The 72,089-nt window shown below is 36.7% G+C and overlaps 2 long non-coding RNA genes across 2 annotated transcripts; both read left to right on the top strand.

Moving 5' to 3' along the window:
- Window positions 1–36,744: 36,744 nt before the first annotated feature.
- On the top strand, window positions 36,745–39,136 carry LOC107769614 (uncharacterized). Its single transcript, XR_012710173.1, has 2 exons — window positions 36,745–37,536; window positions 39,041–39,136. It is a non-coding gene; the product is annotated as an uncharacterized LOC107769614 (long non-coding RNA).
- A 10,484-nt stretch (window positions 39,137–49,620) lies between these two features.
- LOC142181517 (uncharacterized) lies at window positions 49,621–51,499 on the top strand. Its single transcript, XR_012710172.1, has 2 exons — window positions 49,621–49,894; window positions 51,404–51,499. It is a non-coding gene; the product is annotated as an uncharacterized LOC142181517 (long non-coding RNA).
- Window positions 51,500–72,089: the final 20,590 nt, after the last annotated feature.

The raw sequence follows: 72,089 nt of genomic DNA, 5'->3' as shown, positions 1-72,089 counted from the left end.
GTGAAGAGGAATGATGTAAAGAAGAAGTAAACATAGAATTGAGAAATTAAGTGTTCAATAAAACTTTATGAGGTAAAAGACAAGGGAAGAAGTTATATTTATATTGATAATCGACCGCCAAAGGTAAAAGTGCAGTGAAGGAAGGATCACAATTATGATAACTGGCACTTCGTAAATAGTGGAACCGTAAAAACCTTGAAAGAGGCTGCAAAAACTGTAGAACCAATGAAAAATTGATACGTGTACGGAGTATTAAATGGAAGTGACAATTGAAGCGTCAATTTTGTCATAGCATTAATGGTGATAAAAATTCTCGTTTTAATGAAATTCACTTCCCAAATATTCAAATGATGAATAAATGGAAAGTGGGGGGACTATCTGTATTGGGAAAAAATTACATTTATAAAGATGACATGTTGAGACACGTGGACTAGTCAAATAGTCAGAGAATTACAATTAGTCAAGAGGCACGAGCAGCAATAGAAACGAGCAAGGACAAAGGAAGAGGCACGAGTGGCCATACCTGTTTAAGTCATTTATATCCAAGAATCATTATGAGCAATAGAAATTTGTATTGAATATAATTTATGTAACGTAGCATTCAATGTTTTTAATTATTCATAATAGCCTCATTATGATTTCGGGAAAACGCATATCTTCAAGATATATATAAAAGGGAGGTATCTAATCAATTGTAGGGACAAGAGATATTATCGGAATATACTTTGATTTACTTGTTTTTTCTCCTGATTACACTCTAATTACCCCAAATTACTTTCCTTTGCATAATCTTTTGATTATCAGTAACTCATGTTCTTCTAAATTCTAGCTTTGACTAAAATTCTATTTTTTGGTTAAATAAACTCTACCTAGAAGACTGGAGATCCCAAGATCTAGGTTTGAGGAGATCAAAGAAATTCATTAGTGACGGTTCAACATTTTCAAATAAAAGATTGGTCCATTATCATGATGCAGACAATGTTCAGTACCAAGGATAAAGTGTTAGGACTTTTTAATGTTTTCTAAGTTTGGTATATCAAATAGTGTATCTACGGGATAACACATTTAGGAATCACCTATATAAGTGTGAAGTATAAGACGCTTCAAGGAGAATGTTGTAAGGCCAATTCTCTACGCACTTATGAAACCAGGCGGTGTTCATGGCTGAAATGAACACAACAATGAGAACCAAAGATGGTTAAGGGTTGATTGTGTGACATATGACTGTCTAGGTATACACCAAAGTTCGATGGTTCAAAAATATCAAATCTACCGATTGATCGAGTATATTCGACATATGTTCACTATGGAAAGTTCAAAGTTAAACCTACTTATCCAAATGCGGTTAATCCCTGCTTACGAATCACACACAGTTTTTCATGCATATTTGTTTCGGATAGCTATTCCCCATTCATGTGGGGGATTGTTGGGTTTTGTTATTAATAACAAAAGAGGTATAAATGGAAAGTGGTGGGAAAAGAAATGGAGGGAAGTGAAATTTTGAATTAGCTCATTTTACTAATGCACTTTGTCCCTCATTGGAAGAAGGAAAGAAAATTTTTGTGTATATATATAGAAGCTCATCTCCTAGCTCTTAAAGAGTTAAGAAGAAGTGGTGCCTCGCGTCGTCGTCGTCACTCTCTCGGCTCGGCTTCGGCTTCGGCTTCGGATTTGGTCAATTGATATGATTGATTAATAATTTTTTGGACCAAATTTATTTCCTTATTTTTTGCGTTGGAAGATCGCGGAATCATTTTCGCGCATTGGAAGATCGCGGAATTATTTCGCGACCAACAACGGAAACGTTCCATTCAATAGCTAAAGAGACACCTTATCATTGAACATACATCTTTGCACCTGTTGGGACTCAACTTTGTTGGCTATAAATAAAGAGGCTTAGCCTCATTTTCCACCACCGGAAAAATTTGAAATCACTCCCCTCAAACTTCTACATTCTGCATTGTTTTCCAAAAACCACAACGTAAGCATTTTGTGTGATTTGCTCTGCCATTTGAGTTTGCCGAAATTCTGTGATTTGAAGTGCTGCTATCACAGAATAGTTATTCCGTTCAATCCTGGGAGGAATTAATCCGCAACCTTGGGCATTGTGAGGGGATTAAATTCCTTAAGGAAACACAAGAAACTTGTGGGCTCGGAATTTTTTCTGCTTTCGTTTTTTAAACTAACGTTTCTGATTTTGTGGTTTTTGAATACAGAGTTCTAACAAAAACTTCTAAAGGAGAAATGATCAAAATAGTCCTTAATATATTGGGGTTACTTTATTTTGGTCCTTATAATATATCCCCTTTGATATATGATCCTTTCACATGCTTGGTTTATCTAACAGAATTTTTGAAGTGAGAAAAGAAATTTAAGGACAATACTATACGTACACCTCTTTTATAAGAATTGGAAAAGCTAGTAAATTTACCCCTACGTAAATTAGAGAAAAGGAAAACGTGTCTTTTGTCATTGGACTAGCTGTAAATTTCAGAATTTAACATCATCCATATATGTATATATACGCTTCTTGAAACACCCTTTTGTTGGAATTAACTTTGACTCAATGTATATTTTCACCTTATTTATTATTACTACTAATTAGTCGTGCATGATAAAGTTTGGTGCAAAAATTGGGTGCAGGTTAGCTTTTAGCGTTAGATGTATATAACTTAAATCCTTCCATATGTTAATGGTATTATTACACTAGTATAACTTAAATCCTTCTATATATTAATGATATTATTACAGTAGTGCTAAATTGCTCATGAAACATTTATTATTGACTGTTTGATGTTTTGATTTGAAATGATTTTATGTTGTTGTATGGTTGTTTAGCGGTAAACTAAACAATTCTTATAAATGCAGGTAAGTGGAAAGAAGAAGAAAAAATAACAAAATAAAAATTCCGCACAATAAAACATAAAAGTAAAATGGGCAAAATACAAAATTGGCGAATATATATATATACACACACATATGCACTCAAAAAAAAATTGTCGGCTATTATTTGTAGGAATGGCTAAAAATATACATTTTCAAGTAAAATTGTGCTATAAATGATTCTATTAACATTATGAGTACACTATTTATATATTCATGATATCTTCATTATAGACTTTTTTATTTGTTAAACCTACAAACTTAAAGACAGAAATACTGCATATATAATAAAATATGAAAGTATGACTGAGTTCTATACTATGTTATATTGTGGTCACAAATGTTGAATATTTCTCTTTTGATAAAACATTACTACTATACACGCATCTTCTTTTGTGTTATTCTTTTTTTTTTTTAATTGAAGTCATCACCTTCAGGCTACAGCCTTTGGTGTGGGGGTTAGGCAAGACCCCTACCATATCTATATATAAACAAAAAGGTACAAAATAAAGGGGGACATGGGCCTTACTTCTATAACTAATTGAAAGAAAGGAAAGCCTAAATTCTTTTGTGTTAATCAAATGTTTATTACTACTATACAATTTTCGAAAAGTCAACTTTGGGTCCGCCCGGTCCAAACCCTGGTCCAATTTCATGTTGTATCCTTTACCTTGGTGACTAATTAAACCAGCAAAAGGAGGTTTAGTATTTCATTTTGGATAACCAAAGTGATGCAAGTGTCGAGCAGCTACAAGACCATCCCTGCCATTGTTATCAGGACCACATATAACAAGCACACGAGTATAGACCAAGAGTGATACTTTCACAAATACTGCTCAGCTTACAAAATTACACTCAAGCAAGAATATTGCTTTCATAAAAGTAGTCATTCAACTCAACTTAAAACTAACATAACACAAGAAGTAAATACCAAGCCCATCAAATACATTAATTATACTCGATTAACTCTCTCTCTCTCAACAACTCAACGGTAACATTTCTCCCGCGAGTAAACCACACGCTCCTCCCCATGGACCCGTAGGACGGTGCCATTCCGGTGCGTCTGTATGGGAAAAATACTTCTACCACACATGCAAAGCAAACCAATGAAGCAATTGAAGGCAAACATCTTATGCAACCACAATCACAAATTTCTGAAATTCATCTGCGAGCCCTGACTGCCAAGATCGAGATTCGTGATTACAACACATACCACACATAATGGTATGATGGAAATCGTGTTCAAAGCATCAAATTACTATGGAGTCATGGCTTCCGAATGCAAATCCACCCTGGTTGACAGATTTCTTAAGCATCGGCCCCAAATAGATCGAATTAGGTATAAATTTAAGGAATTGATTTCTCTAAAAGGATCGACCAAAACTGGAGTGTATGATAACTTCAATGTTTTCCTAGATTTCACTAATAATGAAGATTTCTCTACGATTTGGTTCAACGAGTCATAGATATTGAGGGACAACAGATGTGGCTTCAAAAGTGGTCACCGGAAGAGGACCTCCCAATTGCACCTGTATGAGTACTCCTTCTTGGCCTTCCTTTCCATATGGATACATGGCAGTATGTCAAACAAGTGGGTAGTGTTGTGGGTACTCCGCTCGAAATGGATTTAGCAACTAGAGGCAGAACCAGGCCAAGTGTGGCTAAGGTTAGAGTTGAAATGGGCTTGTTAAAACCACAACTAGAATCTGTGTATATGGGACAACTATATGACAATGCCCTCAAAAAGGATTTGTACAAAAACTCGAGTATGAAGGAATTCCTAAGTAGTGTAAATACTGCAGAAAACTGGGACACAATTTGCTAAATTGTCGGGCCATTGAAAGAAACAAAGTTGCAAAGGAAAAAGAGACTGAGATCAAGAGAAATAAAGAAGCTATTGAAGCAGAACTTACCTCACTCAATGAGAATGGAAATGCCTAGGGAACTATGGAAGGGAGAAACTTCAAAGGGACAGAGCAAAAGCCAATTCTTGTTCAAACCAAGGAGGCTATCAGACAAACTGAAGAGAAGGAAAAAAGTCAACATAATGAAAATCTTCAAAGCAATATGGCCATCCAACACAAAGAGAATATGGAGGAATTTGATGATATTAAAGCTAGAACCTCTAAGAAAAGGAAGAAAATCAGCAAAAAAGGCTTCCCCAAAAGAAATCCAATGTGACATTTAAGCATATGTGGTGTCAAATCAGTGGCAGCAAAAAGATTAAGAAAGGCAGGTTGAACAAGTCATTCGACAACAACAATAGCAAGGAAAGAATGTTGAAGACAGTAATGTTTGTGTGAACCATGATATAGGAAACAAGGAGGATAACAGTGAAAACGACACTAATAATGACTCCAATGAGTGTTGTATCTTCAATCAAGCAAACATGAACTATAAGGGGTCAGAACAGATGGTGCAAGAATCTACCAACATTCAAGGAAATATGGATCATGAAAAAGGACAAGCTCAATACGACCTAACTAAATGATATTTTTGGGCTGATAATCATGTTTTACTATTGCTCGAGCGGATTGTGAGGATTTTGACTGAGTAAGGCCGAGTGACTATGTTGTGAGGAAACATTTGATACTGATTATGAGGCCGAGGTCCTGAGATATGTACGCCATGAGGTGGCTTGATTGATTTGAGGTAGAGGGCCTAGTGATGATGCCACGAGGTGGCTTGATATTGCGCTTGGGCCGTAAGGGGCCCCTCAAGGAGTCTGTACATCCCAAGTGAGTGCGAGTACCCATTGTGATGTGAGATTGTTCCCGAGGGGCTGGTATTGTTCTATGTGACTGTCCAAGGGGCTGGTACTATTCTGAGATGTTGCCCGAGGAGCAGATTTCTTGGTACTGTGCCTGAAGGGAGAACCTTTATGTGTTTATTTTCATAATTGACTGTTAATTACCTGCTTAATTGTTGAAAAGGCTTTTCATGAAGTAAAGTTTTGAGTTAAAGTATTTTTACCTATTTTTCACTGGTTTGCTATTTTTAATGGTTTTACTGCTTCATTATAGCATGTTTTTGTGCCTTATGTGATTTCCTGCTTTCAGTCTTTATTTATGATTATAACTCACTGAGTTGGAGTACTCACTTTACTCCCTGCACCCTATGTGCAGATTCAGGCATATCTGGTCCTGCTCTCGAGTGCTGATCATTTCGGCTTAGGTGGATCCGAGGAGTCTCTAGGTAGTTGTTTGCATTCGCAGCCCGGAGCTCTTCCCTATCTTATTCCTTTCTGTTCTTTGTTTCTGTATTAAACTCTGTAGTTATATATATTTGGAGTATTTCGTTTTGTTAGATGCTCATGACTAGTGACTCCCCGGTATCGGGCTGTATTTGTGTTGTATTCCGCATATTATACTATTATTTACTTAAACTTTGGTTTATTTATTCATGTTTAGACTGTTTCTAAATTCTTAATTGTCAATAATTGGAAATAAGAAGTGTCGGCTGGCCTTATCTTAATGAGAGGCGTCATCACGATCGGGTCCGGGTTTAGGGTCATGACAGGTCCAAGAGTCATTTCTGCGATGCCGCACCTGCGGAAAATCCATTGCATGTGTGGTTCTCACTTATTACCTCAGAACCCGCTTCTGCAGTCCAATTTTCACACATGCAGCTCCCAGCCAACCTCGGCCTTGGCCGCATCTGCGGCCCCTTCTCTGTTAGATCTCGCATTTTCCAACGTTAAAATTTCGTTTTCAGTTAACCGACATGGACTCGGGGATGAGATTATCTTGAGGTTAACGTATTTACGTTATTTAGATAAATAAGTGTTATGAAGGATAAAGGGGTACACAGATTAAAGAAAATGAGTTTTGTTGAAAGTGGACAATTTAGAATAAAATATGGGTTGAGCGATAATACCCGATAATTATGAACTAGTACCATGCAAGGTACCATGTGACCACGGCAGTATAATATATAAATTATATATAAAGTATTTTAAAAATAAATAGAATTTTAAGTAATTTGTGGTAATTTTTAAATTATGCGGGTAATTGACTAATTACCGGGTAACAGGACATTACCTAGTTAACTAATAAGTGGATAAAAAAATTAATATATCCCACCCTCCCCCCCCCCACGTGGCAAGAAGCCATAAAGGTTGAAATGACTAAGTAGTCATTTTAGCAGATGGCTATTAAATAAACTAACCAAGCTATAACATAAGTCTAGTCTTAAAGACTTGTAAATCGTATCCCAAACATTTTAGAGGGAATGCCTTGTAAAGGCTTCAAAACCAAAAATCTATCTTTGGCATTTGAAGCCAAGGACGTTGTCAGTAGAAGCATTCCATTTCAACAACAAAATCATTACTTGAAGCAATTTTGTCCAAAACAATTCAACCCCTTAAAAAATTTCGTTAGAAATTTCAAAAGCTAGGAACAGAAGCCACTTACGTTGGAACAAGTTTTAAGTTTAAATCCATTCTTTAGATCAAAAACGTTCAAAGAAGTACAATTCGTCCAAGATTTCAAGAAATTCAAATATAATTTTGTTCACATTTCGCAGAAGCAGATTCGTTCAAATAATTCAAGAAACAGGTATGTTAAGGTCCTCCCTTCTTTCTTTTGGCATGGTCTAGTTATACTGAAGAAATGAGCAAACGCACACTTTCCATAAATCACTCTATTCATAGAGATACTAGGGGTGTCTATATTTTTGATTCCCCATGAAAAATATTATTATCATCTTTTCATGAGTCTCAAAATAATACACAATTGAAAAAGTTTATCCGGAAGGAATATTGAGATTATTACATATTTTTCATCCATTTCACTCATTTATACATGTGCATTGACCCATGACCATATGGCGTTATATACGCGTATATATGTAAATATATGCATATGGGATATGGAAAAATGTTACGGCGTTATATACGCGTCACCACCTGATCAGCTGGTATATGTTGATGATGTTACCCATAGTGGCCGAGATGATATGATGGGATGCCCTCAGTGGCTTGATGATATTATGTATACTCATACATATGCATGGCAAGACATTTATATGCATATGCATGACATTATAAACGTTTCAGAATTTACAAAATTATTCAGATTTAAATATGTGTTTTCTTATTCCATGTTTAATCTATGTCTCTTACGTACTAATTTAATACCTTACATACTCAGTACATTTTTCGTATATATTTCCCGGGGCCTGCGTTTCATGCCCGCAGGTTCAGGTAGGTAAGTTGACGGTCCCCCTTCTTAGGATCCTTGATCAGCGAGAGTTGGCGTGCTCCACTTGATTTGGAGCTGCTTTTGATTTTGGTACGACACTTTTGTATATATACATGCATATGGGTATGATGTGACTCAGTCTCGTCTTTGTACAGTTATGTTTCTATTAGAGGTCTGTAGACAGTATGTCTAGTTGGGTTGTATGTGGCCTTGTCGGCTTTCAGTTTTGGACGTATAGTTGTCTATAACAGACTTGTCGGCTCGCCCACTGTATTCTGCATGTATACGTACATATGCCTTGATGACAGGTTTCCTTCACGTATGTTATTTTTGTAATGCAGCAGATATTATTCAGGTTCATATCTTAGACGCATGCTTAGGGGTGTTTGATAGGTAGGACTCAGACACCCATCACGGCCCATCGGTTTGGGTCGTGACAAAAGTGGTATCAGAGCAGTTTTGTCCTGGGATTGTCTACAAACCGTGTCTAGTAGAGTCTTGTTTATGGGTGTGTCGTGCACCAAACTTATAAACAGGAGTCTACAGAGCATATAGGATGTTATCTTTTCTTCTCATCTTAGATCGTGCGATATAAGCATTCATGTTCCTAACGATATGTTATGTTTTCAATGATGCCTCCAAAGACTACATCCACTAGCATGTGTTAGAAGGCTACGAAGGTGTTAGAAAGTGAGATAATTTATACTATGGATTCAATCCCATCGGAGATCATGGGTTCTATTGAGGAGGATCCATCCGAGGATCCATATGAGTCATCCGTTTGATCTGGTTCGACCACTCGGGTAGTAGATGGGGTGAGAGGAGTTCCAACCTCGCCAAGGCCCTTAGTTTCACAGCCCGTTGATCAGGGTATGAGGGGAGTAGTGCATAGATTGGCACAACCGGGATTCCCTCGGGCTCAAAAGTATATCAAGGCATTTGAGGACACCAGCTCTTCTGAGGTTCCAGATAGTCCACAGTCTTGGGAGTCCGTCAATTAAGGTTCGTCGGTGTATGTTATGGGATACACAGAGGAAGAAGATAGTAGTCGGGCCAAGAGGAGGAAGGTAACTGATAAGGACATCAAGATTTCGCTTCGAAGTGTGTCAGATTGAGATTCTTATATAGGACGAGGCAAGGACCCTCTACTTTAGACTTCTTCCAAGTGTCAGTTTTTGGTTGATGAGTTCCACCTCTTGTTGGAACATTGTCAAGTCAGGGTTCTAAATGTGATAGGTTATTTTATGAGAACGTAAGGAGCCTCGTCCCAACTTGTATATATTATGGTTATGCCTACTTAGAGGTTTTGCAGACATTATCATGTACATAGTTTTGGGTATGACATGTCTACGGCCTAGTCGACCCCTCTGTATATAAACCCTTTTGTAAATTAGTTATGCAAGTTATGTTTTAATATTGTTACTTATGTATATGGATGTGACCCGAAATAGCCCGTGATAGATTTGATAATTAACAAGGATAAGATACATGGTGTTCGGTTGGGAAGGACTTGATATTATAATAGGTGTGGATTGATTGGCCTTTTGTTATGTTAACATCAAGTGTAGATCAAAGATGGTTTGATTTCAGCTTCTAGGAGAGCCTGTTTTAGAATGGGAAGGTAACACGGCATCGCCAAGGGGTAAATTTATCTCCTATCTCAAGGCAAGGAAGATGATAATAAAGGACTATATTTATCACTTAGTTCTGGTTTGGGATGTGGAATTAGAATTACCAACCATTCAGTCCTTTCCTGTAGATAATGAGTTTCCCGATGAGCTTCCAGGTCTTCTGTCAGAGCGAGAAATTGAGTTTGTCATTGACCTACTACTACTAGATATTCATTCAATATCTATTCTCCCTATAGAATGGCCCCTGCAGAACTGAACGAGTTAAAGGAACAACTAAGGGGCTTGCTTGGAAAAATGTTTTATCAGATCTAGTACGTCACCGTGGGGAGCACCTATTTTGTTTGTGACAAAGGAGGATGATTCCTTATGAATGTGTATTAATTATAGGTAGTTTAATAAGGTGACGGTCAAGAATAGTACCAGCTCCGGAGGATTGAGGATTTATTTGATCAGTTACAAGGTGCCAAATATTTTTTTTAAGATGGACTTGAGGACCGGGTACCATCAGGTAAGGGTTAAAGAGGAAGATATTCCGAAGACAACATTCAGGACCGGATATGGGCACCTTTAGTTTCATGTTATGTCGTTCAGTTTGACCAGTGTCCCAACAATATTCATGAATTCGATGAACCGTGTTTTCAGGCCCTTTTTAAGATCTTTTCGTAATCGTATTTATCGGCGATATATATTGGTATATTCTCGTTCAGAGGCTGAGCATGCAGATCACTTGCGTACTGTGTTCAGAGTTCTACAAAAGGGAAGTTGTATGAAAAATTCTCTAAATATGTATTCTGGTTGAACTTTGTAGCTCTCCTTGGGTATATCATTTCGGGTGAAGGCATCCGGGTGGATACATAATAGACTGAGGTAGTGAAGACTTTTCCTAGACCCACAACACCGATGAAGGTTCGTAGCTTCTCCGTTTAGCAGGTTATTATAAGAAACTTATAACGAAATTTTCTTCTCTTCTAAGCACCTTTGACCAAAGTGGTATGTGGTGTCTTGCTTGATGTTCCGGAATAACATAAAGAAATTTATGGTGCAAGTAAGTTGAAGAAAGGTTGAGAATAAATATAAATAGATATGTGTAGGTCGCAAAGCTAAAGTATCGTAGAGCGACAAGGTTTTAGGAAGGCAAGAGGAAGGATAAGAAAAGATGATTGAAAAGGTAACAAGAATGGATAAATCCTTGGGAAAAAGTTCAAAAGAGAGCTGATGGTTTCTCTAAGTTATAGAAGGCCCAATATAGCCCGAATGAACTAAAAGGAGTCTAAGACTAGTAACATTTAGAATAGATGAAATGCTGCCCTAATAATGGGATAAGGGCGTAATTGTGATGGATAAAGGATGAAGTTTGGGCCTCCGAAGAGGGGAATTTCCTGAATTGTAAAAGATTAGGATACCCATATAAGTTAACTTAGAAGGGAACTAAGTTTAAATGGACCAATCCTTGTAAACGGAGTTTCCGAGCATTGAAGGACAAATTAACTTCACCACCAGTTCTACCACTCCCAGAAGGGACCGATGGTCATGTTATCTATTATTATGCTTCAGGCGTTGGATTGAGTCATGTGCTGATACAAAATGGTAAGGTTGTGGATTATGCTTCTAGACAACTAAGAAAAACACGAGAAGAACTACTCGAGCCACGATTTAGAATTAGCTGCGGTGATTGTAAGCACGTGATTTTTGCCCAATATGAGAATTACTCCCAAAAATTCAAAAAAATAAAATAATCTTCTTTGGTGTGCAATTTTGTGATATTTTGTGATATTTTTGAATAATTATTTGTATTTGTCGGTGCATGTTTATTTGTTAAATTAATAAAAATACAAAAATGTCGCATTTTGCATGTAGGATTTAATCCTACAATTATTAGTAATTAAATTTGTTTTACAAAAAAATAAAAATTACAAAAATAGGCATCGTTTGCATTTTTAGCATTTAATGTCCAAATATACAATTTTATGCTTAATTATTACTTAATTGTGCGTTAATTGTTATTGGGAGTTAACTTGCGCTTTTATAACTTAATTTAGTTATTAATAATAATTTAAGTATTTTTTATAATTTAGTTTTAGAAAAATAAAAGAAGAAAAAAGAAAACAAAAATACAAAAAATCGGAATTGGGCCTCTTCTTCAAATTCAAGCCACAAGTCCAAAAAATACCCAATCTTCCAAAACGACCTAGTCCATTTCGAACTGGGTCGACCCAGTCCATAACCCAACACCCCTATTATTACAAACAACACAAAACAAAAAAAAAAAAAGAGAAGAAAACCCTAAAAAATATACTAACCAATCCGCCACCCCCCTCCTTATCTTCTTCTTCTCCAAGTTTCTCCAAAGCTCATCCATGGCTTCCCCCTCAAGCTCATCCATGGCTGCCCCGCCTCTTCCCCTCAAGCCGCACACACACACTCACGACACACACACTCACGACACACACACACACTGTTGCGTCGTCTTCATCCTTCAACCAAATGACCTTCGCGGTGCTTAAACCATTATTCCATAGCTGCTGCGTCGTTGCTCCAGCTTTCTACATCACCATCTTCCTCCTCGACGACCATAGCTGTTGAACGCAGATGCAGTCGACGACCATAGCTTCTTCAGCTCCTTCATCGCTACTTTTGCTGCCTCGTCCGCTGCTGCCCGTCGAAGCAGTGGGTTCGAAGCCACCCATCGCCGCTGCTTCATCGTCTTTCTCCTGCTGCGTCGCTGCTGCTTCCCTTCCTCCTTCGAGCTGCCTCGCGACCGCTGGTGCCTCTTCACTATGGCCAGCTGCGTCTGCTTCGTGTTTCTGCTTTTGCCGTTGCTTCATCTTCTTCGAATCGTCAAAGTTCGAAGGTCTTTCGTTGAGTCGAGGCCCGGACAGATTTGTTTACAATCGTTGTTCATCGTTTCATTTCTGGTTAGTTGGTTTTTGAATCTCATTTATTGTCCGTAATTTTTGTTCGTTATTTTCGGATCCAGAATCGATAAATGATTCAATTCTTGTTTTGTTTGTTCGTCGTTGAAATAATTTTCTAGTTTGCTCATATGTTTTGTTGATTAAATTTTCAGATTCAAATGGAACTTTGATTAATTCATTTTTCAGTTTGTTTCATGTTTTGTTTTATCGTTCTTGTTTATTGTTTAGTTAAAAAGTTGTTAGTTTAATGTTGGTTAAATACAAATTGAAGTTTAATTAATTTGTTTCATGTGTTCTATGTATTTTTCCAGAAATTGTTAATATTGTTAAGTTCAAGTTTAAATTCATAATTGTTAAGTTTTGTTTTGTTATTTGCCTAAAAGAATTTAGTTGTAATAGGGAAGTATGTTGGTTTAATCATTTGAATCCGTCATGTTGTTTTTGTTTAAAATAAATTTAATTCATGTCCATACTTTGTTTGATTGTTCTTGAATCCGAAATTTGTATAGTTTGATTTTCTTGTTTATTGTTTATCATTTATGATTATTTCTTGAGTTTGTCTCATAATCTTGTTTAAGTTTAATATAGGAATTGTTGGTTGCAATGTTGTTAGAGTTGATTTTAAGTTCAATATGACTGAATTTAGAAATCTAAATATACTTGTTTGTTGTTGTTGTTGAATCTGAAAATAGGATTGTTTGTTGCTAAAAATATTGTTCAATCAAATTTTAGTTGTTCTTTGTTGTTCAATTTGTGTTCATGTGATATTATTGTTGAATTGGTTCAGAAATCATGTTCATGCGATTTGTTGTTTGAATTTGTGTAGAAATTAGTCATATTGGCTATATTTTGGTTCAAGTTTGATTAATTGATTGTTTAGAGCTGATAGATTAGTTTAATAATTGCAATAAGGTCGGAGGGGTAGTTTAGTAATTAAACATTTTGGAATTCTTTATGTGAAGCATGGGGGACAAAATGTATTGGGGTGGGTTGTGATATAGTTGTTTAATATAAAAGGGGGACAAGACAAAATTTAGTGCGGAGAAATCTTGTATTTGTTTAGTAAAAGCATGGGGGACAAAATATAATGGGGTGAGGTTGATATATTTATTTAAGGTAATGGGGGTGAGTGGGAAGATAATGGATTTGGTAGGAGAAAGTGATGGATTTTAATTGAGTTTGGGAATGTGTTATATATAGAGAGGTCTTGAGACAGAAGAATACAGATAGAGGAACTAATCTGAATATAGAGAAGAACAGAAAGAAAATAAGAGAGAGAAAAAAGGGTTGAACATTTAGGAGAGAGAAAATTCTGAAAAATATTTAAACTTAAAAAAATAAAAAAAAATAAAAAATCTTCTGCTTTCTTTCATTGTTTGAAATCAGAATTAATTGTTGTTTCATCAAAGCTTGAAGCTTTTGTTTTTTTGGGATTACTGCTCCACTGGTTTGCAAACTCTGTTCCTGGGTTGTTACTGTTGTTGCTGTGCTGTATTGTTATTACTGCTGCTGATTCTCATCATCTTTTGTTTCCAATACCAGGTACACGACTGTAATACTAGCTATTGCAAAGCTAATAATGTGGAAGCATGAATACATATGAAGAATGAAATTTTGAAGTTTTAATATCATTTTATTTCCTTTTATCGATTGTATTTAAACTATTTCATCTATTACTGAATAATAATTGAAATAAGAAAAAATAACATAAGTTAGTCTTTAATGAATCGGTTTGGCAAAACAGGTTAATTCACTAGTTATGAAGGTTTCAAAATTATCAACAGTAGGTTAATCATGAATAAGTAGATAAATTTAGTTAAGGCATGAATTTGAATTAATTTTCGAAAATTAGGCATTAAGGCATTTGAGTTCAGGCAAGATTAGAAACTTCGTTTAAGTCTAAAAGACTTTCTAAAAAGATTTAGTAATTATGGTTAAAATCTAGTTTGAAATGGTTGTGAATAATTAATCTCAATAGTTTTTTTTTATAACAACGCTGAGTTTTTATCTAGCTATATTTGATTATTTTGAATATTAGTTGTCAAATTTTTATTTTATTTATAATTTCGAATTTTTTTAAATAAAATTCCTTTTCATCAATATTTGTATTAATCTAGCAATTAGTATGTCATGTTTTCTTAAATAAATAAAATAAAAGCTAGTAATTAATTAGGATTTTCTTCCTTTATTTTAGAGACTAATTTTTATAGAAAAATGTAGTCGCTTTAAGATTTGTCCATTTAAAATAAATGAGATGAGCCTCGCTTAATAAAATGTATAGATTGCGGGGCCCTCAATAAATGTACATTTAATTACTTAGAATTCGGGAGGAGTCGTTTAGCAAATTTCTCGGCCCTACCCAAAATAATGATACGCTAGTCGCATTAGGCGCGTATTTAATAATATTATCTTTTTAAACTCGGGTGCGTATTTCATGCAACCCAAATCCAAATCCCAAAACATTGAATAAAAATGTGTTCCGGATTGCGGGAGCATTTCATGTGACGTAATCCAAAGACATGTTTTAAACAATGTTCACATTCTTGTAAAAATAATAATAACAATAATAAAAGCGGTAAAAAGATAAAATTTGCACATGAGCTCATAATTGTATAAAAATCAGATATTTAAGCCAGATATGACAGTTGAGCGACCGTGCTAGAACCACGGAACTCGGGAATGCCTAACACCTTCTCCCGGGTTAACAGAATTCCTTATCCGAATTTCTGGTGCGCAGACTGTAATACAGAGTCATTCTTTTCCTCGATTCGGGATTAAAATTGGTGACTTGGGACACCCTAAATCTCCCAAGTGGCGACTCTGAAATAAATAAATAAATCCCGTTTCGATTGTCCTTTAATTGGAAAAAAACTCCCTTCACCCCTAGCGGGGGCGAAAAAAGGAGGTGTGACAGCTCTGGCGACTCTGCTGGGGATTAGAAGTTTAACCCAGAACCATTGGTTCAGGGTTTAAGAATTCTAGCTTAAAATAACTGTTATAGTTGGCTTTATTTATTATCTGATTTTTACATGATATATGCCTAATGTGCTAAATGATGCTTTTACCGCTTTAATATTATCTGAATTGTGTATATAAAACTTCTACGAAACCCTTCTTCTTTCTGAGTCTTCTGAATTTATGGTGTACACGTGCGCGTGGCCCACCTTTCTATTATAAGTCATACCAAATAAGACGAAGTTGGGACAAGTAACTAGGCCGGGTAGACTTTCGTGCTCCCGGTACGTTGCCTCCACTTCGGCTCAAGCTATCCACTTGGGTAAAGCCAGGGTTAGAACAATACGCCTCATGTTTTTTTTCACTTAGAATAACTCAGCTTCATGCCGGATCCCTAGTAGGAACGTTTGTTTGCATCACGTGCATTTGACTTTGGAGGCTCAACACAAGGGTCGGGTCTGTCTAGGACAGGTGTACCAAAAAATGAAAATGACCATCCTGCTGCATCTTACTTGCTGCTACTTGCGCATTTATTTGATCCGGACTTGTGTGTTGACTGACTTTTGAATATCAAGAATAATATTTTGAAAATAAAAATAAAAATAAAAATAAAATAAAAAAATAAAAAAATAAATAGCAGTTAGGGAATTGATTGTTTATTTTTGAAAAAAAAAACCAATGCCCAAATATTGTCAAAACTCTGCCGAAATTTCGAGAAAATAAAAAAAAATATTTTATTAGTTTGTTTTACTAAAAAGCAAAGGAAAAATAGAAGGAAAAAAAAAAGTCGTTGTTCTGTCTTATTTTTCAAAAAATAAAAAATAATAAAGGAAAATAGTGTGTCTTCCCCTGAAAAATGACAATGAAAAAGAGTCTTACTTTTAAATAGTTTTTTTATTTGTTTCTGAAAATGCCAAAATGAAAATGAAAAGAGTCGTGCTTTGAAAGTGGTTTTGTTATTTGTTGCCGAAAAAGAAAAAAAATCATGTTTTAAAATAGTTTGGTTAATTGGCCCGAACTACGCGGGTTTGATTCTCACCGGATGTGAGATACGTAGGCAACCCTCATCGGGTCCAACCCACCTTTTGCTAAAATAGCCAAAAACAAATAAATAATAATAAAAAAAACATGTCAAAATTTTAATTCTATCGTAAAGAGATCGGGTGACGCTGTTTTGTCAAAACATAGAATGTTCCCGAAAGGGACGCCGGAGGGCTGACTTTGCATAAACAGCCACTTTTCGGGTCATGTTTAAGATTTGGTCCAGTTGACCCACACAGCCTTAAAAATCTTCGTCCCCGAGATGCTGAAGGGTCGTGTTTGCAACACCAGGTTTTTATTGTAATTTGAAAAGAAAAAAAAATAAAGAGTCGGCGGTCAGGTGAATACCGTTTGAATTTTGTCATAATAAGCCGAGCCAGCTTCGGCTGCGTCTTAAACCGTTCTTGCCGAAATAGCCTTAGAGTATCTTTCAGTTGTCGAAAGGTTATTTTCGTAAAAGAATGGACAAGTTTGTAAAGTGTCAAAATAATACTCCCCGGCCTCAAAATTCATGTGAGATTTGGAGGGGGCCACATTTGAAAAAATAACCGTTTGGTTGCATTTGTCAAACAGAGAAAGGGAGGTGGCCTTTTATTTTTGAGTTTGTAAAGCTTTTGATTAGAATATGTGGGTTGTTTGATTTTCGAGTTTGTAGGTCATCTTCAAACCTTTGAAACCCAGTTTGTCCTAATATGAAAATTGAAAAAATGTTTATTATTGTTTATCTTTTATTAGTCCGAACTACGCAAGGTCTGATTCATGCGGGGTCATGATACGTAGGCAATCTCCATAAGATTCGACCAAGAAAAGAAATGATGAAAAATAATGAAGAAAAAAAAAGAAAAAAATGAAAAAATGAATGAAAAAAAAATCGAAAAAAAAAGAAAAATGAAAAAAAAAATTAAAAAAAGATATTGTTAATAATGGGGACAGACTGAGTCCATTCTAACCTGTTTTGTTTTGAATCGCAAAGAAAGAAGGTGGTTGGTTTGTGGTAAGCCGGAAATACAAGACCCAGAAGCACACTTTGTGGGGATCAGGCCTGATGACATAAGCACTCGAATCCTATTGGGGAATTGTTGACTAAGGTTGATGATATCGAAGTTGGCAATGGTCTGGACAATACTGATGCGAAGCTCAGTGGCTAAGATGCCAATATTGATAAAGTGGGAGGATGCTCCGTTCCTTGGTTAGCAAGAGAGAAGCTTGTGGTGGCTTAATTTGTTGTAATTTCTGTTTACCGGATTATTCTTAGGGTTGTGTCAAACTTTCTTATCTTCCCATTTGTCATAGCGGTCTGTTTAAGTTTTCTCCAGGCTATTTTAGGATTTTATTCTGGTTTGTTTCATTTGTTTTGTCATTCAAACCATTTCACCGGTAGTCTAATACAAAATCCGGTCTTTTATTATTTCCATTCATCTTTTTGTTTAGTCCTTTTATCATTTTTGTTCAGCGCCGATTCTAGTGACATGACATGCGCACACAGTTTGGGCATAACCCTAAAAGTTAATCATAAAACCCTGGGAAGGTGATCAAAGCATTTAAAGGAAATAAGAACGGTTTGAGATTATTTGGAGCCCGAGTCATGTGGAACTGGGGCAAATAAAACATAAAGAAAACCGTTAAATGCAAGATTCGCCAAATTGGCATGAGTGTCGTTCATGAGAATGAGAGTGTCGCCCAGCAGTGCTTTAGAAATGACAAATGAAAAAGCAAGTGTTTAACACAATTGTCAAGTCCAGCACCATCGAAAGAGACTATAAATCTATGATCAATTGTGTTGTTTGCACTTGGCATGTTTTGAAGACTGGAATGACGAAGGCATTTTGTTCTGCTACCTAAACATTTTATCCTTCGTTACCCCTTTTGAGCCTTATTTATCTTCTTTCATACCCCTCATTCGGAATCAATAGCAACGACTAGGAAATACGAGCCTGGAAGGTAAAGAAAAAAAATCAACAAAAAAAAAGAAGAAGAGAAAAATGATAACAAAAAAAAAACAAAGGAAAGTCAAATGAAAAAAAAAGGAATTGGGAACTACGTTTGACTTGATTCCTCAAAGAGGATACGTAGGCGCCTCACGGCTCGGTCATAGGGTGCATAGTGTGCATAGTGTGCATGGTGTGCATAGTGTAACAAAAAAATTAAAAAATATATATATAATAATAAATAATCCCCAAGCAAGAAACTGGGGCAAGGGTTGCGCTTGTTGTAAACAAATATGATTTCGAAGGTTGTAATTTTGAACCCCAAATTTGATTTGTTTTTGAGCCTTTAATACCCTTTCTTTCGAGCCGATCCAAAAACCCACATTATGGTCCAAAGAAAGACCTTCTGACCAGTCTGCAAAAGATGCCAAGTCAGACAAATGAGAGTCTTACCGGCGAACATAACATTCTGTTCCACAGCAGAAAGGACTCTAATCTCTAGCAGAGAGAGTCATACCAGCAACACTCCAAATCCCCAGCTGGAAAGTGATATAAATGAGAGAGTCTTATCGGTGAAAATCTTCACGGACACCATAAGGCGATGAAAGCTGAGAGAAAAATCAAAATGAGAGAGGCTTGATAGTGAAAACCCTTCGGGCACTACAAGTCGAATAAGATTAAGAATCAGATGGGGAATTGCCAATTGAAGATCTTGAAAGACGATTGATGACGGAGGATAGGCCACATATGCATGTCATGACCATTAGAGTCGGTGTCTGCGTTTGATAGGTTTTTATTTATAGTTTCTTTTGTTAAAGAGTCATCTTTTTCCTTTGTCTTTTATTCTGTTCCCTTTTATCTTTTCCTTTCATAGAAAAATTCACCAGTAGAGTCTGTCTGGTCAGAACCAGTGGGAAATGACTTCAAAATAAGTCATCAGCTTTCCAATGATGCAAGATGAGATCTGGCTAGTACATCCAAGTGGTATAGTCAGCAAGGAACAAGTGCAAAGCCAGTGTCAAAAAAGATATCCCCAGCAAAAAGGAGATTGACAAAAGGGTCAACGAGTATCAAGAGGGATATCCTTGCCGAAATCAAAGGTTATAAACCTCAAGGCCAAGGCCTGTGGACAAATCAAGGAGAGCAATGAGCATGATTTGGGAAATTCATGCAAGACTAAAAGGTCGGGAAAATTCAAGTTTCCGAGTCATGCCACGAAAGAAGAGGGATATCCCCAGCAGAAAAGGATTATCCCCAGCAAATAATATCATCCCCAACAAGTTTTGGAACGCAGAGCAGGGAAGGAGAAAGGGAAAAGTCATCCCAGTAGGCGTATCACAACCAACCACCGCATTTCAAACTAACAAATTTTGTTTGATTTGAAACAGGTAAGAGAAATGACATTTATAGCGGAAATGCATGCCACAAGAAAGATTGTCAAACTGGGGCAGAAAATTTTCTTTTCAGTTAGAAAATTTTCTGGAAATCAGGTACCCATTTGAGGAAGAATAAAGATAGCACCAAGGAAGTGGTCTTTGAACCAGGGTTGCCCCCAACATAATAAGTTTCCAATGAAGGAAGTTGATCCCCAGCAGACAGAACAAAGGGATGACATTTGTGCTCAGAAAAAAAAAGTCATTATCATCCCCAGCAGCTTCCATAAGAATGAAGCATCGATTTGAAGGGATAAAATTCCTCAGCAGCATTATCCTCAACAACGTTATCCCAAGAAGATAACACTTTTATCCCCAGCAGTGTTGAGAGAAAAAATAAAAAAAATTGAAGGAGGGGAAGAAAGGAGACTCCCCCAGTGGTATTATCCCCAGCAAACAAGAACAAAGTAGCGCAAAGGAAAAAGAAAAGAAAAGAAGAAATTGCAAAGGTAAGTTTCTCAAATCATTGATCTTTACATTTTCCTCTTAGGATAAAAAATCCTAATCTGATGAATTTCCCTCGCGATACAATCTTAGTCCGATGAAATTTTCTCCTAAGATATCAAATCTTAGTCCGATGAATTTTTCTCCTAAGATATCAAATCTTGGTCCGATGGAATTTTTTCCTCCCAAGATAAGAAATCAAATCTTAGTCCGATGAATTTTTCTCCTAAGATAGAAATCTTAGTCCTATGAAATTTTCTCCTAAGATATCAAATCTTAGTCCGATGAATCTTTCTCCTAAGATCACAACAAAATGGACCTAGTTTGACGATTTATCTCCTAGAGTCAAAATCTTGGTCCGATGGAATTTTTCCTCCCAAGATAAGAAATTAAATCTTAGTCCGATGAATTTTTCTCCTAAGATAGAAATCTTAGTCCGATGAAATTTTCTCCTAAGATATCAAATCTTAGTCCGATGAATCTTTCTCCTAAGATCGCAACAAAATGGACCTAGTTTGACGATTTATCTCCTAGAGTCAAAATCTTGGTCCGATGGAATTTTTCCTCCCAAGATAAGAAATTAAATCTTAGTCCGATGAAATTTTCTCCTAAGATACCAAATCTTAGTCCGATGAATTTTTCTCCTAAGATAGAAATCTTAGTCCGATGAAATTTTCTCCTAAGATATCAAATCTTGGTCCGATGGAATTTTTCTCCCAAGATAACATAATAAAACCTTAGTCGGATAGTTTGAAAAAGAAGAAGTTTGAATTTGAAAAAAAGGGGGAGTCATTTTTTTAGTTTTCTTAAGATTATCAATGTTCAGCTGTTGTTGAAGTCAGGAGCCCCCCTGAAGAATAGAATGGCAATTTATTGGTTGAAATCAGGAGCCCGCCTGAAGAAAGGAAAGACATTTTATTTTATTTTTTTTAAAAAAAGTTGTTAAAATCTCGCCAACCTAAAGAAAGGAATGGCGATTTATTGGTTGAAGTCAGGAGCCCCCCTGAAAAACAGAATGGCGATTTATTGGTTGAAGTCAGGAGCCCCCCTGAAGAACAGAATGGCGAATTATTGGTTGAAGTTGGGAGCCCGCCCAGATAACAGAGGCATACATTTCAGTCTTTACATTTCAAGCATTGAAGTTGGGAGCCCGCCCAGATAACAGAGGCATACATTTCAGTCTTTACATTTCAAGCGTTGAAGTTGGGAGCCCACCCAGATAACAGAGGCATACATTTCAGTCTTTACATTTCAAGCGTTGAAGTTGGCAGCCCGCCCAGATAACAGAGGCATACATTTCAGTCTTTAGATTTCGAGCGTTGAAGTTGAGAGCCCGCCCACATAACAGAGGAATACATTTCAGTCTTTAATTTTCATGTATTGAAGTTGGGAGCCCGCCCATACAACAGAGGCATACATTTCAAGATCAAGTCAGAGGACAATAAAACAGAGGGTTACAACAGGAATCCCCAGCAGGAAACAATAAAAATCCCCAGCACCGGGAAGCAGAAGGTTGCAACAAGAGGTCCCAGCACAAACTCAAGTGCATGTGTCAAAAGGAAGAAAAGCACCGGAAGAAATGCAAGCAGACAAGAAAGCAAGGCAACAAGAACAAATTGCAGTCTAGCCTAGCTTCTTGTTTTCTTTTAAAGCACGGTGTAACAAGAAGATCGGTAAGCAGTGGTAATAGCATGCAACAACAGTAACAATGCAGTCCCACGGTAGTCCCAGCTACCAAAACTTCCCGAACTACATTGACCTGATTCCTGTTTAGCCCAGGATATGTATGAAACCTTTGAAGCAAAGGTTCGGTCAAATCTTTTTCAAAAAATACTTCATACGGAGTACTCGGATGGGCAAAAATCGCTCGCTTTATCTTTGCACAAAAACCCTTCGTGTCTTCGGGCAAGGAGGGGAAGCTGTAAGCACGTGATTTTTGCCCAATATGAGAATTACTCCCAAAAATTCAAAAAAATAAAATAATCTTCTTTGGTGTGCAATTTTGTGATATTTTGTGATATTTTTGAATAATTATTTGTATTTGTCTGTGCATGTTTATTTGTTAAATTAATAAAAATACAAAAATGTCACTTTTTGCATGTAGGATTTAATCCTACAATTGTTAGTAATTAAGTTTGTTTTACAAAAAAATAAAAATTACAAAAATAGGCATCGTTTGCATTTTTAGCATTTAATGTCCAAATATACAATTTTATGCTTAATTATTACTTAATTGTGCGTTAATTGTTATTGGGAGTTAATTTGCGCTTTTATAACTTAATTTAGTTCTTAATAATAATTTAAGTATTTTTTATAATTTAGTTTTAGAAAAATAAAAGAAGAAAAAAGAAAACAAAAACACAAAAAATCGGAATTGGGCCTCTTCTTCAAATTCAAGCCACAAGCCCAAAAAATACCCAATCTTCCAAAAAGACCTAGTCCATTTCGAAGTGGGTCGACCCAGTCCATAACCCAACACCCCTATTATTACAAACAACACAAAACAAAAAAAAGAGAAGAAAACCCTAAAACATATACTAACCAATCCACCACCCCCTCCCTATCTTCTTCTTCTCTAAGTTTCTCCAAAGCTCATCCATGGCTTCCCCCTCAAGCTCATCCATGGCTGCCCCGCCTCTTCCCCTCACGCTGCATACACACACTCACGACACACACACTCACGACACACACACACACTGTTGCGTCGTCTTCCTCCTTCAACCAAACGACCTTCGCGCTGCTTAAACCATTATTCCATAGCTGCTGCGTCGTTGCTCCAGCTTTCTTCATCACCATCTTCCTCCTCGACGACCATAGCTGCTGAACGCAGCAGCAGTCAACGACCATAGCTTCTTCAGCTCCTTCATCGCTGCTTTTGCTGCCTCGTCCGCTGCTGCCCGTCGATGCAGTGGGTTCGAAGCCACCCATCGCCGCTGCTTCATCGTCTTTCTCCTGCTGCGTCGCTGCTGCTTCCCTTCCTCCTTCCAGCTGCTTCGCGACCGCTGCTGCCTTTTCACCATGGCCAGCTGCGTCTGCTTCGTGTTTCTGCTTTTGCCGTTGCTTCATCTTCTTCGAATCGTCAAAGTTCGAAGGTCTTTCGTTGAGTCGAGGCCCGAACAGATTTGTTTACAATCGTTGTTCGTCGTTTCATTTCCGGTTAGTTGGTTTTTGAATCTCATTTATTGTCCGTAATTTTTGTTCGTTATTTTCGGATCCAGAATTGATAAGTGATTCAATTCTTGTTTTGTTTGTTCGTCGTTGAAATAATTTTCTAGTTTGCTCATATGTTTTGTTGATTAAATTTTCAGATTCAAATGGAACTTTGATTAATTCATTTTTCAGTTTGTTTCATGTTTTGTTTTATCGTTCTTGTTTATTGTTTAGTTAAAAAGTTGTTAGTTTAATGTTGGTTAAATACAAATTGAAGTTTAATTAATTTGTTTCATGTGTTCTATGTATTTTTCCAAAAATTGTTAATATTATTAAGTTCAAGTTTAAATTCATAATTGTTAAATTTTGTTTTGTTATTTGCCTAAAAGAATTTAGTTGTAATAGGGAAGTATGTTGGTTTAATCATTTGAATCCGTCATGTTGTTTTTATTTAAAATAAATTTAATTCATGTCCATACTTTGTTTGATTGTTCTTGAATCCGAAATTTGTATAGTTTGATTTTCTTGTTTATTGTTTATCATTTATGATTATTTCTTGAGTTTGTCTCATAATCTTGTTTAAGTTTAATATAGGAATTGTTGGTTGCAATGTTGTTAGAGTTGATTTTAAGTTCAATATGAGTGAATTTAGAAATCTAAATATACTTGTTTGTTGTTGTTGTTGAATCTGAAAATAGGATTGTTTGTTGCTAAAAATATTGTTCAATCAAATTTTAGTTGTTCTTTGTTGTTCAATTTGTGTTCATGTGATATTATTGTTGAATTGGTTCAGAAATCATGTTCATGCAATTTGTTGTTTGAATTTGTGTAGAAATTAGTCATATTGGCTATATTTTGGTTCAAGTTTGATTAATTGATTGTTTAGAGCTGATGGATTAGTTTGGTAATTGCAATAAGGTCGGAGGGGTAGTTTGGTAATTAAATATTTTGGAATTCTTTATGTGAAGCATGGGGGACAAAATGTATTGGGGTGGGTTGTGATATAGTTGTTTAATATAAAGGGGGGACAAGGCAAAATTTAGTGGGGAGGAATCTTGTATTTGTTTAGTGAAAGCATGGGGGACAAAATATAATGGGGTGAGGTTGATATATTTATTTAAGGTAATGGGGGTGAGTGGGAAGATAATGGGTTTGGTAGGAGAAAGTGATGGATTTTAATTGAGTTTGGGAATGTGTTATATATAGAGCGGTCTTGAGACAGAAGAATACAGATAGAGGAACTAATCTGAATATAGAGAAGAACAGAAAGAAAATAAGAGAGAGAAAAAAGGGTTGAACATTTAGGAGAGAGAAAATTACGAAAAATATTTAAACTTAAAAAAATAAAAAAATAAAATAAAATCTTCTGCTTTCTTTCATTGTTTGAAATCAGAATTAATTGTTGTTTCATCAAACCTTGAAGCTTTTTTTTTTTTGGGATTACTGCTCCACTGGTTTGCAAACTCTGTTCCTGGGTTGTTACTGCTGCTGGACTGTTGTTGTTGTGCTGTATTGTAATTACTGCTGCTGATTCTCATCTTCTTTTGTTTCCAATACCAGGTACACGACTGTAGTACTAGCTATTGCAAAGCTAATAATGTGGAAGCATGAATACATATGAAGAATGAAATTTGTGAAGTTTTAATATCATTTTTATTTCCTTTTATCGATTGTATTTAAACTATTTCATCTATTACTGAATAATAATTGAAATAAGAAAAAATAACATAAGTTAGTCTTTAATGAATCGGTTTGGTAAAACAGGTTAATTCACTAGTTATGAAGGTTTCTAAATTATCAACAGTAGGTTAATCATGAATAAGTAGATAAATTTAGTTAAGGCATGAATTTAAATTAATTTTCGAAAATTAGGCATTAAGGCATTTGAGTTCAGGCAAGATTAGAAACTTCGTTTAAGTCTAAAAGACTTTCTAAAAAGATTTAGTAATTATGGTTAAAATCTAGTTTTAAATGGTTGTGAATAATTAATCTCAATAGTTTTTTTTATAACAACGCTGAGTTTTTATCTAGCTGTATTTGATTCTTTTGAATATTAGTTGTCAAATTTTTATTTTATTTATAATTTCGAATTTTTTTAAATAAAATTCCTTTTCATCAATATTTGTATTAATCTAGCAATTAGTATGTCATGTTTTCTTAAATAAATAAAATAAAAGCTAGTAATTAATTAGGATTTTCTTCCTTTATTTTAGAGACTAATTTTTGTAGAAAAATGTAGTCGCTTTAAGATTTGTCCATTTAAAATAAATGAGATGAGCCTCGCTTAATAAAATGTATAGATTGCGGGGCCCTCAATAAATGTACATTTAATTGCTTAGAATTCGGGAGGAGCCGTTTAGCAAATTTCTCGGCCCTACCCAAAATAATGATACGCTAGTCGCTTTAGGCGCGTATTTAATAATATTATCTTCTTAAACTCGGGTGCGTATTTCATGCAACCCAAATCCAAATCCCAAAACATTGAATAAAAATGTGTTCCGGATTGCGGGAGCATTTCATGTGACGTAATCCAAAGACATGTTTTAAACAATGTTCACATTCTTGTAAAAATAATAATAACAATAATAAAAGCGGTAAAAAGATAAAATTTGCACATGAGCTCATAATTGTATAAAAATCAGATATTTAAGCCAGATATGACAGTTGAGCGACCGTGCTAGAACCACGGAACTCGGGAATGCCTAACACCTTCTCCCGGGTTAACAGAATTCCTTATCCGAATTTCTGGTGCGCAGACTGTAATACAGAGTCATTCTTTTCCTCGATTCAGGATTAAAATTGGTGACTTGGGACACCCTAAATCTCCCAAGTGGCGACTCTGAAATAAATAAATAAATCCCGTTTCGATTGTCCTTTAATTGGAAAAAAACTCCCTTCACCCCTAGCGGGGGCGGAAAAAGGAGGTGTGATAGTGATTCATGCACTAAAGACATGGAGGCACTACTTGTATGGCATTCATATTGATATCTATACGGATCATAAGAGCCTCTAGTACAACTTTAAGCAAAAATAATTGAATCTACGTCAAAGGAGATGTTGGAGCTACTTAAAGACTATGACGTTGATATTTTATACCATCCGGGGAAGGCGAATGTAGTAGCCGACGCCCTCAGCCGTAGATCTATGGGTAGCCTATCGTACTTATAGCCAGAAAAGAGGGGAATATCCCATGAAGTTCATCAATTATCTAGTCTTGGAGTTCGGATACTGGACTCAAGTGACATTGGAATTACTCTTCAGAATACGGCAACATCCCTATTAGTGACTGAAGTAAAGGAACGCCAGTATGAGGATCCTGTGTTAGTTCATTATAGGGATACCACCCTTCAGAAGGAGAAGACACCGTTTGGAATGACACAAAATGGGGTCCTCAGATATCGAAGACGATTATGTGTGCCTAATGTTGCAGGGCTGCATCGGTAGGTTATGGGAGAAACTCACTATTCTTGTTATTCTATCCATTCAGGAGCAACAAAGATGTATCATGATATCAGGGAAGTGTATTGACGGGGCAAGATGAAAAAGAATATAGCAGCGTTTGTTGCTTAGTGTCCTAACTGTTAGCAGGTTAAAAATTGAGCATCAAAAACCCGGTGGGTTATTGCAAGATATGGAGATTCCGACTTGGAAATGGGAAGTAATCAATATGGACTTCATCGTAGGCTTACCTCGTACCCAGCATAAGTTTGATTCGATATGGGTGATTATTGATAGGCTTACAAAGTCAGCCCATTTTCTGCCTGTTAGGACTACATATTCCTCAGAGAATTATGCGAGGCTTTATATCAAGGAGATAGTACGACTACATGGTGTCCCTCTATCTATTATCTCGAATAGAGGAGCTCAATTTACAGCTAACTTCTGGAGGTCTTTCCAAAAGGGATTGGGGACTCAAATAAGTCATAGTACAACGTTTCATCCCCAAACAAACGGACGGGCTGAGCGTACTATTCAAACATTGGAGAATATGTTACGAGCTTGTGTAATAGACTTCAAAGGTATCTAGGATGATCATCTGCCGCTTATTGAGTTCGCATATAATAATAGTTATCATTCCAGTATTCGGATGGCTCCATATAAAGCTCTTTACAAACGGAAATGTAAATCGCCTATAGGGTGGTTCGATGTTGGAGAATCTGGATTACATGGGCCAGACCTAGTTTAGCAAGCCATAGAAAAAGTAAAGTTTGATTCGAGATCGACTATTGACAGCTTAGAGTCATCAGAAGTCATATTCTAACGTGTGGCGTCGAGATTTAGAGTTCGGGGTTGATGACTGGTTATTCTTAAAGGTGTCGCCTACGAAGGGTGTGATAAGGTTTGCCAAGAAAGGCAAGCTTAGCCCACGGTATATTAGGCATTATAAGATTATTCGGAGAGTGGGCCGAGTAGCTTATGAGTTAGAATTGCCCTCGGAATTGGAGTCTGCCCATCCGATTTTTCACGTATCTATGTTACGGAAGTACATTAGCGATCTTACCTGAGTGGTGCCCACGGATGATGTACAGATTATAGAGGACTTGTCATATGAGGAAATTTCGGTGGCCATCTTAGACCGACAAATCCGCAAGCTGCGGAATAAGGAGGTAGGATCCGTGAAAGTACTTTGGAGAAACAACAATGTGGAAGAAATAACTTGGGAGGCCGAGGAAAACATGAAGTCTAGATATCCCTACCTATTTCCTCCTTCAGAGAAGGGTCCGACTGAGACGTCATAATCATAAAGTACGTGTAAAAATTCTTGTGTTGGTTATTGTCGTTGGTCATGTGAGGCCATTGTCGTTATTGATAATTGTGGTCCGGTGTGGCGTTGGATTATTAAGCTTCTACGGGGAGAGCTGGTAGTAGTGTTGTTACAAAGGCGACCCTGCCAAAGGTATATGGATCACGGGGAGTTGAACATTCGAGGACGAATATTTCTAAGGGGAGAAGAATGTTACATCTCACATTTTCGTACGTTAAAATTTTATTTTCAGTTAACTGACGTGGACTCGGGGATTAGATTATCTTGAGGTTAACGTATTTACGTTACTTATAACAAGCAATAAATAAGTGTTATGAAGGATAAATGGGTACAAAAGATTAAAGAAAATGAGTTTCGTTGAAAGTGGACAATTTAGAATAAAATACGGGTCGAGCGATAATAACTGATAATTATGAACTAGTACCATGCAAGGTACCATATAACCACGGTAGTATAATATATCAAGTATATATGAAGTATTTTAAAAATAAATAGAATTTTAAGTAATTTATGGTAATTTTTAAATTATGTGGGTAATTGATTAATTACCGGGTAACCGGACATTACCCAGTTAACTAATAAGTGGATAAAAAATTAATATCCTACCCCTCCCTCCCCCCCCCCCTGCCGCAAGAAGCCACAAAGGTTGAAATGACTAATTAGTCATTTTGCCAAATGGCTATATTAAATAAACTAACCAAGCTATAACATAAGTCTAGTCTTAAAGACTTATAAATTATATCCATAACATTTTAGTGGGAATGCCTTGTAAAGGCTTCAAAACCAAAAATCTGCCTTTGACATTTGAAGCCAAGGACGTTGTCAGCATAAACATTCCATTTCAACAAAAAAATCTTCACTTGAAGCAATTCTGTCCAAAACACATCAACCCCTTGGGAAATTTCTATTCCATTTCAGCAAAAAAATCTTCACTTGAAGCAATTCTGTCCAAAACAATTCAACCCCTTAGAAAATTTCGATAGAAATTTCAAAACTAGGTACAGAAGCCACTTACGTTGGAACAAGTTTTAAGTTTAAATCCATTCTTTAGATCAAAAACGTTCAAAGTAGAACAATTCGTCCAAGATTTCAAGGAATTCAAATGTAATTTCGTTCATATTTTGTAGAAGCAGATTCGTTCAAATAATTCAAGAAACATGTATGTTAAGGTCTTTCCTTCTTTATTTTGGCATGGTCCAGTTATACTGAAGAAACGAGCAAACGCACAGTTTTCATAAATTACTCTATTCATAGAGATACTAGGGGTGTCTATATTCTTTATTCCGCATGAAAAATATTATTATCTTCTGTTCATGGGTCTCAAAATAATACACAGTTGAAAAAGTTTATCCGGGAGGAATATTGAGATTATTACGTATTTTTCATGCATTTCACTCACTTATGCATGTGAATTGACCCATGACCAGATGACGTTATATACGCGTATATATGTAAATATATGTATATGGGATATGGGAAAAGGTTACGGCATTATATATGCACCACCACCTCATCAGCTGATATATGTTGATGATGTTACCCACAGTGGCCGAGATGATATGATGGGATGCCGTCAGTGGCTTGATAATATTATGTATACCCATACCTATGCATGAAACCACATTTATACGCACGTGCATGACATTATAAATGTTTCAGAATTTACAAAGTTATTCAGATTTAAAGATGTGTTTCCTTATTACATGTTTCATCTATGTCTCTTACGTACTAATTTTAATGCCTTACATACTCAGTACATTTTTCGTACTGATGCCCTTTTTTCGGGGCCTACGTTTCATGCCCGCAGGTGCAGGTATGTAAGCTGATGGTCCCCCTTCTTAGGATCCCTGATCAGCGAGAGTTGGCGTGCTCCACCTGATTCGAAGCTGCTTTTGATTTTGGTACGATACGTTTGTATATATACATGCATATGGGTATGACGTGGCTCAGTCTAGTCTTTGTACAGTTATGTTTCTTTTAGGGGTCTATAGACAGTATGTCTAGTTGGGTTGTATGTGGCCTTGTCGGCTTTCAGTTTTGGACGTATAGTTGTCTATAGAAGCCTTGCCGGCTCGCCCATATACGTACATATGCCTTGATGGCAGGTTTCCTTCACGTATGTTATTTTCGTAATGCAACAGATGTTATTCAGGTTCATATATTAGACACATGGTTAGGGGTGTTTGATAGGTAGGACTCAGGAATCCGTCGCAGCCCATCGGTTTGGGTCGTGACATTCTCCGCTTCTGCAGGCTCGCACCTGCGGTCCCCACTCCGTAGGTGCGGTTATGACAGTTGAGTTCAATCTTCAACATTCCTCAAATTCCAACCTTGTTTCGTCAACCATCTGAAATTTACCCGAGGTCCTCAGGACCTCTACCAAATATACCAACGAGTCATATATCAACATACGAATTTATTCGAACCTTCGGAACTCTCAAAACAACGTCAAAACACCAAATTACCCTTGGATTCAAGCCTAAAAACTTCTAAACTTCCAAATTCCGCAAACTATGCCGAAACCAATCAAATCACCTCATGATCTAAAAATATATACACGTGTCATAAATGAAACTACAAAACTACTCCAACTTTCGGAATTCCATTCCGACCCCGATATCAATTTTTCACTGCTGACCAAAATCACTAAATTTCCAACTTTCGCCAATTCAAGCCTAATTCTACCGCAGACCTCTAAATCACATTCCGGATGCGCTCCTAAGTACAAAATCGCCTAATGGAACTAACAGAACCATCAGAATTCACATCCGAGATTGTTTGCACATAAGTCAACATCCGGTCAACTTTCCAAACTTAAGCCTTTCCAAAAGAGACTTAGTGTCTCAAATCCTCTTCGAATCCACTCCAGACCCGAACCAACTGATCCAACATATCATAGTATAGTTGAAGAACACAAAAAAAGTAGAAATAAGAAAACAGGGCTATAACTCTCGAAACGACGAGTCGGGTCATTATAGGTTGACAATGTTATCATAGTTCAAGAAGCTGTGCACTCTTTTAGAAGACAGAAAGGTAAAATTGGCAAAATGTTATTAAAAATTGTCCTTGAGAAGCTTTCGACCGACTGAAATGGTCGTTTATAAAATACTCACTAAAACAATTAAATTTTCCTCCTCACCTCATAAATCTAATCATGACATGTGTCTCAACCTCTTCTATCTCAATACTCAAAAATGGTAAACCTACTCAATTCTTCCAACCTACACGGGGCATTTGACAGGGAGACCTGTTAAGCCCTTACATTTTTATCATCGGTATGGAATATATTTCCCGTCTAATTGACCAAGCTGTTGACATTCTACTATGGAAATCTGCCAAAATCTCTCGATCCTCACCACCTCTTTCTTACCTACTATTTGCCAATGACCTAGTTTTGTTCGCTAAAGCTACTGAAAAAAATGCCCATACAATTATCAACACCTTCAAACAACTTAATATACACTCTGGCCAACACATTAACTTTTCCAAATCTAAAATTCTTTTCTCCACTAATGTACCAACTTCCACTCAAAGTACCATCTCATCGCTCCTTCACATCAATTCCATCTCGACCTTTGGCAGGTACCTTGGACTACTCATAACCAACACTACACCTACTTCCACTGACTACCAATATCTCATCGACCAATTAACTTGAAGGCTCGCTGGCTGGAAGAATAAGTTTTTTACTTTTGCTTGTAGAACAACCATCATCCATTCAGTCCTAAATTCTATTCCCATGCATGCCATTCAGCTTAATCTCCTGCCATCGAAGACCAACACCAACGAAATTTTCGATGGGGCTCTTCCCCTGACAACACCTTATTAACTGGATAAGATTATTATGCCAAAAATATATGGTGGGTTAGGAATGCCAAAATTATATCTAGAAAACATTGCATTACTTACTTCGCTACTTCGGCGTTACTACAAAAACCAGAATGCACTTTGGGCTTCTACCCATTGCCTTAAATATCACTCCATAGTATACCCCCCAAATATCATATTGACTCCCACAGCTACACATTGTGCTTCCTACATTTAGAATAGTGCGATTAAGGCATACCCTTTCTACCAGCAGAGACTAGGCTGGAATATAGAAAATGGAAACCATATCCAACTTTGGTCAGATTACTGGTGTGAGCACGTAATTTTTGCCCTATATGAATTATTTCCATAAAATGCATGAATTTTTTTTTCCAATTATTGCAATTTTATAGGATTTCGTAGAATTTTTATTGATTATTTGCATTTTTGTGCATATTTAATTTCCATTAAAAATCAAAAATATATCAAATTCCATGCATTTCATACTAGTTTGCGTGCTCTAGGATTAATTCGGTAATTAATTGTTGTTAAAATAAAATTAAAATATATACATAATGGTTCCATTTTTTTCCTTTTCTAGTTTTTGTATTTTTCTTTCATTGGACTTAGAATTAAGTAAGTATATTAGCATGAGAATTAGCTAGTTAAATCAACTTCATTATTGGGTTTTGTTTAGGATTTAATTTAGGTTCAATTTTTTTTAGTAATTGGTAATTAGTGTTAAGACATATTAAAACTAAGTCAAATAGTGAGGGGGGGGGGGAAATTTGGACTTAGAGCCGATTTGGCCTCAGATTTGCTGAGCCCAAACCCTTCTTCTTCTTTAAAACCCGCCAATCTAGCTTCTTTACCCAGTCCAGAACCATGCCCCAACCCAACCCAACCGGACCAGCCCTTGAACCCGCCCCATTTCCCTATTTAAATCCCAGCCCTCCATCCCAACCCATCCAACAATTCCTATTCCATCACCCACCCAGATAAAACCCCAATTATAACCCAAAGAAACCGTAATAATTGCGTGGAGCGCCCTATTTGGTTGCCCCCATTTAACCTATATCCATTTTTTTTAAACTTTTTATTTGTACCCACTTTTTAAATAACTTTAGTCCCCTTTCTCCTCCTCCTTCTCCTCCTTTGTTTTCTTCTTCTTTCTTCTGCTGCTGTTGGTGCAGATTATTTTTTAGGTAAAATTTCTTTTAAATTGTTGGTGCATAGAAGTTAAAACTTTCTTTTGTACCTTTATATGATTAAAAAAGAAATTATTTTTCATAATTCATTTTGTGAGTGGAAACTATCAAGATACCATTGTTAAGTGACGACGTCTTTGCATTTTAATTGTATTACAGAGCTCATTATTTGTTCTCGCAATCAGGGATGATTAATTTGCATTTATTTACTTCTTTTTTGGGTTGTTTTGTTAAATATTATTAAGGTGAAAGCTGTTTCTTGTAAAGCTAAATTGAGTATGTTAGCACATAAAAATTCTTGAGCCCAGTACTGAGATTTTACCCCAGAGATTTTAACAAACTAGCAAGTTGTTTGATGGATGGATCCCCAGCTTATTTCAGCAGATCCTATTCTAAAGCTAGATTCCAAATAACTTCAGCTCTAGAGCTGAAGTTCGATAGTTACAAAATAAAACCTTCAACTCTAGGGCTGAAGTTCGCCATTTATAAAAACAAAAACTTCATCTCTAGAGCTGAAATTCTCCAGTTACAAACAAAAACTTCAGCTCTAGAACTGAAGTTCGATAGTTACAAAACAAAAACTTCAGCTCTAGAGCTGAACTTCAGGCCCGGCTACTAGAGCTAGCTTCCAAATAACTTCAGCTCTAGAGCTGAAGTTCGACAGTTACAAAACAAAAACTTCAGCTCTAGAGCTGAAGCTTACAAACAAAAACTTCAGCTCTAGAGCTGAAATTCGCTAGTTACAAACAAAAACTTCAGCTCTAGAGCTGAAGTTCGACAATTACAAAACAAAAATTTCAGCTCTAGAGCTGAAGTTCGACAATTATAAAACAAAAACTTCAGCTCTAGAGCTGAACTTCAGGCCCAGCTACTAGAATACTGAAGTTTTGCGTGATTGTCTTTGCTACTTCAGCCTCGTATGCTGAAGTTATGCGAAAAAGCGGGTACGCTTACAATTTTTTTTTGCAAAGTGGACACAAGTTAAAACGTGACACAAAAAGTGGGTATAGATGCAAATGCCTCAAAGAAACCTAACCCTAATTTGTGAAGAACCCAAAACGGCGCTGCCATTCCCCCAGCCCTCTTTCTGCTTGCTCAACTCGCTCAACTCGTCTGAGTTTTCAGACGAGTTCGTCCCCCAAACTCAACGCACATGGTCTCCTCCTCTCTCTCCAACGTGGCATAACCGTCTCTGACAGAATATTTTCAGCGTTTGGCCATTTTCACGCGCTCTTGATTTCGGGGGATGAATTTGGGGTAAATGGGAGCGGTTGGATGTGAGAAATCACATCCACGCCTTCCATTTGTCAAAGTTTCGTTCCATGTGAGATTGGGTTTGATTTTTTTCGAATTTTTGGATAAAATTTGGAAATTTCTTGGAGAAGATGGGAGAAGCTTCGAGAGTCGAGTATATATAGTGAGTTTTTCAGAGATTTGAGGAAGAAATTGAGGCTTTTCTTTTTTTGAGAGTTTTCTTTTGCTTGGAGAGAATTTGTTTTGAAGGAAAGCTCCAGGTTAAGCCAAGTTTGGGCGTTATTCTTCATTTTTTTTTTTTGTGGGGGGGGGGGGGGGGGGCTCTATTCTTCTGTTTCTCTTAGTCGAGTTTTTTTTAGACAAAGAAAAATATATAAAAATCCCTTCAATTTTCTTGATTTCAGTATTAAAAAAAAACACAAAAAGATATATAGTCTGCTTCTTTTGTTTCGATCTGGAAATTTTTGTTGTTAAAAATGGATTCCACTTGAGGCTTAGAGAGTTCGCTGTTTGCTGTTCGTGGCTCGCGGTGTCGTTTGTTTTCTGCGTTTGGAGTTTGGTCGTTGAAATTGTATTCACTGATATTTTAGAGTAATTCAACTCGCAGCAGGTTCATCCTCGTTATTTCATCTCTTTGTTATTAATTGTATTTATTGATTGGTGGATGTGTTAATTTACGTGACTGTGACGGCATGTTTCTTTCTTAACCCGTTGAATTCTGGTCCAATATGTGATTGATTTTGTCGCCTTTTGCTCTTTTTGTGTTAAATCCGATAGTTGAATGTTACAATATGGTAGGTAACCAACATCTTGTTTAGTTTTTTTTTTCAATTTAAATAAGTGTATTGAGCTGTGAGCGAGTCAACTGTTCTTCATGTTTCAAATATCATTGCTTATGCATATTTTCTTTTGCCGTTTAGCCATTCAAGGTCATATGGGAACTCTCCAGTCATTTGGAATTTAAAGACTCAATTTCAGATTCCTTTGTGTTACGCTTTACTTGATATTCAGTATTTTCGACATTTGGTTTCATTTATGTGAATTGTTCAGTTTTTGATTCCTACCATCAATATGTAACCGAGCGGATTTTTATTAATTTTGAATGTGATTAAAACCATCAAGTAATTTAAAAGTAATTTTCATATGAAATACTTAGTTTCTACTTTAGGATTAAGGGCTTCGCTAGCTATCCGATAATTCCATGTTTAGCTATATTTTTGTCTTCATCGAGTTTTCCGGCGGAATGGTTTGGAAACTGCTTCATCGGCATTCAAAAATGTGAAATTATTTCGAATAGTCAAACTATTTTTTTTTAAATCTCCTACAACGTTGTTTTTATATGAGAATTAGGATTTATAATACTTTCTTAATGTATTCTTTTTTTAGATTTTTGGTTTCAGAAGAGGTGACTTTTGGATGCTTTTCTTTTAGCATAGAAAGATACTTAGATACTCGTTGTTAACAATATCTTTCCTTATTTTGAATAAATTATTTCATTTGGCCATTTCATGAATGATGTTTTGCTTACTGTAATAGACGATAATAGTTAAATGTGCTAGCTTGTTTAGCTGATTTTTCACCTCTAATATAAGATAATTAAATCATCATAGCTACGGGTACGGTTCCCGTGACGTAGTTGCTGTGATTAATTTCGAATTAGCTCTAAATATGAGTATCTATAGTCACTAAAATTAGTTGAATAGTTTTGAGGCGTGTCATTCATACATTTGAATCATATAATCTATGGTCGTCCTATTTTATAACTTAGCTACTAAAATGAATCTCGTAGTTTGCTTTAGGCACGCAACTAAATTATTACAACTACGGGTACGGTTCCCGTGACGTGGTTATGATACTTGATTTTTTTAAAAATCATATATAAGTAGGAATATCTTTAGTTTGCCTTCTTATACAAACCTTTTCTTTAAAATAATTTGAGGTGCGCCATACACAAATAAAAGGCATAACATATGGCCCTCACAAAGTTAGTTTAAAAAATGCTTCGAACCTTCATAGTCGCTGTAAGCGCGTTAATTAAATTATTGTCATAGCTACGGGTATATGGGCGGGCTCCCAACTTCAACACTTGAAATATAAAGACTGAAACAAAAACTAATATAGTTAACGCAGTTGAAACAAACCGATAGAGAAGAACTCTTGAGTCAACAGCTTCGTCCCAACGACCCCGGCTACCCCTTCTTCACCATTGTTAAACAACAACAAATCCGACCACAACACAAACAAACACACACCCAGTTGCGTCTTCATCGAGTTTCATCGAGTCTTCATCTTCTTCATCGAGTTTGAGTTCAACAAACTGCAGCTGCTGCTTCATCGTCTACATGAACCCACTCGATACAGTGGAACTGCAAAGCAGCAGCAAACATGGTTCAAAGTGGCGTTGAAGGTCGCAAGCTCGATATCCATGGACGCTGCTGCGTTTTCTTCTCCAACCTCGTCACCTTCTGACGCTACTGTCCCGTCGTTGCTGCCTTGCCGGACTTTATCACCAGCGAATGGAAAAACCACTAGCAGCAGCGAGCCCGTAGAGTACTTCGTCGTTTGGGTTCGTGCTTAAAGATGAGATCAAAATCTTTCCATGTTCTTGAGGTCCTATCCGAAGCTCTATCGATTTGTTTCAGTTGAGTTGCCGTTCATTGGAGCCAAGACGTCGAGCAGCTTGAGTCTAAACCAAACCTCCATCGATGCCGCTGCTGCTGCCGTGCCGCGATGCTACAGCTCGCCATGGCCAGCTGCTTCTGCTTTCTTCTTCGTCAACCAAACAAACCCAATTGCAGCTGCTTCAACCCAGTCCGAAAACGAGATTCAAACCATCTCATTTGTTCGAGTTTCGGATGGGGTCGTAAAAAACAGTCCATACGAGTTCATCGTCGATCGGTCGTTGTTGTCGTTCATTTCCGGTTAGTTTTTTTTCTAAGTTTTATTTTGTCCATATTCTTGTTTGATATTTTCCGGATCCAAAATCGTTAAATGATTCAATTCTTGTTTTGTTCGTGTCTATTGTTGAATTAATTTTCTAGTTTGATCATATGTTTTGTTGATTTAATTTTCAGATTTAAATGGAACTTTGATTTATTAGTTTTTCAGTTTATTTCATGTGCTTTTATTTATTTTTTGTAAAAGAAATTGTTAGTTTAATTTTAATGTTGTTAGATTCAAAAAAGAAAATTGTTAGTTTAATTCTAATGTTGTTAAATTCAAGTTGAAATTGTTAGTATGTAAAAGAATTTGTTAGCTTAATTTTAGCTTAATTTGTAAAAGAAATTGTTAGTTTAATTTTAATATTGTTAGATTCAAATTGGTTGTTAGTTTAAGTTTAATGTAAAAGAAATTGTTAGTTTAATTTTAGTTTAGTTTGTAAAAGAAATTGTTAGTTTAATTTTAATGTGGTTAAATTCAAGTTGAAATTCAATAAATTATTTCTTCTTCGGTTTATTTTATTCGTTTAAAAGAATTAAGTTGGAATATAGAAATATGCTAGTTTAATCGCTTGAATCATCCGTCTTTGTTGAGTAGCTTAGATTAAATTCGTGCTCATCTTTTGGTTGAAGTTCGTTCTTAATCCGGTGATTTAATGTGATATATATGTGTTGTTAAAAATATCGTTCAGTCAAAATAATTCCGATTGTTGATTTGTTGTTCATAGTCTAAGTTTGAATTTGTTGATTGAACCAGATTAAGGATTGGTTATAGCTGGTAATTTAATTTTAGGTTCTTAGATAATTTTGAAGTTAATAGATTTTTGAATCGGGGCCTAACAGTAGTTTTAGGGGTAAAACGGGAATTAACCAATTACAGATTAATTAATTATGGTGGGGACCAGACATAATGATAAAAGCAAAAAGGAAAAGGTGGGTAATGATGTCTTCTTTTCAAAAAGAGGGAACATGAGGGCCCACTTTGACTGCTTTTCAAAAAGAGGGAACACGGGGGGCCCACATTGACTACTTTTACTAAAGTAAAAGTGTGGGTAATTATAAAAGTTAAAGAGTGCACATAGTGAAAGATTTGGGTCTTGCTTTGGTATATAAGAGACTCATTTGACACTTAAAAGGGGGGAGAAGACAGAGATAAGAGAGAGGAGGCCAAAAATAGAAAGGAATACAAAAATAGAGAGAGAATCAGATAATCAAAAAAGAGGCTGAACATTTAAGAGAGAGAAAATTCCGAAAAAATATTCAAACTTTCAAATAAAAAAAATCTTCTGCTTTCTTTCATTGTTTGAAATTAGCATTAATTTTTGTTGTGTCATCAAAGCTTGAAGCTTTTGTTTTGGGATTAATACTCCACCGGTTTGCAAACTCTGTTCCTGAGTTGTTACTGCTGCTGAACTGTTGTTGCTGTGCTGTATTGTTATTACTGCTACTGATTCTCATCTTCATTTTCTTTTGCTTCCAATATCAGGTACACAACTGACACGCTGGTTATTGTAATCCGAAATATGAAGCATGAATACATATGAAGAATGAAATTTTGAAGTTTTAATTTCGTTTTTCTTTATTCCTTTTGTTGATTGTATTTAAGCTATTTCATATATTACTAAATAATAATTGGAATAAAAAAAAATAACATAAGTTAGTCTTTAATAAATCAGTTTGGCAAAACAGGTTAATTCACTAGTTATGAAGGTTTCAAGATTATCAACAGTAGTTTAATCATGAATAACTAGCTAAATTTAGCTAAGACATGAATTTAAATTAAATTTCGTAAATTAGGCATTAAGGCATGATTTGAGTTCAAGCAAAATTAGAAGAACATTTAAGTCTAATAAACTTTCTAATAAGCTTTAGTAATTATGGTTAAATTTAGTTTCAAATGGTTGTGAATAATTAATCTTAATAATTTTTTTATAACAATGCTGAGTTACGAAATTTGATTCTTTTTGAATATTAGTTGTCGAATTTTTATTTTATTCATAATTTCGAAATTTTGAGTAAAAATTCCTTTTTCATCAATATTTGTATTAATCTAGCAATTAGCATGTCATGTTTTCTTAAAATAATAAAAAAGGCTAGGAATTAATTAGGATTTTCTTTCTTTATTTTAGAGACTAATTTTTATAGAAAAATGTAGTCGCTTTAAGATTTGTCCATTTAAAATAAATGAGATGAGCCTCGCTTAATAAAATGTATAGATTGCGGGGCCCTCAATAAATGTATATTTAACTGCTTAGACTTCAGGATGGACCGTTTAGCAAAATTCCACGGCCCTACCCAAAGTAGATGATACGCTAGTCGCTTTAGGCGCGCCTTTAATAATTTAATTTCCTTAAACTCGGGTGCACATTGATGTGACCCAAATCCAAATCTCAACGGAGTCAAAGTGTGTCGACGACCACGGGTACATTGATTGTAACGCGGTTTGAGATACATTTTCACAACGTTGCAATTCTTGAAAAAAATAACAGTAAATGATAAAAGCGGTTAAAAGTTAAATTTTGCACATAGGTTCAACATGTATTAAATCAGATAATCAAGCCAAATATGACAGTTGAGCGACCCTGCTAGAACCACGGAACTCGGGAATGCCTAACACCTTCTCCCGGGTTAATAGAATTCCTTATCCGGATTTCTAGTTCGTAGACTGTAATACAGAGTCATTCTTTTCCTCAATTCGGGATTAAATTGGTGACTTGGGACACCCTAAATCTCTCAAGTGGCAACTCTGAAATAAATAAACAAATCTCGTTTCGATTGTCCTTTAATTGGAAAAAACTCCTTTGTACCCTCTTGGGTATGAAAAAAGGAGGTGTGACAGCTCTGGCGACTCTGCTGGGGAGAGAATCAAATTTAAATGCAAACGATTTAAATTATTAAATGGGGAACCATGGTCCCTTTTTACAACCATCTGTAAAAAGAAGGGTTTGCATTTTATGTTCTTTCATAGATCTTGGGCTGAGGCAAAAGGAAAATTTGCCCCAAGCTGGCAGGGACCATTTGTAATAACCAGAGTGTTGTCTAACGGAGCATTGTATTTGACAGATGTGGAAGGAAAATGTGTAGAAATGACCATCAATTCCGATGCGGTCAAGAGATATTATGTATGATTTCTTTATTTTCTGAATGTATTTGTTCGTATTTGGCATATCTTAAAGATTGAAATGATGAAGGCATTTTATTCTTCTATCCAAACACTCCTATCCCTTATTATCCCCTTCGAGCCTTACTTATTTTTCATACACCTCTTTCGGAATCAGCGGCACTATTAGAGAACACAGGTGCCGAACATAAAGAAAAGAAGGAAAGAAAAGAAAAAAAAAGGAAAAGAAAAAGAAAAGAAGAAAAGGAAAAGAAAGAAAAGTGAAAGAAAAGGAAAGGAAGAAAATCACAACAACAAAGTTAAATACAGTGAACTACGTTTGACTTGATCCCGAAAGGGTACGTAGGCAGCCTTACTCCGAGGTTCAGTCATACCAAATAGAAATCCAAAAATCCCCAAGCAAGAAACTGGGGCAAAAGTGTTGATTGTTATGTAAGTTGGATTCCGAAAGTTGTAATTTGAACCCTTTTGAATTGTTTTGAGCCTTTTATACCTTTCTTTCTAACTCAATCCAAAAGCCTACATTACGGTCCAAAGAAAGACCTTATGATCAGTTTTGAGAAATGCCAAGATGAACAGGTAGGAATAACCCACGACAGGGGCAACACTCTGGTTCGAGCAAGAAGAACAAAAATAAATGAGAGAGTCTTATAGGTGAAAACCCTCACGGGCACTGTAAGGCGACGGGAGCTGAGAGAAAAATAAATGAGAGAGTCTTGTTGGTGAAAACCTTTACGGGCACCTCAAGGCGAAGGTGAGATAAGAAATGGAAAACCGAGAAAGGTCTGTTGATAGAAACCGTTTCGCGGTACCGTAGGGAAACAAGGTTAAGGTCTGGATAAATAAAACAAGTGATTGAAGTTCTAGGCAATGAGGTACGACAATTGAGAGTTGTTTGGTTGGACAGATTGGGCTGATTAATTCAAAATGCATGTCATGACCATTGGTACTAGTTGTCTCGCTCAGATAAGTTTCTTTTCCTTCTCTTGTCAAACAGTCATTTAGTTTCCTCTTGGGCTCAACAGTGGCGACTCTCGCTGAGGCCTGTACTCAGTTGACTCAAGAATTCTTCAGAGAGAACACACTCCGGCTGATAATTACTTGTCTTCCCAAATTGAATTTAGAGACCCGCAAAGATGCTACTCAAGTAGTAGCAAATCTGCAGAGGCAAACATTTTAGTCTTTATATTTCAACCGTTGAAGTTGGGAGCCCACCCAGATAACAGAGGAATACATTTCAGTCTTTATATTTCAAACGTTGAAGTTGGGAGCCCGCCCAGATAACAGAGGCATACATTTCAGTCTTTATATTTCAAGCGTTGAAGTTGGGAGCCCGCCCAGATAACAGAGGCATACATTTTAGTCTTTACATTTCAAGCGTTGAAGTTGGGAGCCCACCTAGATAACAGAGGCATACATTTCAGTCTTTATATTTCAAGTGTTGAAGTTGGGAGCCCGCCCATATAACAGAGGCATACATTTCAGTCTTTATATTTCAAGTGTTGAAGTTGGGAGCCCGCCCATATAACAGAGGAATACATTTCAGTCTTTAATTTTCAAGTGTTGAAGTTGGGAGCCCGCCCATAGAACAGAGGCATACATTTCAAAATCAAGTCAGAGGACAATAAAATAGAGGGTTACAATAGGAATCCCCAGCAGGAAACAATAAAAATCCCCAGCACCGGGAAGCAGAAGGTTGCAACAAGAGGTCTCAGTACAAACTCAAGTGCATGTGTCAAAAAAAGAAGAAAAGCACCGGAAAAAATGCAAGCAGACAAGAAAGCAAGGCAACAAGAAAAATTGCAGTCTAGCCTAGCTTCTTGTTTTCTTTTAAGCACGGTGTAACAAGAAGATCGGTAAGCAGTAGTAATAGCATGCAACAACAGTAACATTGCAGTCCCACGGTAGTCCCAGCTACCAAAACTTCCCGAATTACATTGACCTGATTCCTGTTTAGCCCAGGATATGTAGGAAACCTTTGAAGCAAAGGTTCGGTCAAATCTTTTTCAAAAAACAAAATGCTTCACACGGAGTACTCGGATGGGCAAAAATCGCTCGCTTTATCTTTGCACGAAAACCCTTCGTGTCTTCGGGCAAAGAGGGGCAGCTGTAAGCACGTGATTTTTGCCCTATATGAGAATTACTCCCAAAAAATTCAAAAAATAAAATAATTTTCCTTGGTGTGCAATTTTTGTGATATTTTGTGATATTTTGTGTAACTATTTGTATGTTTGTCTGTGCATGTTTATTTGTTAAATTATTAAAAATACAAAAATATGTCGCATTTTGCGTGTAGGATTTAATTATACAATTGTTAGTAATTAAATTTGTTTTACAAAAAATAAAAAATTACAAAAAATAGGCATCGTTTGCATTTTTAGCATTTAATGTCCAAATATACAATTTTATGCTTAATTATTACTTAATTATGCGTTAATTGTTATTGGGAGTTAATTTGCACTTTTATAACTTAATTTAGTTCTTAATAATAGTTTAAGTATTTTTATAATTTAGATTTAGAAAAATAAAAGAAGAAAAGAGAGCGAAAATATAAAGAAAGTCGGAATTGGGCCTCTTCTTCGATTTCAAGCCACAGGCCCAAAAAATGGCCCAATCTTCCCAAACGACCCAGTCCATTTCGAACTGGGTCGACCCGGTCCATAACCCAACACCCTTATTATCTTGCATTTCAAAAATAAAACAAAAAAACAAAACCCAAAAACCCTAAAAGACCTAAACCATCCCCCCCTCCTATCTTCTTCTTCTTCCTCAAGCTTCCTCAAGCACACAACCATGGCTGCCCTCGACCCCACTCCCTCACGTCCAAACACCATTAACAAACAGCTTCGTCCCAACGACCCCGGCTACCCCTTCTTCACCATTGTTAAACAACAATAAATCCGACCACAACACAAACACACACACACCCAGCTGCGTCTTCATCGAGTTTCATCGAGTCTTCATCTTCTTCATCGAGTTTGAGTTCAACGAACTGCAGCTGCTGCTTCATCATCTACATGAACCCACTCGATACAGTGGAATTGCAAAGCAGCAGCAAACATGGTTCAAAGTGGTGTTGAAGGTCGCAAGCTTGATATCCATGGACGCTGCTGCGTTTTCTTCTCCAACCTCGTCACCTTCTGACGCTACTGTCCCGTCGTTGCTGCCTTGCCGGACTTTATCACCGGCGAATGGAAACATCACTAGCAGTAGCGAGCCCGTAGAGTACTTCGTCGTTTGGGTTCGTGCTTAAAGATGAGATCAAAATCTGTCTGTGTTCTTGAGGTCCTATCCGAAGCTCTATCGGTTTGTTTCAGTTGAATTGCCGTTCATTGGAGCCAAGATGTCGAGCAGCTTGAGTCTAAACCAAACCTCCATCGATGCCGCTGTTGCTGCCGTGCCGCGATGCTACAGCTCGCCATGGCCAGCTGCTTATGCTTTCTTCTTCGTCATCCAAACAAACCCCATTGCAACTGCTTCAATCCAGTCCGAAAACGAGATTCAAACCATCTCGTTTGTTCGAGTTTCGGATGGGGTCGTAAAAAACAGTCCATACGAGTTCATCGTCGATCGGTCGTTGTTGTCATTCATTTCCGGTTAGATGGTTTTCTAAGTTTTATTTTGTCCATATTTTTGTTTGATATTTTCCGGATCCAAAATTGTTAAATGATTCAATTCTTGTTTTGTTCGTGTCTATCGTTGAATTAATTTTCTAGTTTGATCATATGTTTTGCTGATTTAATTTTCAGATTTAAATGGAACTTTGATTTATTAGTTTTTCAGTTTATTTCATGTGCTTTTATTTATTTTTTGTAAAAGAAATTGTTAGTTTAATTTTAATGTTGTTAGATTCAAAAAAGAAAATTGTTAGTTTAATTCTAATGTTGTTAAATTCAAGTTGAAATTGTTAGTATGTAAAATTAGCTTAATTTGTAAAAGAAATTGTTAGTTTAATTTTAATATTGTTAGATTCAAATTGGTTGTTAGTTTAAGTTTAATGTAAAAGAAATTGTTAGTTTAATTTTAGTTTAGTTTGTAAAAGAAATTGTTAGTTTAATTTTAATGTGGTTAAATTCAAGTTGAAATTCAATCAATTATTTCTTCTTCGGTTTATTTTATTCGTTTAAAAGAATTAAGTTGGAATATAGAAATATGTTAGTTTAATCGCTTGAATCATTCGTTTTTGTTGAGTAGCTTAGATTAAATTCGTGTTCATCTTTTGGTTGAAGTTCGTTCTTAATCCGGTGATTTAATGTGAAATATATGTGTTGTTAAAAATATCGTTCAGTCAAAATAATTCCGATTGTTGATTTGTTGTTCATAGTCTAAGTTTGAATTTGTTGATTGAACCGGATTAAGGATTGGTTATAGCTGGTAATTTAATTTTAGGTTCTTAGATAATTTTGAAGTTAATAGATTTTTGAATCGGGGCCTAACAGTAGTTAATTAATTATGGTGTGGACCAGACATAATGATAAAAGCAAAAAGGAAAAGGTGGGTAATGATGTCTTCTTTTCAAAAAGAGGGAACATGGGGGCCCACTTTGACTGCTTTTCAAAAAGAGGGAACACGGGGGGCCCACATTGACTACTTTTACTAAAGTAAAAGTGTGGGTAATTATAAAAGTTAAATTTTGCACATAGGTTCAACATGTATTAAATCAGATAATCAAGCCAAATATGACAGTTGAGCGACCGTGCTAGAACCACGGAACTCGGGAATGCCTAACACCTTCTCCCGGGTTAACAGAATTCCTTATCCGGATTTCTAGTTCGTAGACTGTAATACAGAGTCATTCTTTTCCTCAATTCGGGATTAAATTGGTGACTTGGGACACCCTAAATCTCCCAAGTGGCGACTCTGAAATAAATAAACAAATCCCGTTTCGATTGTCCTTTAATTGGAAAAAACTCCTTTGTACCCTCTTGGTTATGTAAAAAGGAGGTGTGACAGCTCTGGTGACTCTGCTGGGCCCTATATGAGAATTACTCCCAAAAAATTCAAAAAATAAAATAATTTTCCTTGGTGTGCAATTTTTGTGATATTTTGTGTAACTATTTGTATGTTTGTCTGTGCATGTTTATTTGTTAAATTATTAAAAATACAAAAATATGTCGCATTTTGCTTAAACGCTTTAATAAATGTGCAGGATGAGCACGACAATAAATGAGCCTTTTTCATTAATGACCAAAATCCCTTTTGAGCTGCAATTGTGGTGGAATGATTTGGGCAAAGAAGGGCAAGACGAAGTGAGAAAATATTTGAAAGACCTTCCGGATTTATTAGACATTCAGCCTCGGGGGATATCATCAGGGCATTGGTCGCCCATTGGGATTCGGCACATAATGTGTTTCATTTTTCAGACTTTGAACTCACCCCAACAATAGAAGAAATAACGGGGTACATTGGAAGTGACCAAGCTCCATTGAGATTCAAATACTTGATTGCTCCTAGAGCCATTACCATACATCGATTCCTGGATTTCTTGAAAGTACCCCAGACAGTTCATCACTCAGATTTTGCAAAGGGTTTCTACAGTTTTCGCTTCGTGTATGATAGATATGGCCATGTGGGCGGGTTCAATAATCCAGACTTTAAGCTTTGCAGCAGAAATAGCCGACAAAAATGGGAGGAACACAGGCGAGTGGCATTTATGGTAGCTTTTTTGGGTCTCGTAATATTCCCAAGGAAAGATGGTAATATTGATTTGAAAGTAGCAGGCGTCGTCAGTACTTTGCAAACCATGGGGAAAAGCACTTTAGCACCTATGATTGTGGCTGATATCTTCAGAGCTCTCACTGCGTGCAAAGCTGGGGGCAAATTTTTTGAGGGATGTAACTTATTGTTACAAATGTGGATGATTGAGCATTTGTGCCCGCGCTCTCAGTTATTGAGTTATGGCTCGGCTGAGAAAACTTGTATAGGGGAATTTTGTACGAGAATCAAAGGGGCTAGTATACCTGAAGGAGTCACGGCTTGGGCATTATTATTTCGGAACCTCAAGGCTAGCCAGATACAATGGGTGCTTGGATGGTTGTCTGTCGAGGAAGTCATATATATGCCAGCAGCCCGACCGCATTTTTTGTTAATGGGACTCAAAAGCATACAACCTTATGCACCGTATCGGGTTCTGAGGCAACTCGGTAGATATTAAGTAATACCGAGAGATGAAGATTTGAGTACCCAAGTGGTTGAAATTAGTCCTGACGGTCGATTCCCCGAGGAAGAGGTTCGTCAAATTTGGAGTGAGTGTCAATATCTGATGGCAAACACTTGTGTGTCTGATAGGGTCAGAGGGGAAATTGCTCCAGGGTATCACGAATGGTTCATAGGTGACATGGCATATGGGAGACCGGCTAAAAGACCTCATCTCGAAGATTTTGCCAAGTCGTCCCAAGAGCAGTGGGATTGGTTATCAAAGGAAGAAAGCTATCGAGTTGAGATTGGTAAATTAAAGCAACAAGTCGAGAGTCTGAAATTCAAGAACAGTGTACAGGTTGCCGAAGATCAAGGTGAAAAGAATAGACTAGCCAGAGAAAATGACACTCTTAAGGCCCAAATCCGACAGTTGAAGATAACTATCGATAAGCAACCGAGGAGCCGATCCGATGAACAATTGGTAAAAAGATTGGAAGGCGAAGTCAGAGAATGGCGGGATGAGCTAGGAAAAGTTGAAAACGTCATGGCAGAACTTAAAGCACAGTGGGCGACAAAAATCGAAGAGCGTCGCCAATACTTGAATCAGTTGAAAAGGGACCATGAGAAAATTGTTGCCAATTTAAAGAAAAAAGTAGTTGCCCTTGAAGGTAAAGCGGTTAGGCAGGCTAGACATTGTTACAACTTGTTAGCCCAAATGGAGGCAGAAGTACAACAGCTGCAAGACCAACACTTGCAAGACTCCCGGGCTTTAAAGACGTGCAGCGATCAGATAAGACGCTTGCTCATAGAAAAGAAGCAAACAAAAGACAGGATTAGAGCCATTGCTCATGCTATTGTCAGGAGATGCCGGGTTTGTGAAGACATGACCCGTACTACTTTTATCTCAGCAGTGATGATCTATGTGAAGCGAACCATGAATGAGTTAGAGCAGCTTGAAAGGGATTTGGATCCTAGACCCACGGCGAGGCCGAACGACGCCCTTGCGGATACCTAAGTTTGAAGCACTAGAATATGCATAGTCCGTGTCTGTGAGTGTCTACCATTTCGAGTCAGTCTTTTGTACGTCTGTTATCTTTCTGGATTGAGTATGTTTGCAAGCTTATAGTTTTTTGTTTGCTTTCAGATTGCGTTTGTTAGTTTCTTTCCAAAACAAAAGATGTCGATTTTGTAAGAGTCTGTTTATTAATGAAAGTTGAGCATTTTATTTCCACCCTTATTTTTACATTTATCTTCACGAACTACGCTTGGTTTGATTCGTGCGGGGTTACGATACGTAGGCAATCTCCATAGGATTCGACCATAACCGAAAAGAAATAAACAAGGAAAACCAAGAAAAATAGAAAGAAAAAAAAAAGAGCGGAAAAACAAGAGAGGGAAAAGAAAAAGCACAAGAGAGGGATAAGGCGAGGAGAAGAAAAACGAAACAAGGAATGAAATGCCGGGATGACGCATGCAATCAGGCAAACGCGTAATAGAAAGGAATAACTGTATAAGTGCATTCATGCCAACGTGTGGTTGTTAAATCTGTTAAGACCTAATCGCTAACAAAGTGGTTGTCTAAATGTGTGATATCAGGCAGGTGGTTGATTGATTGGCAATTCTGGCAACTCATCCATACAACACTCGGTCGAAAGATCAAGTAAAAATGACAGGGCAGGATTCGGAAATCAGCATCGTAGACCCTTCGAATGAGGTTGAGGTAACAGATGTGGGTGCTATGAAAGAAGAGATGAGGAAATTAAAAGCACAAATGGCTGAAATGCATCAGGCATGGTCGCAGGGACACCCAGCACCACTATATCCTGCCAACCCATCTTACATCCCACCCTTGGCTCAAGCTCAGGAGCCTATCACTCCCCACGCATCTTCAGCTTTCCCTTATCAGGCCCAGGGTTATGGTACCACGTCATACGCTTCCCCAGCTCCACCCTCCAAACAAAACCCTCCACCACCCATGGTTCCCGTCTTTGTGGCACCTCCCCCAGCTCCACTACATAGATCATCCAGTGAGCCTCTATTCCAAGCTCACGACACCAAATATTACCCTCCCAAACCCACTTTCAAAGCGCCTGAGCCATATACCTCCTCTACCCATTTTGAAATCCCGGGAGAAGTTGAGAAACCGGTTAAGAATGCAGAACAAGAGGAGGTGATTCATAAAGTCAAAAGCCTGGAGCAATCCTTCAGGAACATGCATGGTTTAGGAAACCAAGTTAGTGTCGCATACAAAGATTTGTGCCCTTTTCCTGATGTACAGTTGCCTACGGGGTTTAAAATGCCGAAGTTTGACTTATATGAGGGACACGGTGACCCAGTAGCCCATCTGCGTGGTTTCTGTAGCAAAATGAGAGGGGCCGGGGGAAAAGATGAGTTGTTGATAGCATATTTCGGGCAAAGCCTGAGCGGGTCAGCGCTAGAATGGTACACGAGGCAAGAACCCGGCCGATGGTATACATGGGATGATTTGGCCCAGGCATTCATTGGCCATTTCCAATATAACCTCGAGATAGTCCCTGATCGCCTGTCATTGTTGAAACTAGAAAAGAAGCCTGGGGAAAGTTTTAGAGAGTTTGGTTTCCGCTGGAGGGAACAAGCTGCAAGGGTTGATCCTCCCATGCGGGAGAGTGAGATGGTAGATTACTTCTTGCAAACATTGGAACCTACTATTTTGGTCGTCTAGTGACATCTGTCGGGAAGTCGTTTAATGAAGTGGTAAAGATGGGAGCCATGATTGAAGAAGGATTGAAATCTAACAAGATCTTGAGCTACTCGGCGTTTCAGTTGAGTTGCCGTTCATTGGAGCCAAGACGTCGAGCAGCTTGAGTCTAAACCAAACCTCCATCGATGCCGCTGCTGCTGCCGTGCCGCGATGCTACAGCTCGCCATGGCCAGCTGCTTCTGCTTTCTTCTTCGTCAACCAAACAAACCCAATTGCAGCTGCTTCAACCCAGTCCGAAAACGAGATTCAAACCATCTCATTTGTTCGAGTTTCGGATGGGGTCGTAAAAAACAGTCCATACGAGTTCATCGTCGATCGGTCGTTGTTGTCGTTCATTTCCGGTTAGTTTTTTTTCTAAGTTTTATTTTGTCCATATTCTTGTTTGATATTTTCCGGATCCAAAATCGTTAAATGATTCAATTCTTGTTTTGTTCGTGTCTATCGTTGAATTAATTTTCTAGTTTGATCATATGTTTTGTTGATTTAATTTTCAGATTTAAATGGAACTTTGATTTATTAGTTTTTCAGTTTATTTCATGTGCTTTTATTTATTTTTTGTAAAAGAAATTGTTAGTTTAATTTTAATGTTGTTAGATTCAAAAAAGAAAATTGTTAGTTTAATTCTAATGTTGTTAAATTCAAGTTGAAATTGTTAGTATGTAAAAGAATTTGTTAGCTTAATTTTAGCTTAATTTGTAAAAGAAATTGTTAGTTTAATTTTAATATTGTTAGATTCAAATTGGTTGTTAGTTTAAGTTTAATGTAAAAGAAATTGTTAGTTTAATTTTAGTTTAGTTTGTAAAAGAAATTGTTAGTTTAATTTTAATGTGGTTAAATTCAAGTTGAAATTCAATAAATTATTTCTTCTTCGGTTTATTTTATTCGTTTAAAAGAATTAAGTTGGAATATAGAAATATGCTAGTTTAATCGCTTGAATCATCCGTCTTTGTTGAGTAGCTTAGATTAAATTCGTGTTCATCTTTTGGTTGAAGTTCGTTCTTAATCCGGTGATTTAATGTGAAATATATGTGTTGTTAAAAATATCGTTCAGTCAAAATAATTCCGATTGTTGATTTGTTGTTCATAGTCTAAGTTTGAATTTGTTGATTGAACCGGATTAAGGATTGGTTATAGCTGGTAATTTAATTTTAGGTTCTTAGATAATTTTGAAGTTAATAGATTTTTGAATCGGGGCCTAACAGTAGTTTTAGGGGTAAAACGGGAATTAACCAATTACAGATTAATTAATTATGGTGGGGACCAGACATAATGATAAAAGCAAAAAGGAAAAGGTGGGTAATGATGTCTTCTTTTCAAAAAGAGGGAACATGGGGGCCCACTTTGACTGCTTTTCAAAAAGAGGGAACACGGGGGGGGCCCACATTGACTACTTTTACTAAAGTAAAAGTGTGGGTAATTATAAAAGTTAAAGAGTGCACATAGTGAAAGATTTGGGTCTTGCTTTGGTATATAAGAGACTCATTTGATACTTAAAAGGGGGGAGAAGAAAGAGATAAGAGAGAGGAGGCCAAAAATAGAAAGGAATACAAAAATAGAGAGAGAATCAGATAATCAAAAAAGAGGCTGAACATTTAAGAGAGAGAAAATTCCGAAAAAATATTCAAACTTTCAAATAAAAAAAAAATCTTCTGCTTTCTTTCATTGTTTGAAATTAGCATTAATTTTTGTTGTGTCATCAAAGCTTGAAGCTTTTGTTTTGGGATTAATACTCCACCGGTTTGCAAACTCCTGTTCCTGGGTTGTTACTGTTGCTGAACTGTTGTTGTTGTGCTATATTGTAATTACTGCTACTGATTCTCATCTTCATTTTCTTTTGCTTCCAATATCAGGTACACAACTGACACGCTGGTTATTGTAATCCGAAATATGAAGCATGAATACATATGAAGAATGAAATTTTGAAGTTTTAATTTCGTTTTTCTTTATTCCTTTTGTTGATTGTATTTAAGCTATTTCATGTATTACTAAATAATAATTGGAATAAAAAAAATAACATAAGTTAGTCTTTAATAAATCAGTTCGGCAAAACAGGTTAATTCACTAGTTATGAAGGTTTCAAGATTATCAACAGTAGTTTAATCATGAATAACTAGCTAAATTTAGCTAAGACATGAATTTAAATTAAATTTTAGGCATTAAGGCATGATTTGAGTTCAAGCAAAATTAGAAGAACATTTAAGTCTAATAAACTTTCTAATAAGATTTAGTAATTATGGTTAAATTTAGTTTCAAATGGTTGTGAATAATTAATCTTAATAATTTTTTTTATAACAATGCTGAGTTACGAAATTTTATTCTTTTTGAATATTAGTTGTCGAATTTTTATTTTATTCATATTTTCGAAATTTTGAGTAAAAATTCCTTTTTCATCAATATTTGTATTAATCTAGCAATTAACATATCATGTTTTCTTAAAATAATAAAAAAGGCTGGGGAATTTAACAACATGACTCAAGGCATGATTTGTGAATAAATTTAGTTTCATTACCCACCTTTTCCTTTTTGCTTTTATCATTATGTCTGGTCCCCACCATAATTAATTAATCTGTAATTGGTTAATTCCCGTTTTACCCCTAAAACTACTGTTAGGCCCCGATTCAAAAATCTATTAACTTCAAAATTATCTAAGAACCTAAAATTAAATTACCAGCTATAACCAATCCTTAATCCGGTTCAATCAACAAATTCAAACTTAGACTATGAACAACAAATTAACAATCGGAATTATTTTGACTGAACGATATTTTTAACAACACATATATTTCACATTAAATTACCGGATTAAGAACGAACTTCAACCAAAAGATGAGCACGAATTTAATCTAAGCTACTCAACAAAGACGGATGATTCAAGCGATTAAACTAACATATTTCTATATTCCAACTTAATTCTTTTAAACGAATAAAATAAACCGAAGAAGAAATAATTGATTGAATTTCAACTTGAATTTAACCACATTAAAATTAAACTAACAATTTCTTTTACAAACTAAACTAAAATTAAACTAACAATTTCTTTTACATTAAACTTAAACTAACAACCAATTTGAATCTAACAATATTAAAATTAAACTAACAATTTCTTTTACAAATTAAGCTAAAATTAAGCTAACAAATTCTTTTACATACTAACAATTTCAACTTGAATTTAACAACATTAGAATTAAACTAACAATTTTCTTTTTTGAATCTAACAACATTAAAATTAAACTAACAATTTCTTTTACAAAAAATAAATAAAAGCACATGAAATAAACTGAAATACTAATAAATCAAAGTTCAATTTAAATCTGAAAATTAAATCAACAAAACATATGATCAAACTAGAAAATTAATTCAACGATAGACACGAACAAAATAAGAATTGAATCATTTAACGATTTTGGATCCGGAAAATATCAAACAAAAATATGGACAAAATAAAACTTAGAAAACCAACTAACCGGAAATGAACGACAACAACGACCGATCGACGATGAACTCGTATGGACTGTTTTTTACGACCCCATCCGAAACTCGAACAAACGAGATGGTTTGAATCTCGTTTTCGGACTGGATTGAAGCAGCTGCAATGGGGTTTGTTTGGATGACGAAGAAGAAAGCAGAAGCAACTGGCAATGGCGAGCTGTAGCATCGTGGCACGGATGCAGCAGTGACATCAATGGAGGTTTGGTTTAGACTCAAGCTGCTCGACGTCTTGGCTCCAATGAACGGCAACTCAACTGAAACAAACCGATAGAGCTTCAGATAGGACCTCAAGAACACGGACAGAATTTGATCTCATCTTTAAGCACGAATGCCATCCTACTTTTCGCTCATCAAAATCAAAATCTCATCAAAATCAAAATATATTTTCGCTCAAGATCTAGTGGAAGGATTTTTCAACAAGAATGCCATCAACTAATCACCGTTTAAAACTGACGAAATTTTCTTTGATTGAGTAGGGGGAGAAAAGTTAGTTGTTGAGGAGGAATTCTCCAGGAGGGAAAACAAGCACTAATCAGGATAAATGCAAGTTATCAGGAGTCCGCCTTGAGAATAGAGACATTCAATTTCAAAATTTAATAATCAGGAGTCCGCCTGGAGAACAGAGACATACTTTTCAAGTTTGACGTCAGGAGTCCGCCTGAAGAATGGAGACATACAGTTTAAATTTCAAAAGTCAGGAGTCCGCCTGAAGAATAGAGACATTCAATTTCAAATTTAGCAATCAGGAGTCCGCCTGGAGAACAGAGACATACTTTTCAAGTTTGATGTCAGGAGTCCGCTTGAAGAACAGAGACATACAGTTTAAATTTTAAAAATCAGGAGTCCGCCTGGAGAATAGAGACATTCAATTTCAAATTTAGCAATCAGGAGTCCGCCTGGAGAACAGAGACATACTTTTCAAGTTTGATGTCAAGAGTCCACCTGAAGAACGGAGACATACAGTTTAAATTTTAAAAGTCAGGAGTCCGCCTGGAGAATAGAGACATTCAATTTCAAATTTAGCAATCAGGAGCCCACCTGGAGAATAAGGGAATACAATTCAAATTTTAAGTAATCAGGAGCCTCCCTGAAGAACAGAATGGCGATTTATTTTTGAAAAGTGTTGAAGTTGGGAGCCCGCCCATAGAACAAAGGCATAATTTCAGTCTTTACATTTCAAGCGTTGAAGTTGGGAGCCCGCCCAGATAACAGGGCATACATTTCAGTCTTTACATTTCAAGCGTTGAAGTTGGGAGCCCGCCCAGATAACAGAGGCATACATTTCAGTCTTTACATTTCAAGCGTTGAAGTTGGGAGCCCGCCCAGATAACAGAGGCATACATTTCAGTCTTTATATTTCAAGCGTTGAAGTTGGGAGCACGCCCTGATAACAGAGGCATACATTTCAGTCTTTACATTTCAAGCATTGAAGTTGGGAGCCCGCCCAGATAACAGAGGCATACATTTCAGTCTTTATATTTCAAGCGTTGAAGTTGGGAGCCCGCCCAGATAACAGAGGCATACATTTCAGTCTTTATATTTCAAGTGTTGAAGTTGGGAGCCCGCCCATATAACAGAGGAATACATTTCAGTCTTTAATTTTCAAGTGTTGAAGTTGGGAGCCCACCCATAGAACAGAGGCATACATTTCAAGATCAAGTCAGAGGACAATAAAATAGAGGGTTACAATAGGAATCCCCAGCAGGAAACAATAAAAATCCCCAGCACAGGGAAGCAGAAGGTTGCAACAAGAGGTCTCAGTACAAACTCAAGTGCATGTGTCAAAAAAAGAAGAAAAGCACCAGATTGATGAGGATAGAATCCGCAAAAATAGCATTTGTGTTCGAGGGTTCGATGGAGGGGGAACAAACACGGTAGGGGATATTGTACTCGAATTGACTATTGGCCCAGTCGAGTTCACGATGGAATTTCAGGTGTTGGATGCTGCAGTATCCTATAATCTTTTGTTGGGTCGACCGTGGATTCATGCGGCAAAAGCCGTGCCCTCCACACTGCACCAAATGATCAAATTCGAGTGGGACAGACAAGAAATTGTGTTACATGGGGAAGATCCCACATGCGCCATGAATGATGCCATTGTACCCTTTATAGAGACCGAAGATGATAAGGGGCCATGGGTGTATAAGATCCTTGACACGGTTCTGGTGAGCAGGGTGCCTGAGGGTAAAAACATGCCATGTCCTAGGGTGTCAGCTGCGACCGTCATGGTAGTGTCAGAAATGTTGAATAACGGGTTCGTGCCCGGGAAGGGATTGGGGGTTAAACTGCAGGGCATTACTCAACCTGTGTCTTTGCCCAAAAATCTGGACACCTTCGGGTTAGGGTTCAAACCAACAACGGCAGATGTCAGAAAGGCCCGTAAATTGAAGAAGAAAGCTTGGGTGCTACCTAAATCAATTCCTCGATTGTCCAGGTCCTTCGTCAGACCAAGTATTAAGAAACAGTCATTGGCAAAAGATTTTAGGTTCGTTAATTGAGGCGGATGGGAATTTGGATAAGGTGTTTGAGAAAGTATTTGCTGAAGTAAACATGGTTGAGGCCGGGGAAGGGTCAAGCAGAGCAGACATACAGTACATCGGACCACGTGCTAACATCAACAATTGGGAAGCTACTCCTCTTCCAGTTCGGAGGGAGTCATGGTAGTGGGTTTTGTTTTCCTTTTTGTCACCTGGATTATTCCAGGGTTTGTAATCCAGTTGTTATGTTCCGTCCATTTGGATGAGTTAAAACCTTGTTGTCTTTACGTTTAATGAAATGCAATTTTCTTCGTCCCTAATTCTCTTTCCATTTTCTTTTCTTTTCTTTGTACAGTTCTTTTTATGCTGATATCAATGACATGACATGCATGAGGAATCTTCGGCCCAGTTTTAAAAGTCAATCTAGTTCAGAAGTAATAATACAAGAGATCGAGTGTGATGATGGGGTGGATTGTAATAATGATGAAGCTTATGAGGAAATTAGTAAAGAATTAAGTCACTTTGAAGAAAAACCCAAACCTAACCTAAATGACACAGAAGCAGTTAATCTAGGGGACCAAGACAATGTAGGGAAACTAAAATAAGTGTTCATTTGGAGCCACAACTCAAGGAGGAGATAATTAAAGTATTTCATGAGTACAAAGATGTTTTTGCATGGTCATATGATGATATGCCGGGTCTAAGCACCGATTTGGTGGTTCATAAATTGCCCACTGATCCAGCACTCCTCCCTATCAAGCAGAAGTTGAGAAAGTTCAAAACAGACATAAGTGTGAAGATTAAAGAAGAAATCACCAAGCAGTTTGAGGCAAGGGTCATTCAGGTTACACGGTACCCCACTTGGTTAGCCAATGTCGTGCCTGTGCCAAAGAAAGATGGCAAGACCAGGGTGTGCGTCGATTATCGAGACCTTAACAAGGCAAGCCCAAAAGATAATTTCCCACTGCCCAACATCCATATACTGATCGACAATTGTGCCAAACATGATATTGTCTCTTTTGTGGATTGTTATGCGGGTTATCATCAGATTCTAATGGACAAGGAAGATGCAGAAAAGACGGCATTCATCACGCCGTGGGGAACATATTGTTATCGGGTCATGCCGTTTGGTTTGAAAAATGTTGGGGCAACTTATATGAGGGCCATGACAACTATCTTCCATGATATGATACATAAAGAAATCGAGGTATACGTGGATGACGTGATCGTGAAGTCTAGACAGCAATCCGACCATGTCAGAGATTTGAGAAAATTCTTTCAAAGGCTTCGCAGGTACAATCTTAAGCTCAATCATGCGAAATGTGCTTTCGGGGTGCCATCTGGGAAGTTGTTGGGATTTATAGTTAGCCGGAGGGGTATTGAATTAGACCCGTCAAAGATCAAAGCTATTCAGGAGTTTCCACCTCCAAGAAACAAAACCGAGGTGATGAGTTTGTTGGGAAGACTGAACTATATCAGCAGGTTCATTGCTCAGCTCACGGCAACATGTGAACCAATTTTCAAATTGTTAAAGAAAGATGCCGCGGTCAAATAGACTGATGAATGCCAGGAGGCTTTTGATAAGATAAAGGGGTATTTGTCAAACCCACCCGTGTTGGTCCCACCAGAACCAGAGAGGCCTTTGATTCTATATCTGACAGTTGTGGATAGTTCATTCGGCTGTGTACTGGGGCAGCATGATGTTACAGGCAGAAAGGAGCAGGCTATCTACTATCTCAGTAAGAAGTTCACATCTTACGAGGTCAAGTATACTCATCTGGAAAGGACATGTTGTGCCCTAACTTGGGTGGCACAGAAATTGAAACATTACTTGTCATCTTACACCACTTACCTTATATCTCGCTTGGACCCGTTGAAGTATATTTTTCAATTGAGTTGTCGTTCATTGGAGCCATGACGTCGAGCAGCTTGAGTCTAAACCAAACCTCCATCGATGCCGAGGAACAGAGTTTGCAAACCGGTGGAGTATTAATCCCAAAACAAAAGCTTCAAGCTTTGATGATACAACAAAAATTAATGCTAATTTCAAACAATGAAAGAAAGCAGAAGATTTTTTTTTATTTGAAAGTTTTAATATTTTTTCGGAATTTTCTCTCTCTTAAATGCTCAGCCTCTTTTTTGATTATCTGATTCTCTCTCTATTTTTGTATTCCTTTCTATTTTTGGCCTCCTCTCTCTTATCTCTGTCTTCTCCCCCCTTTTAAGTGCCAAATGAGTCTCTTATATACCAAAGCAAGACCCAAATCTTTCACTATGTGCACTCTTTAACTTTTATAATTACCCACACTTTTACTTTAGTAAAAGTAGTCAATGTGGGCCCCCCGTGTTCCTTCTTTTTGAAAAGCAGTCAAAGTGGGCCCCCATGTTCCCTCTTTTTGAAAAAAAGACATCATTACACACCTTTTCCTTTTTGCTTTTATCATTATGTCTGGTCCCCACCATAATTAATTAATCTGTAATTGGTTAATTCCCGTTTTACCCCTAAAACTACTGTTAGGCCCCGATTCAAAAATCTATTAACTTCAAAATTATCTAAGAACCTAAAATTAAATTACCAGCTATAACCAATCCTTAATCCGGTTCAATCAACAAATTCAAACTTAGACTATGAACAACAAATCAACAATCGGAATTATTTTGACTGAACGATATTTTTAACAACACATATATTTCACATTAAATCACCGGATTAAGAACGAACTTCAACCAAAAGATGAGCACGAATTTAATCTAAGCTACTCAACAAAGACGGATGATTCAAGCGATTAAACTAACATATTTCTATATTCCAACTTAATTCTTTTAAACGAATAAAATAAACCGAAGAAGAAATAATTGATTGAATTTCAACTTGATTTCAACTCTGTAATATGACTTCTCATATAGTTCGTAGACTGTAATAAAAAATGTAGAGTCGCCAGAGCTGTCACACCCTGTGTGAATCAAACTATGCGTAGTTCGGGCAAATTAATCGAACTATTTTAAAACATGACTCTTTTCCATTTTTATTTTTCCTGGCAAGACAATCTATTTTCCTTTTCTATTTTTTTGAAAAAGACAAAATAACGATTTTTTTCCATTTTCAACAAACAATAAAACAATCTATTTTTCCAAAAATAAAAGACTCTTTTTTTTAGTAAAACAAAATAAAATATTTTCCTCTTTTTTTTTTCAAAATTTCGGCAGAGTTTCGCCAGTAATTGGTCATTGATTTTTTCTAAAATAATCAATTAACTCCCTAACTGATATATTCTTTTTCCCTTTTTTTCTCTTTTTTTTTTCCTTCAATTTTCCAACATTCCCGAGATTCAGAAACCGGTCAACATGCAAGTTTGAAACAAAATATGTACAGAGCAAGTAGGATGCATCAGAATGGTCTTTTCATTTCAGGTTGCTAGTCCTAGACGGACCCAACCCCTGTATTGAGTCCCCTAAGTCAAATGCAACGTGATGCAAATAAGCGTTCCTACTAGGGATCCGGCATGAAGTCACGTTATTCTATATTCAAAACCTGGGTCAGTGTACTAGACTGTGTACCCGAGCGGACAACTTGAGTCGAGGAGGGGGCAACTTACCGGGAACCAAAAGGCCATCCGGCTTCGTAACTTGTCCGACCTCTTTCTTATTTCAGGGTATGACACTAACAGAATAGGGAGTCTCAACCAGTAAGCACATCCCCGGAGGTGAAGAGAGAAGGGTGTCGGCACAGTTTATATACAGTTCAGATAATATAAAAGCGGTAACATTTAACACATTTAGCATAAAACATGTAGGAAAATCAGATACAATTAAATACAACAATTTATCTAAGCTCGAATTCTGAACCCTGAACCAGAGATTCTGGGTTCGTTCCCCAGCAGAGTCGTCAGAGCTGTCACACCTCCTTTTTACATACCCAAGAGGTTACAAAAGAGTTTTTTCCAATTAAAGGAAAATCGAAACGGGATTTGTTTATATATTTCAGAGTCGCCACTTGGGAGATTTAGGGTGTCCCAAGTCACCAATTTAATCCCGAATTGAGAAAAAGAATGACTCTGTATTACAGTCTACGAACTAGAAATCCGGATAAGGAATTTTGTTAACCCGGGAGAAGGTGTTAGGCATTCCCGAGTTCCGTGGTTCTAGCACGGTCGCTCAACTGTCATATTTGGCTTGATTATCTGATTTAATACATGTTGAACCTATGTGCAAAATTTAACTTTTAACCACTTTTATCATTTACTGTTATTTTAATCAAAAATTGCAACGTTGTGAAAATGTATCTCAAACCGCGTTACAATCAATGTACCCATGGTCGTTGACACACTTTGACTCCGTTGAGATTTGGATTTAGGTCACATCAATGTGCACCCGAGTTTAAGGAAATTAAATTATTAAAGGCGCGCCTAAAGCGACTAGCGTATCATCTACTTTGGGTAGGGCCGTGGAATTTTGCTAAACGGTCCATCCCGAAGTCTAAGCAATTAAATGTACATTTATTGAGGGCCCCACAATCTATACATTTTATTAAGCGAGGCTCATCTCATTTATTTTAAATGGACAAATCTTAAAGCGACTACATTTTTCTATAAAAATTAGTCTCTAAAATAAAGAAAGAAAATCCTAATTAATTCTAGCCTTTTTTATTATTTTAAGAAAACATGACATGTTAATTGCTAGATTAATACAAATATTGATGAAAAAGGAATTTTTACTCAAAATTTCGAAATTATGAATAAAATAAAAATTCGACAACTAATATTCAAAAAGAATCAAATTTCGTAACTCAGCATTGTTATAAAAAAAATTATTAAGATTAATTATTCACAACCATTTGAAACTAAATTTAACCATAATTACTAAAGCTTATTAGAAAGTTTATTAGACTTAAATGTTCTTCTAATTTTGCTTGAACTCAAATCATGCCTTAATGCCTACTTTACGAAATTTAATTTAAATTCATGTCTTAGCTAAATTTAGCTAGTTATTCATGATTAAACTACTGTTGATAATCTTGAAACCTTCATAACTAGTGAATTAACCTGTTTTGCCGAACTATTTATTAAAGACTAACTTATGTTATTTTTTTATTCCAATTATTATTTAGTAATACATGAAATAGCTTAAATACAATCAACAAAAGGAATAAAGAAAAACGAAATTAAAACTTCAAAATTTCATTCTTCATATGTATTCATGCTTCATATTTCGGATTACAATAACCAGCGTGTCAGTTGTGTACCTGATATTGGAAGCAAAAGAAAATGAAGATGAGAATCAGTAGTAGTAATAACAATACAGCACATCAACAACAGTTCAGCAGCAGTAACAACCCAGGAACAGAGTTTGCAAACCGGTGGAGTATTAATCCCAAAACAAAAGCTTCAAGCTTTGATGACACAACAAAAATTAATGCTAATTTCAAACAATGAAAGAAAGCAGAAGATTTTTTTTTATTTGAAAGTTTGAATATTTTTTCAGAATTTTCTCTCTCTTAAATGTTCAGTCTCTTTTTTGATTATCTGATTCTCTCTCTATTTTTGTATTCCTTTCTATTTTTGGCCTCCTCTCTCTTATCTCTGTCTTCTCCCCCCTTTTAAGTGTCAAATGAGTCTCTTATATACCAAAGCAAGACACAAATCTTTCACTATGTGCACTCTTTAACTTTTATAATTACCCACACTTTTACTTTAGTAAAAGTAGTCAATGTGGGCCCCCCCCGTGTTCCCTCTTTTTGAAAAGCAGTCAAAGTGGGCCCCCATGTTCCCTCTTTTTGAAAAGAAGACATTATTACCCACTTTTTCCTTTTTACTTTTATCATTATGTCTGGTCCCCACCATAATTAATTAATCTGTAATTGGTTAATTCCCGTTTTACCCCTAAAACTACTGTTAGGCCCCGATTCAAAAATCTATTAACTTCAAAATTATCTAAGAACCTAAAATTAAATTACCAGCTATAACCAATCCTTAATCCGGTTCAATCAACAAATTCAAACTTAGACTATGAACAACAAATCAACAATCGGAATTATTTTGACTGAACGATATTTTTAACAACACATATATTTCACATTAAATCACCGGATTAAGAACGAACTTCAACCAAAAGATGAACACGAATTTAATCTAAGCTACTCAACAAAGACGGATGATTCAAGCGATTAAACTAACATATTTCTATATTCCAACTTAATTCTTTTAAACGAATAAAATAAACCGAAGAAGAAATAATTGATTGAATTTCAACTTGCATTTAACCACATTAATATTAAACTAACAATTTCTTTTACAAACTAAACTAAAATTAAACTAACAATTTCTTTTACATTAAACTTAAACTAACAACCAATTTGAATCTAACAATATTAAAATTAAACTAACAATTTCTTTTACAAATTAAGCTAAAATTAAGCTAACAAATTCTTTTACATACTAACAATTTCAACTTGAATTTAACAACATTAGAATTAAACTAACAATTTTCTTTTCTGAATCTAACAACATTAAAATTAAACTAACAATTTCTTTTACAAAAAATAAATAAAAGCACATGAAATAAACTGAAAAACTAATAAATAAAAGTTCCATTTAAATCTGAAAATTAAATCAACAAAACATATGATCAAACTAGAAAATTAATTCAACGATAGACACGAACAAAACAAGAATTGAATCATTTAACGATTTTGGATCCGGAAAATATCAAACAAAAATATGGACAAAATAAAACTTAGAAAACCAACTAACCGGAAATGAACGACAACAACGACCGATCGACGATGAACTCGTATGGACTGTTTTTTACGACCCCATCCGAAACTCGAACAAACGAGTTGGTTTGAATCTCGTTTTAGGACTGGATTGAAGCAGCTGCAATGGGGTTTGTTTGGATGACGAAGAAGAAAGCAGAAGCAGCTGGCCATGGCGAGCTGTAGCATCGCGGCACGGCAGCAGCAGTGACATCGATGGAGGTTTGGTTTAGACTCAAGCTGCTCGACGTCTTGGCTCCAATGAACGGCAACTCAACTGAAACAAACCGATAGAGCTTCGGATAGGACCTCAAGAACACGGACAGATTTTGATCTCATCTTTAAGCACGAACCCAAACGACGAAGTACTCTACGGGATCGCTGTTGCTAGTGGTGTTTCCATTCGCCGGTGATAAAGTCCGGCAAGGCAGCAACGACGGGACAGTAGCGTCAGAAGCTGACGAGGTTGGAGAAGAAAACGCAACAACATCCATGGATATCGAGCTTGCGACCTTCAACACCACTTTGAACCATGTTTGCTGCTGCTTTGCAGTTCCACTGTATCGAGTGGGTTCATGTAGAAGATGAAGCAGCAGCTGCAGTTCGTTGAACTCAAACTCGATGAAGAAGATGAAGACTCGATGAAACTCGATGAAGACGCAGCTGGGTGTGTGTGTGTTTGTGTTGTGGTCGGATTTGTTGTTGTTTAACAATGGTGAAGAAGGGGTAGCCGGGGTCGTTGGGACGAAGCTGTTTGTTAATGGCGTTTGGACGTGAGGGAGTGGGGTCGAGGGCAGCCATGGTTGTGTGCTTGAGGAAGCTTGAGGAAGAAGAAGAAGATAGGAGGGGGGGATGGTTTAGGTCTTTTAGGGTTTTTGGGTTTTGTTTTTTTGTTTTGTTTTGTGTTGTTTGTAAGATAATAGGGGTGTTGGGTTATGGACCGGGTCGACCCAGTTCGAAATGGACTGGGTCATTTGGGAAAATTGGGCCATTTTTTGGGCCTGTGGCTTGAAATCGAAGAAGAGGCCCAATTCCGACTTTCTTTATATTTTCGTTCTTTTTTCTTCTTTTATTTTTCTAAAACTAAATTATAAAAATACTTAAACTATTATTAAGAACTAAATTAAGTTATAAAATCGCAAATTAACTCCCAATAACAATTAACGCATAATTAAGTAATAATTAAGCATAAAATTGTATATTTGGACATTAAATGCTAAAAATGCAAACGATGCCTATTTTTTGTAATTTTTTATTTTTTTGTAAAACAAATTTAATTACTAACAATTGTATAATTAAATCCTACACGCAAAATGCGACATATTTTTGTATTTTTAATAATTTAACAAATAAACATGCACATACAAACATACAAATAGTTACACAAAATATCACAAAATATCACAAAAATTGCACACCAAGGAAAATTATTTTATTTTTTGAATTTTTTGGGAGTAATTCTCATATAGGGCAAAAATCACGTGCTTACTTAAATTTGTTTATCAGTTAAGGAAATTTAAAATAGTACGCATGGTTTAAATGGCCTCATACAGAGTCATTGTTGTTTTTGAATCGGGGCCTAATAGTAGTTTTAGGGGTAAAACGGTAATTAACCAATTACAGATTAATTAATTATGGTGGGGACCAGACATAATGATAAAAGCAAAAAGGAAAAGGTGGGTAATGATGTATTCTTTTCAAAAAGAGGGAACATGGGGGCCCACTTTGACTGCTTTTCAAAAAGAGGGAACACGGGGGGGCCCACATTGACTACTTTTACTAAAGTAAAAGTGTGGGTAATTATAAAAGTTAAGGAGTGCACATAGTGAAAGATTTGGGTCTTGCTTTGGTATATAAGAGACTCATTTGACACTTAAAAGGGGGAGAAGACAGAGATAAGAGAGAGGAGGCCAAAAATAGAAAGGAATACAAAAATAGAGAGAGAATCAGATAATCAAAAAAGAGGCTGAACATTTAAGAGAGAGAAAATTTCGAAAAAATATTCAAACTTTCAAATAAAAAAAAATCTTCTGCTTTCTTTCATTGTTTGAAATTAGCATTAATTTTTGTTTTGTCATCAAAGCTTGAAGCTTTTGTTTTGGGATTAATACTCCACCGGTTTGCAAACTCTGTTCCTGGGTTGTTACTGCTGCTGAACTGTTGTTGCTGTGCTATATTGTTATTACTGCTACTGATTCTCATCTTCATTTTCTTTTGCTTCCAATATCAGGTACACAACTGACACGTTGGTTATTGTAATCCGAAATATGAAGCATGAATACATATGAAGAATGAAATTTTGAAGTTTTAATTTCGTTTTTCTTTATTCCTTTTGTTGATTGTATTTAAGCTATTTCATGTATTACTAAATAATAATTGGAATAAAAAAATAACATAAGTTAGTCTTTAATAAATCAGTTCGGCAAAACAGGTTAATTCACTAGTTATGAAGGTTTCAAGATTATCAACAGTAGTTTAATCATGAATAACTAGCTAAATTTAGCTAAGACATGAATTTAAATTAAATTTCGTAAATTAGGCATTAAGGCATGATTTGAGTTCAAGCAAAATTAGAAGAAAATTTAAGCCTAATAAACTTTCTAATAAGCTTTAGTAATTATGGTTAAATTTAGTTTCAAATGGTTGTGAATAATTAATCTTAATAATTTTGTTTTATAACAATGCTGAGTTACGAAATTTGATTCTTTTTGAATATTAGTTGTCGAATTTTTATTTTATTCATAATTTCGAAATTTTGAGTAAAAATTCCTTTTTCATCAATATTTGTATTAATCTAGCAATTAGCATGTCATGTTTTCTTAAAATAATAAAAAAGGCTAGGAATTAATTAGGATTTTCTTTCTTTATTTTAGAGACTAATTTTTATAGAAAAATGTAGTCACTTTAAGATTTGTCCATTTAAAATAAATGAGATGAGCCTCGCTTAATAAAATGTATAGATTGTGGGGCCCTCAATAAATGTACATTTAATTGCTTAGACTTCGGGATGGACCGTTTAGCAAAATTCCACGGCCCTATCCAAAGTAGATGATACGCTAGTCGCTTTAGGCGCGCCTCTAATAATTTAATTTCCTTAAACTCGGGTGCACATTGATGTGACCCAAATCCAAATCTCAACGGAGTCAAAGTGTGTCGACGACCACGGGTACATTGATTGTAACGCGGTTTGAGATACATTTTCACAACGTTGCAATTTTTGATAAAAATAAGAGTAAATGATAAATGCGGTTAAAAGTTAAATTTTGCACATAGGTTCAACATGTATTAAATCAGATAATCAAGCCAAATATGACAGTTGAGCGACCGTGCTAGAACCACGGAACTCGGGAATGCCTAACACCTTCTCCCGGGTTAATAGAATTCCTTATCCGGATTTCTAGTTCGTAGACTGTAATACAGAGTCATTCTTTTCCTCAATTCGGGATTAAATTGGTGACTTGGGACACCCTAAATCTCCCAAGTGGCGACTCTGAAATAAATAAACAAATCCCGTTTTGATTGTCCTTTAATTGGAAAAAACTCCTTTGTACCCTCTTGGGTATGTAAAAAGGAGGTGTGACAGCTCTGGCGACTCTGCTGGGGATTCCTATTGTAACTCTCTGTTTTATTGTCCTCTGACTTGATCTTGAAATGTATGCCTCTGTTCTATGGGCGGGCTCCCAACTTCAACACTTGAAAATTAAAGACTGAAATGTATTCCTCTGTTATATGGGCGGGCTCCCAACTTCAACACTTAAAATATAAAGACTGAAATGTATGCCTCTGTTATCTGGGCGGACTCCCAACTTCAACGCTTGAAATGTAAAGACTGAAATGTATGCCTCTGTTATCCGGGCGGGCTCCCAACTTCAACGCTTGAAATGTAAAGACTGAAATGTATGCCTCTGTTATCTGGGCGGGCTCCCAACTTCAACGCTTGAAATATAAAGACTGAAATGTATGCCTCTGTTATCTGGGCGGGCTCCCAACTTCAACGCTTGAAATATAAAGACTGAAATGTATGCCTCTGTTATCTGGGCGGGCTCCCAACTTCAACGCTTGAAATATAAAGACTGAAATGTATGCCTCTGTTATCTGGGCGGGCTCCCAACTTCAACGCTTGAAATGTAAAGACTAAAATGTATGCCTCTGTTATCTGGGCGGGCTCCCAACTTCAACGCTTGAAATGTAAAGACTGAAATTTAAGCTATTTCATGTATTACTAAATAATAATTGGAATAAAAAAAATAACATAAGTTAGTCTTTAATGAATCAGTTCGGCAAAACAGGTTAATTCACTAGTTATGAAGGTTTCAAGATTATCAACAGTAGTTTAATCATGAATAACTAGCTAAATTTAGCTAAGACATGAATTTAAATTAAATTTCGTAAATTAGGCATTAAGGCATGATTTGAGTTCAAGCAAAATTAGAAGAACATTTAAGTCTAATAAACTTTCTAATAAGCTTTAGTAATTATGGTTAAATTTAGTTTCAAATGGTTGTGAATAATTAATCTTAATAATTTTTTTTATAACAATGCTGAGTTACGAATGACTCTGTATTACAGTCTACGAACTAGAAATCCGGATAAGGAATTCTGTTAACCCGGGAGAAGGTGTTAGGCATTCCCGAGTTCCGTGGTTCTGGCACGATCGCTCAACTGTCATATTTGGCTTGATTATCTGATTTAATACATGTTGAACCTATGTGCAAAATTTAACTTTTAACCGCTTTTATCATTTACTGTTATTTTTATCAAGAATTGCAACGTTGGGCTGAACACAGGCGAGTGGCATTTATGGTAGCTTTTTTGGGTCTCGTAATATTCCCAAGGAAAGATGGTAATATTGATTTGAAAGTAGCAGGCGTCGTCAGTACTTTGCAAACCATGGGGAAAAGCACTTTAGCACCTAAGATTGTGGCTGATATCTTCAGAGCTCTCACTGCGTGCAAAGCTGGGGGCAAAGTTTTTGAGGGATGTAACTTATTGTTACAAATGTGGATGATTGAGCATTTGTGCCCGCGCTCTCAGTTATTGAGTTATGGCTCGGTTGAGAAAACTTGTATAGGGGAATTTTGTACGAGAATCAAAGGGGTTAGTATACCTGAAGGAGTCACGGCTTGGACATTATTATTTCAGAACCTCCAGGCTAGCCAGATACAGTGGGTGCTTGGATGGTTGTCTGTTGAGGAAGTCATATATATGCCAGCAGCCCGACCGCATTTTTTGTTAATGGGACTCAAAAGCATACAACCTTATGCACCGTATCGGGTTCTGAGGCAACTCGGTAGATATCAAGTAATACCGAGAGATGAAGATTTGAGTACCCAAGTGGTCGAAATTAGTCCTGACGGTCGATTCCCCGAGGAAGAGGTTCGTCAAATTTGGAGTGAGTGTCAATATCTGATGGCAAACACTTGTGTGTCTGATAGGGTCAGAGGGGAAATTGCTCCAGGGTATCACGAATGGTTCAGAGGTGACATGGCATATGGAAGACCGGCTAAAAGACCTCATCTCGAAGATTTCGCCAAGTCGTCCCAAGAGCAGTGGGATTGGTTAGCAAAGGAAGAAAGCTATCGAGTTGAGATTGGTAAATTAAAAAAAATTAAAATTTTGATATTTTCTGGTTATCTTTGCAAAGGGGAGGTTGGACCCGATGAGGGTTGCCTACGTGTCTCACACCCTGTGAGAATCAAACCATGCGTAGTTCGGGCAAATTAACCGAACTATTTTAAAACATGACTCTTTTCCATTTTTATTTTTCCTGGCAAGATAATCTATTTTCCTTTTCTATTTTTTTGAAAAAGACAAAATAACGATTTTTTTTCCATTTTCAACAAACAATAAAACAATCTATTTTTCCAAAAATAAAAGACTTTTTTTTTTTTAGTAAAACAAAATAAAATATTTTCCTCTTTTTTTTTTCAAAATTTCGGCAGAGTTTCGCCAGTAATTGGTCATTGATTTTTTCTAAAATAATCAATTAACTCCCTAACTGATATATTCTTTTTCCCTTTTTTTCTCTCTTTTTTTTTTCCTTCAATTTTCCAACATTCCCGAGATTCAGAAACCGGTCAACATGCAAGTTTGAAACAAAATATGTACAGAGCAAGTAGGATGCATCAGAATGGTCTTTTCATTTCAGGTTGCTAGTCCTAGACGGACCCAACCCCTGTGTTGAGTCCCCTAAGTCAAATGCAACGTGATGCAAATAAGCGTTCCTACTAGGGATCCGGCATGAAGTCACGTTATTCTATATTCAAAACCTGGGTCAGTGTACTAGACTGTGTACCCGAGCGGAAAACTCGAGTCGAGGAGGGGGCAACTTACCGGGAACCAAAAGGCCATCCGACTTCGTAACTTGTCCGACCTCTTTCTTATTTCAGGGTATGACACTAACAGAATAGGGAGTCTCAACCAGTAAGCACATCCCCGGAGGTGAAGAGAGAAGGGTGTCGGCACAGTTTATATACAGTTCAGATAATATAAAAGCGGTAACATTTAACACATTTAGCATAAAACATGTAGGAAAATCAGATACAATTAAATACAACAATTTATCTAAGCTCGAATTCTGAACCCTGAACCAGAGATTCTGGGTTCGTTCCCCAGCAGAGTCGCCAGAGCTGTCACACCTCCTTTTTACATACCCAAGAGGGTACAAAGGAGTTTTTTCCAATTAAAGGACAATCGAAACAGGATTTGTTTATTTATTTCAGAGTCGCCACTTGGGAGATTTAGGGTGTCCCAAGTCACCAATTTAATCCCGAATTGAGGAAAAGAATGACTCTGTATTACAATCTACGAACTAGAAATCCGGATAAGGAATTCTATTAACCCGGGAGAAGGTGTTAGGCATTCCCGAGTTCCGTGGTTCTAGCACGGTCGCTCAACTATCATATTTGGCTTGATTATCTGATTTAATACATGTTGAACCTATGTGTAAAATTTAACTTTTTAACCGCTTTTATCATTTACTGTTATTTTTATCAAGAATTGCAACGTTGTGAAAATGTATCTCAAACCGCGTTACAATCAATGTACCCGTGGTCGTCGACACATTTTGACTCCGTGTAGATTTGGATTTGGGTCACATCAATGTGCACCCGAGTTTAAGGAAATTAAATTATTAAAGGCGCGCCTAAAGCGACTAGCGTATCATCTACTTTGGGTAGGGTCGTGGAATTTTGCTAAACGGTCCATCTCGAAGTCTAAGCAATTAAATGTACATTTATTGAGGGCCCCGCAATCTATACATTTTATTAAGCGAGGCTTATCTCATTTATTTTAAATGGACAAATCTTAAAGCGACTACATTTTTCTATAAAAATTAGTCTCTTAAATAAAGAAAGAAAATCATAATTAATTCCTAGCCACTGGATCGACCCGGTCCATAACCCAACACCCCTATTATCTTACAAACAACACAAAACAAAACAAAAAAACAAAACCCAAAAACCCTAAAAGACCTAAACCATCCGCCCCCCCTCCTATCTTCTTCTTCTTCCTCAAGCTTCCTCAAGCACACAACCATGGCTGCCCTCGACCCCACTCCCTCACGTCCAAACGCCATTAACAAACAGCTTCGTCCCAACGACCCCGGCTACCCCTTCTTCACCATTGTTAAACAACAACAAATCCGACCACAACACAAACACACACACACCCAGCTGCGTCTTCATCGAGTTTCATCGAGTCTTCATCTTCTTCATCGAGTTTGAGTTCAACGAACTGCAGCTGCTGCTTCATCGTCTACATGAACCCACTCGATACAGTGGAACTTCAAAGCAGCATCAAACATGGTTCAAAGTGGTGTTGAAGGTCGCAAGCTCGATATCCATGGACGCTGCTGCGTTTTCTTCTCCAACCTCGTCACCTTTTGACGCTACTGTCCTGTCGTTGCTGCCTTGCCGGACTTTATCACCGGCGAATGGAAACACCACTAGCAATAGCGAGCCCATAGAGTACTTTCAACCCTTTCGATACAGTGGAAATTTAAAAGTTGGTCAGAAAGTCAAGCAGTTCAGGGTCAGTGCGTGGAAATCAGTCAACACAAAGCAAGGCAGTGGAAGGATTTTTCAGCAAGAATGCCATCAACTAACCACCGTTTTAAACTGACGAAATTTTATTTGATTGAGCAGGGGGAGAAAAGTTATGAGTCATTCTTTTCCTCAATTCGGGATTAAATTGGTGACTTGGGACACCCTAAATCTCCCAAGTGGCGACTCTGAAATAAATAAACAAATCCCGTTTCGATTGTCATTTAATTGGAAAAAACTCCTTTGTACCCTCTTGGGTATGTAAAAAGGAGGTGTGACAGTAATAATAATGTGTTCAATCACACCAACACTCAGGTTAATATCTACAACATAGTCAATCAGGCATCCCAATTCTACTACCTAGTTTTCAATTCTAGTACCAAAAAAATACACTCACCAGTCCATTCCAATAAAATGGCAACAACCACCTAATGGCTACATTAAGTTAAGCATTGATGGAGCTTTTGATAATCGTTCCCATCGTGGAGGAGCAACTGGAGTTTTCCGCGATGCTTAAGGAGCATGGGTATGTGGCTATACTAAGAAATTGATACATATTGATATTATGCAAGCTGAACTTTTAGCTTTATACTATGGTCTGCACATAGCGGCTGCTCGAAATTTCAAACCACTACAAGTGGAAATAGATTCTCAGGTATTGATACACCTACTATCACATAAATCACTAAAATACTCATATTTAACATTTGCATGCAGGTTGATGCTCCATGACCTGAAGGTGAATACAATCCAACATATATACAAGGAGGGTAATGGTGTAGCGGATGTTTTGGCCAAGTTTGGAAAGACAATCACTGTGACGACTCGGCCAGTCGTCTTATGGGTTACCGCTCTGTTTCCCCCATTTCTACTTCTTATTGCTTTGTCTATCGGTTCTATGTGTGATCGAGTTGGTTGGCTCGTGTTCGGAAATGATTTGATAAGGTTTGAGACACTTAGTCTCTTTTGAAGAAACTTAAGTTAGAAAAGTCAACCGGATGTTGACTTATGTGCTAGAGGGCTCAGATGTGAGTTCTGATGGTTCAGTTAGCTTCGTGAGGTGATTTTGACTTAGGAGCATGATCGGAATGAGTTTTGGAGGTTCGGAGTAGATTTAGGCTTGAATTGGCGAAGTTGATATTTTGGCGATTTTCGGTTGGTAGGCGAGATTTTGATATAGGGGTTGGAATGGAATTTCCGAGAGTCGCAGTAGTTCCGTTGTGTCATTTGGGATGTGTGTACTAAACTTCAAGTTATTTGGATGTGGTTTGGCTGGAGTTTTAATCAAAAGCGGAATTTGGAAGATTTTGGGAACTTAGACTTGAATCTGATGTGTTTTCATTGATTTGGTGTTGTTTGAGGTGTTTTAAAGATTGGTACAAGTTTGAATAAGGTTTTGGGATATGTTGGTGCTTTTGGTTGTGGTCCCGGAGGCCTCGGGGTGATTTCGGATGGTTGACAAAGGAGTTTGAGACTTTGTGAAATTGCAAATTTTTGCTGCTTCTGGTATTTCCACACCTGCGGATTGGGGACCACAGATGCGATGCTGCATGTGCGGGAAAGAGGTCGTAGAAGCGGAAACTGGGAAGATGGAAGGAACCGCAGATGCAGAGTGTTGACCGCATATGCGGAGTTGACCGTTAAAGTGATTTTCGCAGAAGTGGTTCAAGGATCGCAAATGCGGTATCGCAAAAGCGGGTATATGGCCGCAGATGCGAAAATGCCTGGGCAGAAGGTATAAATTGTGTCCTTCGCGATTTTGAGCTATTTTCACCAT

The sequence above is a fragment of the Nicotiana tabacum genome, chromosome 6 (assembly GCF_000715075.1).
Source record: "Nicotiana tabacum cultivar K326 chromosome 6, ASM71507v2, whole genome shotgun sequence".
Taxonomy (NCBI): Eukaryota; Viridiplantae; Streptophyta; class Magnoliopsida; order Solanales; family Solanaceae; genus Nicotiana; species Nicotiana tabacum.
The sequence above is the reverse complement of the archived record's forward strand: the minus strand, read 5'-3'. Positions and strand labels throughout refer to the sequence as shown.